This window comes from Ipomoea nil, unplaced genomic scaffold, assembly GCF_001879475.1.
Source record: "Ipomoea nil cultivar Tokyo-kokei standard unplaced genomic scaffold, Asagao_1.1 scaffold3231, whole genome shotgun sequence".
Classification (NCBI taxonomy): Eukaryota; Viridiplantae; Streptophyta; class Magnoliopsida; order Solanales; family Convolvulaceae; genus Ipomoea; species Ipomoea nil.
Window position 1 is genome coordinate 673,746 of NW_017619659.1, and position 70,944 is coordinate 744,689.

At 37.5% G+C, this 70,944-nt stretch overlaps 9 protein-coding genes and 1 long non-coding RNA gene across 12 annotated transcripts; 5 read left to right on the forward strand and 5 right to left on the reverse strand.

The window, feature by feature from the left end:
- Positions 1-3,119: 3,119 nt before the first annotated feature.
- LOC109168892 lies at positions 3,120-3,818 on the reverse strand. Its single transcript, XM_019317748.1, has 2 exons — positions 3,627-3,818; positions 3,120-3,539 (listed from the first exon to the last, which is right to left on the reverse strand). Exons 1-2 carry the CDS (start codon positions 3,816-3,818, stop codon positions 3,120-3,122), a joined length of 612 nt encoding a protein of 203 aa, XP_019173293.1.
- A 719-nt stretch (positions 3,819-4,537) lies between these two features.
- LOC109168893 lies at positions 4,538-5,381 on the forward strand. The gene is made up of 2 exons (XM_019317749.1): positions 4,538-5,035; positions 5,151-5,381. The coding sequence occupies exons 1-2, from the start codon at positions 4,538-4,540 to the stop codon at positions 5,379-5,381; spliced, it is 729 nt and encodes a 242-aa protein (XP_019173294.1).
- A 6,880-nt stretch (positions 5,382-12,261) lies between these two features.
- Positions 12,262-15,515, forward strand: LOC109168933. 2 transcript variants are annotated; one of them, XM_019317799.1, is made up of 3 exons: positions 12,262-12,742; positions 13,296-13,795; positions 14,465-15,515. In XM_019317799.1, the coding sequence occupies exons 1-3, from the start codon at positions 12,700-12,702 to the stop codon at positions 15,317-15,319; spliced, it is 1,398 nt and encodes a 465-aa protein (XP_019173344.1). In that variant the 5' UTR covers positions 12,262-12,699; the 3' UTR covers positions 15,320-15,515. The 2 variants fall into 2 exon arrangements, with proteins under 2 accessions (XP_019173344.1, XP_019173343.1); XM_019317798.1 differs by having other exon boundaries at positions 12,265-12,742; positions 13,188-13,795.
- A 6,987-nt stretch (positions 15,516-22,502) lies between these two features.
- Positions 22,503-24,733, reverse strand: LOC109168912 (protein SHORT-ROOT-like). Its single transcript, XM_019317768.1, has 2 exons — positions 22,841-24,733; positions 22,503-22,809 (listed from the first exon to the last, which is right to left on the reverse strand). The coding sequence occupies exon 1, from the start codon at positions 24,359-24,361 to the stop codon at positions 22,844-22,846; it is 1,518 nt and encodes a 505-aa protein (XP_019173313.1). The 5' UTR covers positions 24,362-24,733; the 3' UTR covers positions 22,503-22,809; positions 22,841-22,843.
- Positions 24,734-25,484: 751 nt separating this feature from the next.
- Positions 25,485-26,444, reverse strand: LOC109168916. Its single transcript, XR_002052133.1, has 2 exons — positions 26,143-26,444; positions 25,485-25,944 (listed from the first exon to the last, which is right to left on the reverse strand). It is a non-coding gene; the product is annotated as an uncharacterized LOC109168916 (long non-coding RNA).
- Positions 26,445-27,911: 1,467 nt separating this feature from the next.
- Positions 27,912-32,135, reverse strand: LOC109168911 (peptidyl-prolyl cis-trans isomerase CYP65). The gene is made up of 11 exons (XM_019317767.1): positions 31,904-32,135; positions 31,744-31,806; positions 31,557-31,660; positions 31,211-31,302; positions 31,030-31,119; positions 30,855-30,930; positions 30,403-30,770; positions 30,040-30,296; positions 29,655-29,943; positions 28,668-28,775; positions 27,912-28,512 (listed from the first exon to the last, which is right to left on the reverse strand). The coding sequence occupies exons 1-11, from the start codon at positions 32,029-32,031 to the stop codon at positions 28,321-28,323; spliced, it is 1,767 nt and encodes a 588-aa protein (XP_019173312.1). The 5' UTR covers positions 32,032-32,135; the 3' UTR covers positions 27,912-28,320.
- A 139-nt stretch (positions 32,136-32,274) lies between these two features.
- LOC109168915 lies at positions 32,275-33,528 on the forward strand. The gene is made up of 4 exons (XM_019317771.1): positions 32,275-32,493; positions 32,760-32,910; positions 32,998-33,068; positions 33,139-33,528. The coding sequence occupies exons 1-4, from the start codon at positions 32,296-32,298 to the stop codon at positions 33,364-33,366; spliced, it is 648 nt and encodes a 215-aa protein (XP_019173316.1). The 5' UTR covers positions 32,275-32,295; the 3' UTR covers positions 33,367-33,528.
- Positions 33,516-36,594, reverse strand: LOC109168913 (adenylyl-sulfate kinase 3-like). Of its 2 annotated transcripts, XM_019317770.1 has the most exons (8): positions 36,527-36,594; positions 35,984-36,328; positions 35,576-35,716; positions 35,011-35,160; positions 34,772-34,890; positions 34,560-34,644; positions 34,080-34,126; positions 33,516-33,947 (listed from the first exon to the last, which is right to left on the reverse strand). In XM_019317770.1, exons 2-8 carry the CDS (start codon positions 36,276-36,278, stop codon positions 33,849-33,851), a joined length of 936 nt encoding a protein of 311 aa, XP_019173315.1. In that variant the 5' UTR covers positions 36,279-36,328; positions 36,527-36,594; the 3' UTR covers positions 33,516-33,848. The 2 variants fall into 2 exon arrangements, with proteins under 2 accessions (XP_019173315.1, XP_019173314.1); XM_019317769.1 differs by lacking the exon at positions 36,527-36,594 and having other exon boundaries at positions 33,527-33,947; positions 35,984-36,458.
- Positions 36,595-37,635: 1,041 nt separating this feature from the next.
- LOC109168894 (protein FAR1-RELATED SEQUENCE 5-like) lies at positions 37,636-41,214 on the forward strand. The gene is made up of 3 exons (XM_019317750.1): positions 37,636-37,720; positions 38,409-39,237; positions 39,759-41,214. Exons 1-3 carry the CDS (start codon positions 37,636-37,638, stop codon positions 41,212-41,214), a joined length of 2,370 nt encoding a protein of 789 aa, XP_019173295.1.
- A 12,962-nt stretch (positions 41,215-54,176) lies between these two features.
- LOC109168895 lies at positions 54,177-56,507 on the forward strand. The gene is made up of 4 exons (XM_019317751.1): positions 54,177-54,396; positions 54,495-54,586; positions 55,047-55,444; positions 55,559-56,507. The coding sequence occupies exons 1-4, from the start codon at positions 54,177-54,179 to the stop codon at positions 56,505-56,507; spliced, it is 1,659 nt and encodes a 552-aa protein (XP_019173296.1).
- The last annotated feature ends 14,437 nt before the right edge of the window (positions 56,508-70,944 follow it).

The window sequence follows — 70,944 nt, forward strand, 5'->3', positions numbered from 1 at the left end:
GTATTGTTTTTCCTCCATAACAACGCCAAGCCACCACTCAAACCTTCACTGTCAACGTAAAACAAACTTTCAAAACCAAGCCTGACACAAAGGCTGTAACAACCCAAAAATTCTTCTTCCCAATTTAAGCCTATTTTATAAATAACTAGTCAAATCTTTTCTCAATAAATTGTTCCTAAGTTGACTAGTGGTTTTTTCAAATAAAGTATTTATTCAAAGACCCGTATGGTGAATAAATAAATAAATAAATACAAAAGTCTATTCATGTGCCTTAATTTTCAAGAATCAATTTGGGAAAAAATATTCTTGTATCCAAAAGTCAATCTGAGAGGAACCTGTGAACCAACTCAATAATATTTCATTAGTCAATTCCTCTAACCTTAAATCCCTAATCCATATCTTCTACCCTAGAATTTTATATTGACAATTTTACCCATCAAACCCTAGCTACACTTATATATTGTTTCCTTATAGGATACACTATTCATTCTTCCAAAAATCATCACCATCACTCACTCACTCACTCTCTCTCTCTCTCTCTCTCTCTCTCTCTCTCTCTCTCTCTCTCTCTCGACTCTCTCTTCTCCTTCTTGTCTTGAGCTTCTCTTCTCCAAACCCTAGGTTCAAGACTTGGTAAGTTTCTCCTACCTTTCTCCCATTCCATCCTCTAGTATAAGTCAATGAAATGATGTATTTATGTGGGTTATTTATAGTGTTTTTGAGTTGGAATGGTGTGGTTGTTGCTATGCTTTGGTTGGGAGAAGGAAGATGAAGGGTGTAGAAGAAGAGCTTGGGGATGGATTTGCTAGAAGAAGATGGCTTGAGGTATAACCCATGGACATCCAAAATGATATATTTTCCTTCAAATACTTGTTATATGTTTATTTAGTGTTGTTGGTGATGAATGAACTTGAATGTGGTTTATATCTTGTGTTTGAGGTGTGATAGATGTTGTATAATTTGGTATTGTTGATGCTTTGCTTGGGATATATGTTTGGAGGTGTTGTAGCAGGTTGAAAGTGGGTAAAAATACCCATGTATGGGGTAGAACAAAGAGGAGAGGCTATTGCCTCGCCTCTGCCCCGTAGGCGTGCGGGCTCGACCGCGGGTCCTAGGAGACCCGCCGGCCAGCCCGCGTGCCCAGTGGTAGGCCCTTCGCGGCCTGCCACTTCACGCCAGGCCGTGCGGTAGGCACGGCGGGTCTTGGGAGACCCACCGCCCAACCCGCGGCCTAGGGCTTGTTGAATTATCGCGGTCCGCCACTCGCGTTTTGCTGGTTTTCGTGACTCGTAGGACTTCTGAGACTTGTTCTAAGATGTTATATGAGACGTGTTTCATGTACAAAAAACATTTTCTTATCAAAGCAGGATTTACTTATTTTATTGAAGCTTTAACCAACCTTGAAATTGATATATGTGTTGAGCATGATTCACAAGTGAAGTACGTTGAATAGCATGTTTCAATGAGTTAATGGATGCGATCTAAGTTTGTGTTAAGTGAAGGATAAGTATGAAGTGATTTATATCCTTGTGAGTTGAAGTTACTTGGACTCATTGAGTATGAACCATTGCATTAATCCACATGGTTTGACTACACTTTATATTCCACTTGTTTATCCTGTATTCCCTATTTTCTCAAACTACATCTAGGCATAGTATGCCATTTATGTGCTATATTGTGCATATCTTGTGAAGAAAACCTTTTTACCTTGGAGGTGGTACTTGAGTTTCAGTTACTTGAAAAGATTGATGAGATGAAATGATGAAATGAAAGTCCGTGGAGAATTCCCGAAAGTTATGTGTATAAAAAGTGGCCCGGTAGAAAAATCTCGGGTTCACTTGGGGCTTGAGCTATTACTAGCCGGGCTTGGAGTCCTAGTTAGGGGATGTACACACTTAAGATAGCGGTCTCGTTTCCATGTTACTTATGAGATTTGTGGGTGAGACGTTGATTAGGCCAGTTGAGAATTCCTGAGCCCAAATGGGTTCATTAACATATGGTGAAGTACCTACCTCCCCACCGTGTTGATACGATGAGATTGATGATATGATGGGATTGATTATATGATGAGATTGAGGATATGATGAGATGAGTACGGTTCATGGAAAGTATGATGACCCCTCCACTACTATTATCTATATGTATTTACCTTACATTTTTCTTCGAGGGAATTTATGGTATTGATATCATGGCTAGAGTTAACTTATTTGGCTTTCATGTTATTGCCGGATTGTCATGATACTTGATTTCCAATGTTATGCTTGATATGATGTTGTACCATCTTACCATAATTTAGTTATTCACATGATTACATGTAACTTTGCCTACTTTTTTATCTACTAAGTCAAACTTGATTCATATCTTGTTAATATGTAATAGGTATGTATATTTGAGTATGAATTGCATAAGTGCTTGCGAGCCTTTCTTTTGGATATGAGCTTAGAATATGATTTTGGATATGTGGGCCCTCATCTATGACTTATGATCATGATATTTTAGTTAGCTTTTCCTGTGTAGTTGCTCTATCGAGGGTGACTACGGAGTAGCATCTCCAGTTGTTTGTGGTTGGGTAATTAGTATAATGGTTACCCTTTGCTTTATTTCCGCTTTATTACCTTTAAGGTTATGTTTAATACTAGGCTCAGTTGTTGAAAAATTGGGGGTGTTACAAAGGCACTCAGTATGCCCACGCCCCACCTTGGTTTCCATCTAGAACACAAATCAGGCTTCTTACAGGACACCATGTCATCCACTTCGCGAACTGTGCGTCAATTACCCAAGCCACGACAGTTCCAACTAAACCCGCCAACTGCAAGTTTTTTGAACTGTTAGACATAGCAACATCAGAATCCAAAGTGCCCGCCACCCTACCACTTCCTAGGTGGCCCTGGCGCCGCTTCGAGGCAGCCACGACACCTGCATCATCCACCACGCCGTGCTGCCCCAACCTCGGTCCTATGACATTGTCTTCCGCCACACCAGACTGTTCTGCCACCGTGTTAAGCCATATCGGGCTTGATGTCGGAAGTAACCACCGCTCCTTAACTGGTCTAGGACCTCTCGACTGCCCAGCGCGCATCCATGAGCCATAAGGGTACTGTTCGGCCGGCAAATTTGAGTCACGAGCCTTTTAGGCAAAATTTATCAGAATGTCCAAATAAGCCACATAAGAAACAAAACGTGTGTAACTGTTCGTACTTGAAATTGACCCATCCCCAAGATTTGTCACGTCTAATAAGCTTCATCTGTCTCTTAAGAGGTTTGGCAACAAGGATGGAAACACGGATACGATAGAAGGTTTTCCATGCTCCACCCAATTGCCTGTCATCACAACGAACAAAAGAGCCAATAAAGTTACCCACTTGCTCCAAGATCACATCAGTAGTGTAACAAACCAGGAGATCATACACATGGGCCCACAGATCAACAGAATCAAGCACCACCCCACCCGGAAACTCACCCTCCCCAACTTGCTTACAGACCAACGTGCTATTTTCAAAGGACCAGGGACCGTCCTCAAGAACACGCTGCATATCCATCTTGTGGTGAAACACGAACAAAAAGAGGTTAGGTTACACCTCAGATATCTGAACACCCTTGACCGGCCTCCAAATCGATGCCATAACCTGCCTCTTGTACTCGACTTTGACGAGGTGATTGGTGAGGAAACGTCCAACCAAACTCCAAGACACGACCACCGCCTCTGTCGCAACCTGGGCTGCCTCGTCGCACTCCAAACCAACCTCTTCATCCTCCAACACCATATCAGCCCACCTGGCCGTAAGCCCCGCCACAGAATCTCCGCTACGTGATTCCATGCAGAAACGCAACAGGACAAAACCCTAGAGGAAGCAAACCCCAAACGGCGCAGCAGAAGCCTTTCGTAGCACGAAAAGCAGACGCACATATCGAAGCTAAGCAATCCTCGTAGAACAGAAGCAAAACCAGAAACCAAAGCAAGAACAAGAAAATCGGTTGAAAACCCTAAAGAGATAGGGAGGTGATGGAGAGAAACCCTAGCAAGACATAGGAAGAAAAAAAAAAAAAACTCCATACTAATATTTGAATATATAATGAATTTAGGAGAAGAATATATAATGAATAACATGCATATCACAGGCTCCTAATCTAATAGAGGACAGGGAGGAGGTAGCACAAATTTTAGGGGTCACTCAGGCTCCTAATTTTAGGAAGTATCTAGGCTTATCCTCATTTGTTGGAAGGAATAAGAAAGCAGTTTTTGCATATATTGAGGATAAAATTAAGCAGAGGATTGGATCGTGGAATAAAATGTTGCTATCACAGGCTGGTAAGGAAATCCTGTTGAAAAGTGTAGCTCAAGCTATGCCTACTTTTTCAATGGGGGTCTTTTTACTGCCTATATCTATTTGCACGGCTATTGAAAGGACAATGAACCGTATTGGTGGGGAGCAGGAACTGACCGCGCGGTATTCATTGGAAGGCATGGGACAGATTGTGTATCCCAAAGAAATATGGGGGACTGGGATTTAAGGACCTAAGAGCTTTTAATTTAGCGATGTTGGGTAAGAAAGCATGGCGGATGCTAACTAATACTGACTCTTTGGTGTCTCGTGTATATCGGGCGAGATATTATCCGAAACAAACTTTTTACGAGGCATGTCTGGGAAATAACCCCAGTTTCTATTGGCGTAGTATTATGGCAGCTAAGGAACTGGTGTGGTGGAGTGAGACGGCATGTTGGGACTGGAATTTCTACGTTAATTTGGGAGCACCCGTGGCTCCAGGACGATTTAAATCCCATGATCCATACAGAGATCCACCGCAGTTGGTAGGAGCTATAGTGAGTGGATTGATGGATCCAGATACTAGGACCTGGGACCACCATATTCTCTCAGATATATTCCAACCAAGTGATATACCCCGAATTCTAAAAATACTAATTTCCCCAGAATATGATGATGTTTGGTATTGGCATGGGGATCCGAAGGGTAGCTACTCTGTTAAGGATGGCTACAAGCGCATTGTTGGGAGCTTTACAAATAGTAATGATGGGGTATTTGATAAATGGCTCACCCTATGGAAATTAAAAATCCCCCCAAAGTGGAAAACATTTTTTATGGAGAGCTATAAGTGATATCCTTCCCACTACGAACAATTTGCTTATAAAGAGGGTGAATGTAGATCCAATTTGTGTCATATGTGGAATCATGCAAGAGGACACTATGCACTCTTTGGTATCATGTGGTTATGCCAACTCCATATGGGCTCTATCTAACCTTCCACTCTCCAATATTGTGACAAATATTTTCCATGAGTGGTTTAGTGCAATGTTAAATGTTCTAGACACTAATGAAATTATGTATGCAGCTGCAATTCTTTATCATATCTGGAGAGCATGAAATGGAGTAGTTTGGGATGCCTGCCTACCTTTGCCCAGGAAAATAATCGTCGTCGTAGCTGCCACCATGCAAGCATGGAAGACCGTACACCATGCGGCTGCCGACAAAAGTTCCACCGCCGACGTGACTGCTGCTGCCCCTTCTGCCGGACTGCTGCTACCTCCACCGCCGGACGGGGCTGCTTCTACACCGGGGAACGCCGCTGCCATAAACCCACAGAAATGTTATGTGGATGCCGGGTATCACCACGCTACAAATGCCGCCTCAGTAGGAGCCGTGTTGCTAGAAGCCGACGGAAGATTTGTTGCGGCATACAGTGCTCCCTTGCCGAATTGTTTGTCCCCACTCATGGCCGAGCCATTTGCGTGTAAGGAAGCTTTATTTTGGTTACGAGACCGTGGCGAACAGACCATCCGGGTTTACACGGATTGTCACACTCTACACTGATGTCTATCCTCATTAGGACCCCCACTCATATCATATATTGGCTATGTTGTAGATGCCTGCAAGACTTGCATGTCTACTTTTGATTCCTGCTCAGTTAATTTTATTCCTAGGTCTCAGAATTTGTTAACTCATACTTTAACTTCTATAGTTTCATAACCGTCTACAGCTTTGTATTGGGACTCGGTCCCCCCGAGTTTATTTTGGTTTATCTCTAAATATAACGTGTTGGTTGCTTTCCAAATATATATATATATATATATATATATATATATATATATATATATATATATATATATATATATATATGGTTGCATTCACATGCAAACCCCCTTAAAATACAAACTAGTGGACAAATATGGGCCATAAGATTAGATTAGATTAATGGTTGAGATTTAAGAGGAAAAATATATACTAGGATCGTTAATTAAGAATAAAAGGGCATTTAAGACAATTGAATGGTAGTCTAATTACGATAAAATTATTATTCTGATATGTAACCTAAATTAAAGAATAGTAATTATAGTAGGAGTAGACCAAAGCAAAACAGACCTACACCCCACGGTAAAATTATTACTTTGAATGGTTGAGTTATTGGTCTGTTTAGATTCCGCGTGTATGCAAGAGTTTAGATTATCGTGTGCGCACCGAAGAACTGGGCAGATTTAAAATAGTAGTAATTTGTATGCATGCTTTATACTGTAAGTGTGCACAGTTGACCGCAATATACAATACGCACAGGTCACACAGTCTGTTCTTAATTATATACGTTTGTGTTATACGTACCAGATATGTGTGCACTATTAACTCTAAAAAAAAATGATAACACTGCAGGTAATACTGGATGCATATATATGAGCTATTAAGCCTTACTTTTGATGATTGCTATCTTATTTAGTCTTTCGTTGTTTGGTGCACGCCTAAGTAAATCTGTGTGCATGGATGAATCCCTTAGTTTCTTGAATTTTTACTGATAAGTGCAGTGGGACAAAAAATTTGGCTTTTATTACTATTCTGTGTGTACACTAATAACCAAACAATATTGACTCTGCAGATACAGACTTGTCTCTATACCATTTACGGGAGTAGACAACCATAAGAGGTGCGTTACGTTCAGGCCAGGCCACGACAGCCAGAATTGTTCAGACAAAATAGACCTATCAGACGAATAGCCCCTTATGGTTTAAAACAATACGAATACTAACTTCATTTGAAGTTGAATTAAATACTTGTCAAACTTTTGAATTTTACCGATCGTTGGAAGTTAGTTTGTTGAGCTATGCACACTGTTTTACACCATTGTGCGCACACGTTTTTTATTACTAAGCCTATAAGCTAATAGTGAACTACTAAGTATTGTTAAATTTATTTAGTGTTTACCCATGGTTGAAATGTATTTAGTTGTGCACGCACATAATTTATTTAGTTTGTTGAGCTATGCACACTATTTAACACAAATATGCACCCACATATTTACAAACTAAGCGTATACGATAATATTGAACTAGTATGTTTTGAACTTTACCCATGGTTGGTAATTATTTAGTAGAGCTTTGGACACTATATAACGCCATTGTGCACATACGTTTGTAATTACGAAGCCTATAAGCTAATAGTGAACTACTCACTTATGTAGAATTTATTTAGTTTTAACCCATGGTTGGAATTTTTTAGTTGTGCACGCACATAATTAAACCCAATGCGCACTCATGTATTTAAAAACTAAGTGTATAAGAGATTTTTGAATTATTCTCTTTTATGAAATTTACCTATTCAGTATCCATGCACACAATTCAACGCAACTGTGCACACACGTGTTTATTAACTAAGCCTACAAGCTAATAGTTCAATAGTCAGTTGTGCACACAAGTTTGTAATTACGAAGCCTATAAGTTAATAGTGACCTACTCACTTATGTGAAATTTATTTAGTTTTAATCCATGGTTGGAAATTTTTTAGTTATGCACACACATATTAAAAACTAAGCGTATAAGAGATTTTTGAATTAGTCTCTTTTGTGAAATATATCTATTTTGTATCCATGCACAAAATTCAATGCAACTGTGCACACACGTGTTTATTAACTAAGCCTACAAACTAATAGTTCAATAGTCAGTTACGAAAAAATCATTTCGTTACTATACATGGTTGAAATTTATTAAGTTGACGATGCACACATTTTATCAACAATGTGTGTCCATGCATCCACGTATTCATTTACAAACAATATAAGCTAATACTCAACTAGCCACTTCCGTGAAATTTATTTATTTAATATCCATAATCGAGGGCATTATCCTGTGGTGGCTATAGCTGAATCTTGGAAAGGACCACCCTAGGCGGCGACACAAAGTCACTATCATCCTTAGATATTCCCGAAGGACCACCATCTGAATGGGCGCGCTTGGATTTTTTAGCTGCAGAAACGAACCAACACACACGTTTGACTTCTTACCTGGAAAATAAAACAACAATAACATCTACATGTTTGCACACACAACGAAACCCAAAAAAAAAAAAAAAAAAAAAAAAAAAAAGTTAACCACACCATAGTACTACGAAACTATAGAGCAAATAGCTACACCAAACCATGCACATACCACCCCCCCCCCCCCAAAAAGACGAGAACCCGAGAATACATATAGCAGTAAACAACCGAGCACAAATAGCTACAAATTAAAGCTCATAATGATTGAGGATTTTTGATATTGAATAATAATAATACTAAATATTTGAATCATACGAAACTGCTCTATTGTTGTCTCATATGGTAGGTACATGCATGCATGCAAATAATCAGATTACAAGACACCAACAATACACATGATATAACTTAAGAGTATCGAATTGAAAAATTTTAATTTTATTTTTTAAAATGAACAACAAACACGACCGCTAAGAACATCTACAACAACCTGAGAATAGATATAAACTACCAAACACCATGAAAACCATAAAAAAAAAAAACAATAAAATACTGTCATCCACACGTACAAATATAAACAAGCACACAACATCCAAACAAGTAATAAACGAACAAACAAATAAAGCCGCTAAGCACATCAACAATACCCCGGAATGCACACACCATGAAACCCAAACCCAGAACATGTTTTTCAAAACACACCACTGTACATACTGAAATCACTCAAACTGAACATTGGTAAGGATTAAAACAACAACAAAAAAAATAAAACACAAAAAAAACCCCAGTTAACAGACATAGACATTAAAATAAATTATCAACTGCAGAAGGACGCAGGTGCCCCAGTTAAGTAATACAACATGCAACATTGTATTACTTTTTATGCAGAAGGTATGATCTCAGGCCTGAAAATTCACAATTTTAACTACAATTTATTTAAACAAAATTACAAGAAATAGTTGAAAGAGTTAATCATTCAAAACACATGCACATGCATTTGCAGATGGAGCATTACACATTTACACCCCAATTCCCAAAGAATATATTATTGTAACAAGCTAGTTTTGCTAAAAACAACATTTGAACACCAAGAAGCAACTTAATACGTAGAATATAGGCAATCCATTCAACACATTGTAGTAGCAAACTCTAATCCATTCCATGGCAGATTTGGCTTCACCATTTCTCTCTTCTTTGCAGGCACTCCTACATGGTCTCCACGCTTAAAAATCATATATTTATACACACAATTTTTTTATAAACATATAGTCAAAATCACATAGCATATGCGAAACATATATCTGTTATGCTTAAAGTATACTATATATATATATATATATATATATATATATATATATATATATATATATATATATATATATATATATATATATAGTCAAACAAAATAGCAATAATATATAAATAGAGCAGACTGCAAACTTCAAGAATCAATTAATTTAGAAAAATTAATACAGAGTGTATGTATATATGTAAAATAGACAGCAACAACCAAGAACAAACCACACACACACCTGGCCCCCAATGCAAAAATTGTTACCAATAAAGATAACCGAACAACACGTATACTGGTATCGCCACAAACACCACACCCCACCGCACACACAGGCAGAGTCTACAAGCCAGACATTTGACCATATGAAACCCAAACCAAGCACAGTACTTCGACAACCAGTGCACATATGTACCATCCATATTTTTATTTCTTATTCTTCTCTGTAGAATTCCTCAAAATTAAGAACATATGTCTCATTGGCACTGCCAAATTCATGGAAATACTGCCCACCACTAACATATCAACTATCCAGAATTTCACCAACCTTAACAATTAAATATGAGCTACAGACAGTAAGAAACAACTACGGCAACAATGTACATACAACTAAAGGAATGAAACCACAAAAATTTCATGCCTTACAGATTAAAAATGGATGCCCAACAACAAATTCACAAGAAAAAATTATTACCACACCCAGAAAAATGCACAAAAATGTATTACAAAGCAAAGAAAAATCACAACACTACACGCCAGCAAAACAACAATATTGCTCACCCCAATCAACCCCACAACCCCGCAACCACCCCCACCCCCAAACACGGCAGAACGCTGAAAAAAACACAAAATCCGAGCAGAAATGCAAACAAAAAAAACAACTCAGACCCCATTCGCATTCCTAATGTATGAGTAATAACTAAAACCAACAAACAATTAAATGATCTAAAACATGTAAAAAAAAAAAAAAAAAAAAACTCAAAATAGGAAACCCTAGCTCCGAAAACCCACATAAACACGGCAAAACCCCCATCTCCACCAAACAACACACACAATACGCGTAAAAAGAAGAAACCCCCAACAAAATACAACAAAAACGAACGGGAAAACCCACCCAAAAAAGAAAAACATAGAAACGGCGAGAATACGTACATCAGTCGACACCTGCGATCGGTGGTCCCCGCCTCTTCGATGTGCCGAGGTCCCCACCTTCTACCATTGATACGTGGAAAGAAAAAGCGTGAGATGAAAACACGCAATGCCCGTATTCGTGAAGCCGCACGGAACGAGAGAGAGAAACGGAATGGTGAAACAGAGACGTCCTGCGCGTGGAAGAACAAAAGGAAGACTTGTTTGACTAGGTCTCAGCCACAAACAAAAAACCAAAAATATCCTTCAAGAAAAAAAAAAGACCCTCACTTAACGTAAAAACACAACACACGCGCGAAATATTCAAAACCAATCTGGACCATCCAACCTCGCTATCAAACGGTCCCATATTGTCCACACGTTTGTATTTTAAGCCCTGTTTTTACAGGAATGTAATTATATATATATATATATATATATATATATATATATATATATAATGAATAACATAGTTTGGTGGCCATGTTAATTAATTGTGAGTCATAATAGATATAGCTTTATAATTAATAGCAATGATAGTCTTTCAATAAATATTTGTAGTAATTAATAACATATTAATAAATAGATACTCTATACAACTTTTCGGGTATGACATTTTTTTTTTTTTTGAATGCTTCGGGTATGACATAATTATTTTAAAAAATAATGTTTTATTTGGGTTGAGGTGGTGTGGCAAATTATTCTATGACCTGTATTTTATTTAAAAAATTTTAAATTTTAAAATCACAATTTATATTTTAGAAGTTAACAATTTTAATCAATACTAAAAATAAATAATTTAGAATTATATTTAGAATCGTCTACCTTCCAAGGTGGACTCTGGTTCTTAGTATGAGGTGATGCAGTCTTATTTGAAAAACACTATACAGATGTTTTATACTACGCAACTACGGACAGTTCATTTGATGGCAAATTATATTATGCACCGCGGTGCATAATCGATTATGCACCGCGCGTCTTTTTTTTTAAATGAAAATTAACAGTGTTTATTTCCGCCGTTTCGCACCCTTTTACAAAAAGTAACTCTGTTATTCAGTGTCATTTTGTATACACTGCAGTTTCAGTTGAACACAACTACAGTTTCATTTCGATATAACTATAGTTTCATTCGATATTTTATAGACTCAAATATGTGAAAATGTTATTTAATTTTATTTTATATACACTATAGTTTTATTAAAACACAACTACATGATCATTTTGATATAATTACAGCTTCATTGTACAATATACACTCAAATATGTGAAATGTTATTCAGTTTCAGTTTATATACACTGCAGTTTCATTTCACTATAACTATAGTATCATTTTGATATAACTGCAGTGTCAGTTTGGATATACTGTAGTGTCAGTTGGTATTTAATACACCAAACAAATGGACTCCGTTAACTCTAACGGCGGACCGTTTCTTTACTTAAAGAAACGGCACCGTATATGCACCGCGTAAAGAAACGGCACCGTATATGGGCCGCGGTGCATAATCGATTATGCACCGCGGTCTATAATATAACAACTGCATTTGATAGAGAACGACCGAACCCGTAGAAAACAGGCCTTATCTACACATCATCAAGAAAAAGGTCAAAACTGGGTAAGCTGTACAGTAACATCGTCATTGATAATCTTTCCAGAACTATATACTCTGTCCTAGAGAGAGAGAGAGAGAGAAAGCAAAGGAGAGTGTTGGGCAGAAGGGGAAGATCGTTGGTCTCAAGTCGTCATCATCATCTTCGAGATCCCGTCAAAGAAAGTCCCCCCGCTCAACCTACCCTTTTCAGTTCTTACCACCCTGACACTCCATCCTCGCTGTTGCATTCTACGATTCTATGAATTCCCATGTCCTATTCTGGAGTCGGTGAAGTGAAAAAGGATATAATAGTTGAAAAGATTGAGTCTTGAGAGCTCGAATTGCTGATTATACAGCTTGGCGTGTAAGGTGTTTGATGTTTTGTTCGTATGTTGTTTGGTCATATGTGCTTGGAGCTAGGAAGAGGCCAGGACTAAATCCATGTGGAGAGATTTTCTTCCATTGACGGCTAGGTTGCATTCAGGTAGGCATCTCAGATTCCTGTCCGGTTCAAGAATTTTGGAATTGTTTTCCATTTTAGTTAACCAAATTGTTGCACTGATTCTATTGATTTGAGTTATTTGTTTTACTTGGTTGGGATCATTCTTGTGGATCTATAGCTAAATTACCAGCTTTATGCTGCCTATAACTTCTGTGTGAATGTGGGGTGGTGGGGGGAGGGTTGTTGTCTTGTTGTGTAGTTTCTAAGATTAGAAGTTGTAGTTGAATTGAGATTTTCCAAAACAATAAACAGAATAGTTAGAATAGGATTGTTCAACATCTGGAAAAGGGGCTAACTTTGCGTGTTAAATCATGGTTGGATGAGGTTTTTTGTTGAAAGTGGATGTGTTTCTAATGGTTTGGTAGGATTTCTATTTTGTTCGTTTTAGGCTTTTTTTGGTAATGACTTTAGTTTTGGATCTCCATAGGTTGCGTTTTCTTAACTGCGGAATTGTATTGAAGAGAAAAAAATAAAGGGAAGAAAATGAGGACCAAGAACAAGCACAGGAAATCAACCTCTTTACCTTGCAATGCAGGGAGCAGATGGTCGTGGCCGATTGTGGTATGCAGCTTAGTAGGCTGCTTCATTTTGCTTCATCTGTACTCTTTAACCTGGCAAAAGGATCTGCAAATTAGAGAGACCCAGATATATGTGAGACACCATGAACGACTACAGGAGCTTGAGAAGGTTGAGGAAGTTAATATTCAACTCCCTCCGCCAAGGAGGCGATCAGCACGTGCTGCCAAGAGGAAGCCGAAACGGCCAACCACCATGATTGATGAATTTCTTGATGAGAATTCCCAGATTAGGCACGTTTTCTTTCCTGGTCTGAAAACAGCTGTAGATCCCAGGAAGGATTCTAACAATGATACATACCACTATTACCCGGGGAGAATATGGTTGGATACTGAGGGAAACCCAATCCAAGCTCATGGAGGTGGCATTCTATATGATGACAAGACAAAAACGTATTATTGGTATGGGGAATATAAAGATGGCGACACCTATCACGCTCACAAAAAGGGTGCAGCACGGGTAAGTTTTGCATGATACTATGAGGTTTTGTGATTCTGTTCTTCTCTACGGCGACTTCTGTAATGGTAGAATAGAGGGGGAAAAAATGTAAAAAATTTAATCTAGTCCCTTGATTGGTGAATCCAATCCAATCTCCCACCATATATGCTATGTTCCTGCACTTTCCATTATATAGGCGTTTGTGATGCTCCACATTAAAATGCTAAATGTGATAAAACTTGGCAGTTTAATTTCCAGTTATGCATGCATATGCTCCTCATGACAGATTGTTGATCTTGCATTTTCTCACGTGTATAGGCATTTGCGGGTTTGATTGTGTTGGATGTACTGCTCTAGTTTTTATTTTCTAGTCTCTGTTAACTACTGCCATCTTATCTATTTTTAGGGTTTAGGATGAGAAATATCTGCACAATTTGCTCAAGAACTCCTAAATACTAATAGGAAGACATGAGAACCCCATGAAGGCATGAAGCGTGTAGCCCGAACATTGACAACTGTAGTGCTGAGAATGTTTTTATCCTGTTTGATTGGTGACACGTGTTTTTGCTTGTATCTTATGCTATTTGTCGTCTTGTGATTGTGATTGTGATTTATTCCATCATGGTATATTGTGATCAACTATGCCCGCCCTTCGAGTGTTTCTTTTTACTTATGACTTATCCCCTGCAGGTTGATGTTATTGGTGTTGGTTGCTATTCGTCAAGAGATTTGTGGACGTGGCAAAATGAAGGCATTGTATTGGCGGCAGAAGAAAAAAACGAGACACATGATCTATACACATTAAATGTGCTCGAGAGGCCAAAAGTGATCTACAATGAGAGAACAGGTAAATATGTAATGTGGATGCACATAGACGACACGAACTATACTAAAGCTTCTGTAGGTGTTGCCATCAGCGACTCTCCAACTGGTCCCTTCGACTACCTCTATAGCATCCGACCCCATGGATTTGATAGTCGGGACATGACGATTTTCAAGGACGATGATGGGAAAGCGTATCTCGTCTACTCCTCTGTAGATAACAGCGAGCTTCACGTCGGCCCTCTTAATGAACAATACCTAGACGTGACTCGTAGTATGAGAAGGATTCTTGTGGGGCAGCACCGCGAAGCCCCTGCCTTGTTCAAGAACCAGGGAACATACTACATGATCACCTCCGGCTGCACTGGTTGGGCGCCAAACGAGGCTTTGGCCCATGCAGCCGAATCTATAATGGGGCCATGGGAGACCATCGGAAACCCATGCATTGGCGGGAACAAAATTTTTCAACTCACTACCTTCTTCGCTCAAAGCACGTTCGTGTTTCCCTTGCCCGGATTGCCACCGGGTTTCTTCATCTTCATGGCGGATCGATGGAATCCAGCCGACCTGAGGGATTCGAGGTACGTATGGCTACCTTTAACAGTGGCTGGACCTGTGGACCAGCCTCTGGAGTACAATTTTGGGTTTCCTTTGTGGTCGAGAGTGTCGATATATTGGCATAAAAGGTGGCGGCTTCCTTATACATGGTGGGAACAGCAGTGAAACAAAAAACAGATAACCTCTTTTCTGATACATTCTTTTACCTCAACTTTTGTCACCACATGTTTCCTTGTTCCTTCATGTTGTCTTTATTATGTTGACAGTTCAGTTAGCTTACAGCACAATATATATATAGTTGTAAATTGTAGAGGTTTGAAGTTGTGGTGGATAACTAATAGTTGTGGTGGTTACTTGATTATCTATGGAGTCTGCATTCATTATTTTTTTTACAAAAATGCACTCTAATTCTGAAAGTCTCTTTGATCTCGGGATCTTGACTGAGGAGATAAATTGTGGAATGTGATTCATATAGTGAAAGCAAAGCTAACTCATCTGGTGATTCGTTTTACTTGCTTTGAATTCTTGAATTGAAGCCCAGTTGAACTTTAAAGCCCAAACATTATATTTTTAATTTTTAATAATAATAATAATAATAATAATAATAATAATAATAATAATAATAACAATTGTGGTTCTCTCAAATGAGATGTCAGTAATGTCACAGGTAGGGGCAGATCTAGGAAACTTCTTCCGTGGGAGCGAAAGAAAATATTGTTGACTTAAGAATAAAAAAATAAAAATACATTAAAATACGAAAAAAAAAAATATTCAAAATAAAAATATAATTTAAATATAAATTATATTATAAATCACGCATCTCACTATTAATATTTAAAATAAAATTAGAATGATCAGGGATCAAGTCTCACCAGCGGCAGTGTGGGAGCAACCTCTCAAAGTGAGGGGGCTCCTTGTGAATAGTGAGCACCGGTCTAGCCTCTGTGGTTCATGTTCAGTTGAGTCACCATGATTTACATCCTCCCAAATACTCTGTCAGGCCGGGGTGTGGGGGGCCCTTAGAGTTGGGGTTCAGCCTTTTGGAAGAATATTTAAAATAAAATTCTAATGTTACATGTAAAGAATCAAATTAGAATTAGAAACTCTTTCAAAAAAAAAAAATTAGAATTAGAAACTAATCTTATAAATCACAATTATAATCTGACTATGAAAATTAAAAAGGCTAAAAAATAAAATTACACTAAATTTCAAACCCATGACAATTCATAAATTAACATAGATTTAATCATCTAAACTAATTCATCCTTTCGATAAATTTTTGTATATATTTATATGCATTTACTCTGTATATATATAAGGAATCATACATACATACAATATATATATATATATATATACATACAATATATATATATATATATATATATATATATATATATATATATATATGGGAAAAGGGTCAAATAAGCCCTCCAACTATTGCTAAGAAGTCAATTAGGCCCTCCAACTATTTTAAGAAGCAATTACACCCCTAAACAATGTATTTTGATGCAAAGAAGTCCAAATACAGGTAAATGACCTGCTATCCCAGGTCATCACAAATCCGACGACACTCCGACGTATTTTCCGGCGAAAAAGTGACCGGCGACCGGCGAACGGTCGCCGGTCACGGAGACCCCTCCCGGAGAAGGCAACCCAGAAATCTGGGTTGCCTTCTCCGGTCCTCGACCAGAGAAGGCAACCCAGATTTCTGGGTTGCCCACTCCGGTCGAGAAGGCCACCACAGTGGTGGCCTTCTCCGGCGAGAAGGCCATGGTGGCCTTCTCGACCGGAGAAGCAACCCAGATCTGGGTTGCCTTCTCCGGCCGAGAAGGCCACCACTGTGGTGGCCTTCTCGACCGGAGAAGCAACCCAGAAATCTGGGCTGCCTTCTCCGGCCGAGAAGGCCACCATTGTGGTGGCCTTCTCGCCGGAGAAGGCCACCACTGTGGTGGCCTTCTCGACCGGAGTGGGCAACCCAGAAATCTGGGTTGCCTTCTCCGGGAGGGGTCTCCGTGACCGGCGACCGTTCGCCGGTCGCCGGTCACTTTTTTGCCGGAAAATACGTCGGAGTGTCGCCGAATTTGCGATGACCTGGGATAGCAGGTCATTTACCTGTATTTGGACTTCTTTGCATCAAAATACATTGTTTAGGGGTGTAATTGCTTCTTAAAATAGTTGGAGGGCCTAATTGACTTCTTAGCAATAGTTGGAGGGCTTATTTGACCCTTTTCCCTATATATATAGGGAAGGGATCAGGTACATTTGTTGCTTCCCGTGTAGATGTGCGGTGGATTAGTGTGCGTGAGGTTTATACTTAATGTGCGTGAGATTTGTACTCAATGTGCCTGAGATTTGTACTTAATGTGCGTCATGTTAATATGCGTGAGTTTTGTACTTAATGTGTCTGAGTATTGTGTTTAATGTGCATGAGATTTGTGCTTAATGTGCGTGCGTATTTTAGAATTACGAGCTCAGAAGGAAGCAGAACAGAAACTCACGCACATTAACGACCAAGCTTCTTGTTACTTCTTCTTTCAATTTTGTCATGGATTCTGGATTATCAGCTACCTTCAGTGCAGTTGAATGTTTATATAAATGACGCACGCACAATAAAACTTGCACAGCAGCTAAGTATGGATTTTTGTTGTATTATTCCCAAAATTTTTAACCACTATAGCTCGCCTCCGCATCATCATCATCAGGAGGGGGCAAATGGCTACTGGGGATGGGGAGACATCAATATTTTCTGCTGCATTTTACACATTCACGCACATTAAGTACAAATCTCAGGCACATTAAGCACAACACTCACGCACATTGAGTACAAATTTCACGCACATTAATCCACCGCACATCCGCACGAAAACATTTCACTATATATATATATATATATATATAAAGGGGATGGGGTGGGGTGAGGAGGACAGTGATGTCTATTATCCTCATTATGGCTCCGCCCTTGGTCACAAATATAAATTTTGGTAGGGGCTCTTTGTGTTTAGTAGGTTGAGAAAGTATGTATAAACAGATAATAATAATAATAATAATAATAATAATAATAATAATAATAATAATAATAATAATAATAATAATAATTTAGTTAAATATCAAAGGAATTCAAGCCTACTAAAACGCGTAGTTGACTAGCTTTTTGTCGTAGTCAAGTCATTGATTATGGAGTAATATCAATCATGTTAGTCAAAATTTAACAGATTTATCGAATGTTAGTAAATTTCTAATAATAATATTATTTTTTTGAAAAAAAAAAAAAGAAGTTAATGAGCTTCTACTTTCTAATGATAATATTATTTTTTTGCTTGGAACTGAAGAAGAAAGAAGCCAACAATTTCAATTTTCAATTAATCTTCTGCTATTATTTTTAGCTAGATTATAGTATCACATATCAGGTGTAAATCTTGTGTTAGTGACTAGGGGTGTTAGTATATAGAGTTTTTTGATAAATTATTTGTATTTGTGTTTGGTAAGTATTTGTTTATGTTCGTTTATTACGGTAAATGAAGTAATGAACATAAATGAAGAAATTTTAGAGCTCAGTTCATAAACTAACATAGTTTGAATAGTTCTATACTCGTTTGTGTTCATTTAATATTGTTCATGAGCAAGCTTGTTTAGTGTTCATTTAATAATGTCCATGAACAAACAATTAAGTAAATAAGTACGTATGTATGTGTAATATATATATATATATATATATATATATATATATATATATTAGCGTTCATATGCGGTCGAGGCTTACGGTGCGACGGTGTGGTGGGGTTCCAAAAATACACCAACAATGTAAAAAAATACACCACAATGAAATGCAAAAAAAAAAAAAAAAAAAAAAAAAATCAAAAATACACAATACACCCAAAAAAAAATACACTATATAACTCACCACCCCTAAATGGTGTATTTCAAAACACTGTATGGTGTGTTTTTGGTGATACGTACCTAATTTGTGTGTGTTTTTGTTGTGCATTTCATAACATTGATGGTGTATAATCGTTGGTGACGCACTGACGCCGCACCGCCGCACGGGAGTACCCGTCGCACCTGAACCTAACTCTCTCTCTCTCTCTCTCTTTATATATATATATATATATATATATATATATATATATATATATATATATATATATATATATATATATATATCTAAAAACATAATAAGTGTGAATAAAAGTTATACCCCTGATTTATGTCCGTTTTTTCCGTTAAGTTTTTTTGTACATTATGCTATAAAGGTTGTACATTAAAATATTTTGGACAAACATACCCCTACCGTTATAACTTCCGTTATCTTTTCCACTATTGTTACCATGCACATGCATCCACCATATATTTTCTTATCTTCTTCATTAATAATAATATATAAACATTATATATTTGAGCTATATGTTAATTATTACATAAAATATAAATATCAAATTTATAAAAATGATTTACATTATTATTATTAATACTAGTATATATATATATATATATATATATATATATATATATATATATATATATAGTTGTTGTGTTGTTTATGAACATAGATTACTTTTTGTTTACGAATGAATTGTGATTATAAACATGTGCATGTCAGCATGTGTTTGGTTATTAAGGGTTCATAAACATGTTCACGAACATGTTTTCAAACGTTAACGAACATGTTCGTTAACATTAATGGACATGTTCGTGAACGTATTCGCAAACGTTAACAAACACTAATAAACGCTTAACAAACGAACACGAACAAGATTTTCAAAACTTTAACAAACATGAACACAAACACTTCAAAAATATTAGCAACAAACACCAACCTCCCTTCGTTCATGTTCGATTCGTTAACAGTTATATGAGTGACACATAAATTATTTTATGGTATTGGTTCATATCGGGTCTTTGACCCATAGTATGTGTTTTAAGATTTTCTTTTTTTAAAGGAAACCATTGTAAGAACAAGAATGTTGTAAAAATATCGAGTTAATATCCAAAATCGTCATCGACTATAGTGGTTTTTCTCAATTTCGTCCTAAACGACTTTGGTGACCTAATATCGTCCCAGACTTTTGTGTTTCGCTCAATTTAGTCCCAGACTTTTGTGTTTTTGCTCAATTTAGTCCCTCATTTGTTATTCTGTCCATTTGGTGTTAAATAAATAGACAATTCCATAATTTTAATATTGTCATTTCTTTACTCATAGACATGTGAACTGCGAAATCTTTTTTTTTTTTTTTACGAATTACTCCCAGAATTACTCCTAAAACTGTGAATATTAAATTTGATTTGCAGGTCCGGGAGTAATTCGTACAAGAAAGAGGAATTTCGTACTTCACAAGTTGAAAGTAAAGAGAGATCAATATTGACATTACTGAATTGTCCCTTTATTTAATACCAATTTGACGGAATAACAAATGGAGGACTAAATTGAGCGAAACACAAAAGTCTGGAACGATATTAGGTCACCAAAGTCGTTTAGGATGAAATTGAGAAAAACCACTATAGTCGAGAACGATTTTGGGTATTAACTCTAAAAATATCCTAAATTGAGAGTTGTGTGTTTGAAAGATAAGAATGTCCTCCGTTCTTGTCTTTTGAGGCTTTTATATAATTTCATGCACAAGTATTACTAATACTTAATGATTAAAGTAATGATAAAATAGGTTAAGAAAGTATGTATGGACAAATGATAGTACTAAAACAAGTAATGATAAAATAAATCCCTATAAGAAGTGTTATATACTAATATTAAATGTGGGCAACATTTTAGAGTTTGAGTGAAGATGATCTCAAAGAATAACACATTAACACATATTGCTCCCAGCTCCATTCTAAAAAAACTTAGCAACCCGCTCAAAGTTATGGTTGAGAACTTGTTATTTACCATCTGACCGATGATATACACAATTATTCTTGACTCTAATTAACAATACACATAGTTATAGTTGATACTTTCAATTCAGAACTCTTTTCTTTTTTATAATTCAAGTTTTTCGATTTCACCATATTATATTCTAGACACCGTGAACATGTGTCCAAACTAAGTAAATCGAGTCAATCTAATTTTAACGAACACTCAAAATTAAAATATATACTTATACACACAATGAATCTAATCTAAATTTAACTCTAAACTTTTAATATTTGTGATAAGAATCGAATCTTTACCTTACCACTAGAAGTAAGTTGATTTCTTATAACTATAAAAATGGTGAGGTTATTTTGATGTGAGGTAGTGGGAGGGAGGGAGGGAGTAAAGGTGGAAAGAGAAGGAATGGTTTAGTTGAGGCTTGAGTTGGAGCCTGGAGGGGGTCAAAAAGATTAAAGGGTGTGGAACCCCTAAAAAGCAGTTCCCACTATCCATATTTCTTCCAAAGTGGGCCTAAAGCTTTTCACTTTATATAATAATGTTGCCTTACACCCACCATCATATCACCCCTTTCCTTCTCCTTCAACCTTCATGCTTCTTCTGATCATGCTCTGTGGGCCAGCCCCCGTTTTTTTTTTAAAATAATAATAATAATAATAATACGACCATATATTATAATTTTAATAATAAATGCATACGTACCATACTTTTTTTTTTTCTATCCGAATATAGAGCGTGCAGGCCACTAAACAACTAAACACCTTTGATTCCCAAAAGCATAAAACCAAACCCCAAACTCTCTGGCCGTCCTCTGATTCTATGGTCCCCTTCCATGATACCGACCCCTTCCTTTAATTTTCTATTAATCTTCTTTTATTTTGTATCTTATCCCTCTCTCTCTCTCTTAATTAATTCATCATGTCATTTTCCTTGACCTACTACCAACTCCACAATTTCTTAAACTAACAAATTCATCAATTTGTACTTGTCCATAATAACAACGTCATACCAACGACCTGGTTTCTAATTGAAAGAATTTAGCTACTTAAGAACAACCCCAATTAAATTAGTCAAATAGTTGATTTTGTAAATCCTCTATTGATTTTTTAGTTTGAACCAACCAATTATAAATATTCGAGACTGATTTACCTCACTATCATCCTGAATCATAAGCTTGTGATCTTTTGTCAGCTAGAGTTAAAAGGTGAAGTTAAGCTTCATTTAGACAAAACATAGTCTGAACAAAAACCTAAACATACACTACAAGAAAACCTTGAAATAGCTACAAATTAAATACAAATTTTTTGGTGAATGGAAATTTGGAGTTAAGCATAACTACTTAAGATGTCGAGATATGTTTGATTATGGTGGGTATAATGATAATAGTGACAACGTAACATTTAGTTGTTATGGCCTATTGGTTGATTGATATGATGATATATATGTTATTTTTGTAAGTATATATGATGGGAAGAATATAAATTAAAGAAAAGAAATTTGGTTGGTTGTCAATGCCCACATATCAATCACCAATTGTTAACAAAAAGCTAGGTTAATGGAAAAAAGTTATGCCACTAAAATTAAAAATGAAAAAAAAAAAAAAAAAAACTGTTAATTAAAAAGCCATAAATGATGATGATAATAATACCTTTCTCTATCTACCACCCAACAAATCCACAAACTCAACTTGGGTGCCATGCGCACGTGCCGAGAATTCGTACAGCACGTGACAGGAGGGGGAGTGGAACTGTGGAAGTGCCACCACAGTCACCATTCCACTAGTGAGGGACTGAGGGAAGGCGTCGCTGTGACTGTGAGTCAAGCTAAGGTCTCCATGCACTAGCCCAAACCACCGGCTGATCTTTCCACGATAGGAATATTCCGGCGGATAAGTCGCCGGAGCACGGTGCCATTGTCCAGCCTTCTCTGTACCTTCGGAGCAGGGCGCGGACATCGTCGCAGACTTCGTCGCTGTAGGGAATGGGGGTGAAACCGGCTGCATGGAGGCGACGTGACCAGCGCTCCGCCGTCTCGCGCCGCTCGATGGACTGGGAAGGCGGGCACGCCACCAGGTCGACGATCGCTCGCCCGGCTTGCCTCTCCAGCATCAAACGCTCGTTGCTGGTCTTGGGGAAGCTCTCGTCCAGAGACTCGAAGTAAACCCTAAACCACCTCAGACATTCCTGGAAATCCCTAACGAAATCGAAGCCCTCAACTCCTACGTCCACGTTCGCTTCTTCTTCCACCACCGTCAAAATCCTCGGCTGCAGGCGCCGGAAAACGGATATCAAGTAATCCCGCCGGCTCCCCACCGCCGTGACCGAATGTAACGCGCCGACGGAGTTGATCGCCAGCGCTTCGTCTTCCTTAATATCAAGCGCGGATAAATCCAGGTCAGATAAATCGCCAGAATGATGAATAACGTTGAATTTAAACGGCACTCCCATGAGTCTACCGAACTTCTCCATCCGATTCCCGATCTCCTTCATAACCTTCTGGATCGACGCCGCGCCTCCGCTTCCACCGCCGCCGAAGGCTTTGTTAACCACCACCGTGGTGAGGCGGAGATGAGGCGTCTCGTCCGTCCGAGTAGCCAGAGCTTCAAGCAAAGTAGGCCACTGCGTGCAAAACGTGTTGCTAATATCAACAATATGCAACTTGCTCTCCCCTTCAAAAGCCTCCATGATCGCGCCGTTACAAGCGACGTGACCGAAAGTCGTCCACGGACTCACCTCCTGGAACTTCAACACCATCTTCCTGGTTGACTCGAAGGAGCAAGTCTTGTCGGAGGCCGACACCAACGACCGGTAAGTCCGATCGCCGGTATCCGTCATGCGGCTAAACAGCGCCTGGAGAAAGTAAGCCGCGAGCTTCTGATCAGTGTCGCCGTAGGGCGAGCTGAGCTCATTCAGCATCCACATCAGCTGCTGCACGCGGCCGCTATTCTTCTCCGCCACGGCACGCGCAGTCTCCACGAGAATCTCGGTGGCCCACTTCCCGGAAAACGCGGAACCGAATTCGAGATTAGGGTCGAACGTGGGCTGCGGGTGAGAGTAGGAGTGGGGAGGAGTGCTGCTAGTGGTGGTGGGAGTGGGGGTGTTGGAGAACTGTTGATACTGATGATGATGATGGTGGTAAGAAGATGATGATGGCGGGTATGGGTGCTTGGAAGAAGAAGAAGAGAAGTCATCTTCATCCATGAAAAAGTTGAAGCATTCTTCGTCTTCCTGGTGATGATGGTAATTATTGTGCCTGGAAGATCTTGAGCTGCTGGAAGTCCTGCTGGAGTTGAACGACTGATCGGATTGCTGAAGGCTCACCAGTCTAAACAAAGTATCCATTTAAGCACCACATCAAAGAATCACACCTACTACTTTCGATTTCTACTAATGAATATTTCGGATTGGACAAGGAAGCCGGGCAGACAGTATATATATATATGGAGTAGTAGATGTTTGAGACTTTGAGGTTAGGGACAACAAAACATAATTAGAGAGAGACAAGAGAGAGAGTAAAAATTGTTGCTTTTCTTTTTCATGGGTGGGGGAGGGGGAGGGGGAGGGTATATTTCTTGCTTGCTTTTGATGGGTGTTTCCTGGCTATTCTTTATTTGGGGTGTATTCAAATGTAGGAGGGATTCACTGAAAATGGGGTTTTACCAGTTTGGACATGGAGGAACAATATGGAGCTGAGCTTACACATATATTTTCTAATTATTTATATATTTCTGACAAAAGATCTTGATACTGAACATCATTATTTATTTTTTAAAAGACAACAATATTGAATAATGGATTAATAAAAAGTCGACATCAATAAAGTAGCATAGTGGAATAGCTTTCCATTTTCTTTACTTGGTCTTTCTTTTTCTTTTTGAGTTGGGGCGGCAAGCTACCTTTGCTACCCTCCCTACACAAAACCGGCCTTCTCAATAAAATCAATAATAATATTATTAAATAAACAATAATTAATAGTATACACAAGTTGCATTAAAATACATGTGCATGCTTTATAGTTGAAAGTTTCCATTTTTATTCCGTGTGATTCATTTTTAAATTTGATTTATGATAATTTATAAATTATAAAGAATTAAAATTTGAGTTTGTGATAATGGCTTATGAGAGAGAATGTAAATAAAGAGAGACAAAAAAGAAACATCATCAAGACATTTTGGCATATATTTGATACAAATAAACAAGGAGAAAAACATAACACCTAGTCTACTTAAAAGGAAAAAAATATAAATTTGTATTAGCTCACGACCCAATGGTGGGGTTGGGCAAAAGTGTCACCTTTGCCACCGAAATATATTATTTGTATTTATATCAATCATATTAAAATTAAATTCTCCTCAAGAGTCAAGACTAATACCAGTGTTAAATCGAGAGAAATGGGAATAATCATCCGAAACAAGAAGAAGAAGAATTTTTTAAGAAGAAAAATCCAAAATGAGCAAGCAGACAATAGAAGAATAATAAGGAATATTATATGTAACATATCGTAATTTGTAAATTAAATTGAAGTTGGCTAATAGGAGAAAGCAAGCGTGAGAAATGGGCAATGACTCGATGAGAGGGAGAGAGAAAGAGAGGGAAGACAAAGGGGAAAAAAAGCTGCCGGCGTGCATGATGATGATGATGATGAAACCCACCACTAAAGACCGAGAGAGAGAGAGAGAGAGAGAGAGAGAGACCATCATCAACCCAACCATTCACTCACATTCCTTTGCCTCCTAATCCCTCTCCAAAATCTGCCAAAAGAAATTGGTTACCTTTTTCCTTTTCCATATATACTACTCCAAAAACCCATACATGTGCATTTCATGTTTCCATACATATACTAAAACTTTGCACACTTATCCTAAATCCAGGGCATGCTCTTAACACTTTTTCTCTCAACCCAAAACAACATATATATGTGCACACTTGAATCTTGTAGGCTAGGCCATTTCCCCAGACAATGTAGATTCACCATCTAAGATAGTGGAAGGAATATCAATCTTTTTGCTTACCCAGTTTTGGCTATTTCTTTAGTGGTGCGGTGCCTTCTTTTTTCAACAATACTTTACCCCTCATTTGGTTACCCCAGCTCTTCTGATCTGGTTACACTTTGAATCATCAACCAACAGTAAGATTATATTGGATTCAAAACACAGTTTCCAATCAATCATATTGTATCTATCAACATATATGGGACAACTTAACAAGGATTCCAGACCTTCAAATCATTGCCCTTCACCCTTTCCTGTCTACTGTTAATTCTACCACAAAATACTTGTTCTAGATATTGTTATTCTTCTTCTTCTTGCCTTTATCTATCAATTTTTTTTATATGAATTTTCAAGATTGAACTTTTTATTTTTCCAAGAATGATGCCACGAGGTATTAATCGAGAGACATGTAATGACAAAAACAGAACAATGGACACCATTAACCAAGGTTCATATGTTATGTTGGGAATCCATTCTGGATAGTATATTTCACAATAAGTATTTTCTATTCAATTTTATCTTAAGAAAGTCGAACTAAATTGTTGATGTTAACAGCTCAACCAAAAGCTCTGAGACAAGACTTTTAGTAATAACATTTAAGTTAATCTGTTTGGAAGAGTATTATTTGATTATAAGAAAGCCATTAAAGAAAAAACAAGAAGAAGAAATTAAAATTATACCATGACTTTGGAGTTTACCACACAAGTATGGTTAACCAGAAGTAATTTTTTTCTGTGGGTACTAACTTTTTGCTTTAAAAAACATAGCACACAATAATTGAAACATTCTTCTCAAGTTTTGTTTTGTTTTATTTAGCTATCCAAATCATTCAAGAATTAACAGTAGAAAGAGCCATATATCTAGTTATCTAAGCTCCAAAGTGTACTATGTATTTTCCCCATGATTTAAAGGATGTTTCTTCACTTTCTTGAAAAAAATAGAAAATATATATATATTAAAAACAAGTAGCCTTCTTACCTTTAGGAGCAAGCAAATTCATTAGAGGGGATTGAACCAGGAGCCTGCAGAAGCCATTATTTCCTCTTGGAGCTGCTTTCAAATGGCATGCTTTTCGCTGAGTCCCACCACCATCACTGACTGGTTCCCATTACCAAGTGCTTGTATCAGCTTGCAGAATGCTAAAACCGACCTTTGTACAAGACCATCATGTGCAATCGTGGCTTTCTGGGTGATCTCTGCTGAGTTTACCATAATGCCTATCATCACACCTGCATTGTAGCTGGTTGTGAAAGGACTGTCATATTCCACCACAAAAGTTGCAAGCTAAATTAACTTCTCAATATGTTTGAACTCAATTTTATGTCAAGCTAAAAGTAATATAGTAAACTAAATAGTAATTGATAAGACTACAGCTAAAACTCCTAAAAGAGATGATCTTCTCTATATATGATATATCACTCACCCTTGGTCACAATAAACATCAGCATCAAATGGCTAAAAAGGATCCTCTGCACCCAAAAGCTGCACTACAAGCTTCCAAGAAAATAGCTGCTTCAGAAACAGAGCACCAAGTGATCTACAAAGTTAGCTTCAAGTTCTAAACTGAAAGTGTAACTGCTAGCATAATTGTAACATTTAAAGAGGAACTCAACCACAAGTCACTAATATTCTTGATTACACTGTTCTGAGGCCTCACTTGGAGGATTGTTATAACAAGAAAAAGGAAAAGATTGTCCACCTCCCAGGGGGTCAGGCATCAGAAGGCATGCATTAATGCATTAAGCGAACACCATCATATAGCTCATAAAGAAGTCCTGATTTCCACTTGAGCATCCAAATCCTTCCAATTCAAAAACCGATAACAGAATTTTTAAAGGAGCAGAAGTACATCCACCAAATGTATAGGTATGACCCACAAAAAATAAAATTCCAGAGTTTTGTTTCTCCACTGAATCAACTCAACTGCATTCGATCACAAATATCGGCAAAACTCTCACTTTAAGAATGAAATTATACAATTTTCCCAATGGACATACTCCTTTCCCAATAGCATATGTTACAAGTTACAACTTTGGTAAGTAAAAAACAAGGATATTCAATTTAAACATTTTTTCAAGTTTTTCTAAATCGCATCAAAAGGCATGGCCTGGAAACACAATTTGTGTGGTGAATACAAATTTCTGCTCAACATTTATCAACAAAGATCTGTCAATTATCACTCTTTGGTTGAACCCAGGCTGGATCTTAACAAGCCATTCTCTCAGAACCTTCCTGTTGGGCATCAGTAAACTACGTCGCACCTCCTGGCTGAATGCAAGGTAGTTTAACTTGCACAATATACTTGCAGAATTACCCCCAACCAGAAAAATTTTTGAATCCCGTGGAGGTACCTACTTTTCTCTTCTTTGATGAAGGAACTGGAGGAAGGCTATTAGAATCAGCTTGAGCATTCCTTGCTTTAAAGTATTTCCCAACACCACCACCAACAGCTAGAGTGTCTGTTCCTGTTCCAGGGTTGCTGTACCATGAGCCAACCTTATCCTGAAATGCAGCAGCAGAGTAAAACACGAAATTGTGTCTTATGAGATGAAGACATGAAGAACAAACATCTTAGGGGGGGATAGGATTAACAAACTTAACAAAGACTTATTAATAAATAGTTCAGATGCCAAATGCTCTAAGAAATTATAACTAACATTGTCCTCATCCTCAATTTTGTTCTCTGGTTTCTCCCCGTCTTCTTCATCATCAGATTCTGCATAGGGATTGACATACACCTCTATATCAATTATCTTGATTTCTTCCTGCATAAGAGTAGAAGGAAAAGTGACAAAGGTGAGAACTAAAAAGCAGAACTTTGGACTCATTGTTAAAAACAGCTTACTCAACCTAAATATCAAAACTAAAACAGCAAATACCAAACACATAAAGTCAACCAAAAAAAAACAAAAAAAAAAAAAAAAAAAAAATCAAAACAGCCTGAAACATGCTACAGAATATTAAGAAGCAGAACTTTGGCCTCAATGTTGCAAGCAGCAAACTCAAAATAAATATCAAAACTAAAACAGAACATAGAATAAAAAATAACACACAAATATGAAAGTAAAACAGCAAGACAAATGCCAAACACACAAAAAGTAAAACAAAACAAAAAGATGGTATGAGATGATTCATAAACCCAAAAGTACAATAGAGCAACTATCCATATTACTAAGAATTCAAGCTATGATGGGGCATAGACTGCACTTGAAGTAAAATCCAAAGGGCAAGCAAGTGAATAGAATTGTTGGAAATAAGCAATTGTTGGAAATAGGCAGTCATATTTACTCTACTCTAGGAAGTTGTAGTTTTGAGAAGAGGAGTAGTTTTTCAGCATTTATCATGCCCTTTCATATGCCTTTCTTTATGCCTATATATATGGTTGTAATTTGGAGAACTTGAGAGACATACAATGAAATAAAGTATCATTTCTTCCTCTTCCCTCTATTGTTTTAACAAGAATTAAAAGACCCAAGAAAGCCAAATGCACTGCACCAAGTATCCACTCAATTTGTCAGGGTGAAAATAGAAATCCCTACTTAAATTACATAACACTGACAATGAAACATACTCTTCATTAGCAGATAGGCTCAGAACAGAAAAGTGAAAATGCAAAGCAAAAGAATAACAGAATTCCTACTAACCAGAGGGCGGTCATTGTCATCAACAGGGACCTTCTCCATTGCTGAAAGGGTTGTCAAACCTCCAACAACCATACCGAAAACTGAGTGTTTGTAATTTAAATGATTTGCAGACTTGTACAGGATGAAAAATTGAGAACCATTTGAATGCGGGCCTGAGTTTGCCATGCTAACAACACCTCTTCCTGAATGTAACAACTTGGAGTTCACTTCATCTTTGAATGGCTTTCCCCAGATAGACTCACCACCTCTTCCTGTGCCAGTAGGATCACCGCCTTGAATCATGAAATTCCTGAAAGATATTGATGGATAAGTTTTTCGATATTCAAGCAACAAACGCTGATAATTGGTTTATTAGTTGGGTACTTTAAGAGAGAAGTTAAAGTACCGAATGTTTCTGTGAAAAGCCACTCCATTATAATAACCACGTTCACACAAAGTGATGAAGTTCTCACACGTTCTTGGTGTCATATCACAGTGCAGTTCAATGTTTATATCACCATGTGTTGTCTGCAACCGAACATAACCTTTCTTCTTGGGGTTTTTCTCAACTTTGACATATTCATATTCATTTTTCGTCACAGGATCATAACTGGTAGAAGTGAAGGATCGTGAAGCTGCACCAGATGTGAAACGACTCTTAACCTGAATGCATTTAAAAGAAGAGTAAGTCATGTTAAAATGAAAAAAATATCTCTAGTATTGCTGTTAGTGTTTCTTATCCAATATGGGTGATGTTAAAAACACTAACCAGTTTAGCATTTACTGGTGTCCTTTCTCCTGCCATGTGCAAAGCAATCCGAGCAGCAGCTTTATCGCTAGAAGCAGACTTAGCAGCAGCAGCACTTCTTCCATGAACTGATGCAGAAGCCGCATCTACAATGCTGAAAGTTTGTTTAGGTTGACCTTCACCATTTTCATCTGATTTGTCTTTGATACGTGATCTGGCATCTAAAATGGCAGTAAGCGCAGCTGCTCTTTCATTTTGTGCCTTGCTCCCACCTCCACCATGCAATGCAATCTCCTTTGCTTTCTCAGTACCAAGATCCTTTAGCATTTGTTTGATATCCCCGGTAACATTTATATTGTAAGTTGGTTCAGATTGCATTTTCTTCAATTCTGACAGCATACAAAAAAGAGAAACTAAGTATAGAGATGCATGTGCAGATGGCTACGAAGAAAGAAAGAAGCTGAATTACTCACCTTCATCATCAACCTTCAAACTTTTTTTGACATGATCAAAATCCACAAGCACCCTGGTGTCCAGTGCATTAGGATTCTACACACATATCATCATACATATGGGTGACTTTTTGGTCAGTTAAACTTAAACAACAAACAGTAGAACAAAAGGGAATAATCTAAAGTGAAAGGTTACCTGAATTGTAATGAGATCTTCTTTAGTAAATGGTTCATCAGTAAGAAGTTCCTTCCAGTTCTTCGTTTTGATGTTTAATTCTTTAATTGCCTGTGCAACAAGGTTACTTACAAATATTACATTTAGCAGACTAAAGCGTGCAGGTAATAGAGCACTTGTAATCAAGGGAAGACGTATATACCTCATAACAGAAGACATTGCCTGTAGTCTTTACAGCAACGATGTGGGTAAATTCTGTAAAGACCTTGTTCAAGACAGGACATTGGAACTCACCTAAAAAAATATAATTAGCATCTTTCATGAAATAACAATTCCACCACATGATCATTATGAAATACATCATAGAAACTTGTTCACTAAATACTGATGATTCAAGTTTTCTAGCTTCGAGGTTGTACAACATACACCTAGCTGCTATACAGAAATTATAACTCTGAGTAACTTAATGAAGTGCAATTGAACACCCAACATCTTAATATACTCTGTAAATCTGCATCAGAATGACAAAGTTGGATACAAGTCATTACCTTCTGTGTTCTTGTGGAAAGTAAGCGGAATAAGCTGCTCTAGCTTTAAAGGAACCCCTGTAACTGGATGCTTTCCATATTTCCTAATGTATGGCATTATATTCCTAAGAAATTCGAGGACCAGACTAATTAACACTCGTAAAAATTCACAAAGAGAAGAGGAAAGTTCAGAAGCAGAAATACTGACATTAGGTCAAAAACACTTCCATCTTCGGTGCACACGGGGTCTTCGAAAGGCGTAAATGTAAGCCTGCGTTCATAGAGTAAAGAAATTAAGCTAAAAAAAAAAAAAAAAAAAAAGGTTATGTGTTTGGGTAAGCTAGGAAGAATAGAGAACGGGAGCTTACGCGCAGCAATAGAAGGGTAGACGTTTGAAAGGAGTACGGAGTTCCTTTGATTTAGCGCCACCCCACTCGGTAGCCCATTCGGTCTTCGTTATGAACATTCGATCTTTACTGTGCTGTTTCTTCCCCATGGCGGTGCTTCTCGGGCTCGGAAGTCAACGAACAATCGTTGTTTTGGGAGAAATTCGCTCTGTAAACCTTCTTTTAAGTTTTAAGGTCCGCGACCGGCGACACTGTTGGTTCCCGTCGCCGTCTACGAATTTTTATCTGGATGCCCGGACCGGGTCAGTCTTTAAAATAAATTTGGGCCTGGACCGGCCCGGCCCATGGGCATTCATTAAACAACCCACGTATTCTGTATTCAGGACAGTGAAAGCCGAAAGACTTGAGCCGTAATGGGTGGTGGCCGGAGTAGCAGCAGCAGCAGCGGAGAAGAAGACGGTGATGCTGATTGGAGAGCCGCCATAGATTCTCTCGCCGCCACCACAGCCTTTAGCAGCTCCGCCGCCGTCAACGGCGGCCTTCATTCGGGTACCCGTGAATATGAAACAGACACTCCGAAACCTCAAAACCTTAAGCACTACCAAATCAAGGTGCTCGCTTATTTTTCTTTGCAACAGATTAGTCGAAACAAGCTTTTGCCAATTTCTCTCGATTCTGATTATTACACTTTTGAGTCTCTGATTGTGCATGAATGAATTTTCTCTGCACTTCACATCACTATGCTTAGAAATTAGAATGGTGGATTAGCAGAAAATACCTCAGTTTTATCTATAATAATTGCCCCCATTTAAACTGCACTGTAAAAGCAGGCTGCTTCTTCTCTTCTTGTTCTGTACACTTGCCTTATGAATGGCAGGCCCAGAAGCTTTTGGAGGACATTATAGAGAAGACTATAGAAGTAGTAAGCGACACAGGCGATGTAATGCTTGAAGAGCCTATCAGGAGCAGTGAAGGTGGAATTAGGCTGTTTAAGCATGCTCCTGCTGGGATAGTGTTTGACCACACAAGTGAGAAATCTCATCAAAGATTCATTTCTCTGTTTTAGTTTGCTCCAATTTGGATGTAACTGTGGTGTTAACTTGCTTGCTTCTCAGATGAACTTAATAAATCGCGAAAGAAGCCAAGAATTCTTCCTGTTCCAGAAATTGATGAGAGATCAAAGGAGGTTTGTATTTGCATTTTGCACCCAAAATCTAATTTATCACTCTTTCTGAACCTCAATTTTTTCTGAGCAGTTTAGACACCAGATCAAATCTGTTGCAGTTGATGGGACAGACATAATGGCTGCAGCTAAAGATTCCTCTCAGAAATCTTTGGCTAAGCTGGAAGCAAAAGACGCTGCTGCCAAAGCAGCTAAACAAAGAGAGGAAGAACGTGTTGCAGAGCTAAAAAGAATAAGAGGCGAGAGATGGCTGCCTTCTATTGCTCGAGATATGCAGCAGCTAAATCGCAAAAGAAGTTGATCCACTGATGGTGGGCTCTTCCTGCTAAACTAAATTTGTCCTTAGAATGTGCATTTTGCTTGCTCTGTGTATTCTGCAGTATTTTACCAATTTGTTACACTAATTCAAGAAACAAAAGGTATGCATTTGTCATATGCAGTGAAATGAGATTGATTACTCGAATGAGATGACTTCATTTATTCCATTATCATACAACTTGTACAAGAGTTTCAACACTGGAAATTTGAAAACCATACATAAAGTTCACACTATTTCAGGCCTATCTACTACCAAACACTAGCAAGCATAAATGTCACAGGCAGTGACGATGCAATGCATAAATGATTTTACATTTTCTTTTCTTTATTCAATATTGAATTAAGCATTAAGGAAACGCGAGATTTCCTTACTGCAAAACAAATAAATGCACGGGTACATGGCATACAAGGATGGAAGATCTATTGACATGGACTTAGCCCGTTAGCCATGAGGCAGCTAGCCAGCTATGTTTTCAGGTACCCCTTTTCCTCCAGGTAAGAGATCACAACCTCAGCCATATCATATGGAGAATCATTGAATCCACGGTTAAGCCTCAGCACTATCTGCAAATAAAAAGACCCAAAGCAACACGTTTAAAATTTAAGAAAATCGGATTATTCTGTAATGGATATATCATATTGTCACTAGTACAACCAAGGAATGCACTTCTGTATTTTACAAAAGGCAAACCGTACCTCTGAATTCTCTGGTGGCTCATATGGATCGTCAATACCAGTGAAACCTACAGACATTAGTGATGATGGTTAATATCATGCAGTTTATGTCTCACTTTTTTAGCCTGAAATTAAGATTTTAATTAATTTAAATGAACTCTTGTTTCCTTTTATACGCCATGAATAAACTGAGCCTGCATAAAATTGAGACCAAATAAAATATGCACAGCACCAATTGGCAATGGCTTACATAAAAAAGCCTTGATGTGGTCCAAATGTACTTATACTCCGATGCTCCTCAATTTTTTGAAATAAATTAATAAACCCAAGGCACTAAAATGTAATGATTTAGATTAACAATAAATACTTAAATCACTTCTCTAGTAGGGTAAGTAAAAGGAACAGAATTGAAGTTGCTTTGAGACAACTGCCAATTTGTAAAGGAAAAAATTAGTGTTTTTTCATCATGGTGTCTACTAGAGATGACAAAAAGAGAGACACCTTTTATTTTTCCTGCTCGGGCAAGTTTGTACAATCCCTTGGGGTCTCTTGCCTCACAAACATCTAAAGGCACATCCAAGAATACCTAAAAGTGGAAAAATAATACATGAGATATTTCTTGACTGTAATAAGCAGCTTCTAGTTTTAAATGTCCTGTACTGTTTGAATTCCTTGTCATAAGTGAACAACAACAGAATAAACAGAAGTTAAACCTCAATGAAATCTCCTTCTGGAAGTAAAGCACGACAAGCATCCCGCTCCTTTCTGTATGGAGATATCAAACTGACAATGCAAATGACCCCAGCATCTGCAAAAAGCTTTGCCACCTCCCCTACGTATTGAGCAAAATCAAATGAAATTTTGTCTTCAAAGGACATGTAATAAGGCTTTAAAATTTAAAATTTAAAAATAAAAAAAAAAACACATAAACAAGACCAAGTTAAGAACCTACCAACCCGTCTAATGTTCTCTGTTCGATCTTCTGCCCTAAAACTAAGATCACTACTCAGACCATGGCGGACATTATCTCCATCCAGAATGTAAGTAAGCTTTCTCCGAGCATGTAAGCCTCTACTTAGAGCACATGCTACACTGCTCTTTCCTGAAATGACACAACAAAAGAATAGCATAAGCAATGTCACCATTTTAGAAACAAGGCAGACTATGTGATTTGATGGTGAAGTTTTTTCTTTTTTTTCCCCTTCTCATTACAGCATGTACAACAGTAGACTAAAATTACCTCACCAAGATTGCTCCTTGTAAGGTTCAAACCCCTAAAATTTTTCGGTCAAAGGCACTGGCCTCAAGGTCTTTGCCGATTAAGCAAGGCCTTGAGGCTAGATAGTCAAGATAAAGAATGAAGCCTTTATGATATATTAGAAACATGATATGATTGATATCAAATTCACAGAAAAATAAGGAAGCAAGACTATTTTGAGACTTGGGAGAAAGGTAGACATACAGATACCCAAAGCAGAAAATGATGGTTAAGTCAAATTCCTAATCTAGGAACAAACCTGAACCACTGAGACCAGTAATCCATACAACACAGCCCTTCTGCTGAAGCAACTCCTCCCTGTCACTCCTCTCTACCGAGCATTTGTGCCAAAAAATATCTGTAGAGTTCCCAACTGTATAAGCCTGAAGCCTTTCTTTACCTAGACAGTTAATCAGAAACATCAGCAGTGAAAAGATTCTAAAAATTAAAGTTGCCTTAACTAGTCTGCCTAATTAGGTATAATGTAGTCAACACTAGCATCAACTTCTTTCCAATCGATATCAGCATGCTTGTAAGCATTTAACATTTTAACGTTTTCTTGTGATAGATAAAATGGAAGTGTGAAAGGTGATAACTTTTATGTTTACTAATCCACTTTTGCTTTGAAAATAGGAGTCAAGAGAAGGGAATTAAAATAAATTAATACCAGAGAGACCATCACAATCATTGACGAGCACGTCCTGCTGGGAGCCGCACCCAGACGGATGAGAATTTTCGTTTTTATTGCCATTGATTTGCGAAGATCTAGAAGTTTCAAGTGCCCTAATTGGGCCAATAAAGCGGGATTTCACCTCGCCGCCAGTAATGGAGGAGCTGAAGCCTTTGCCTACGCCGGAATTACACCCCAGCAACTTCAAAAACCCTACCTTTCCCGATTTTGACGACACAAAGTAAAATTCCGGCGACCGAGAAAAATTAAGCAATGCTTTAGTAGCCGCCATCTTTCCGAATCGCAAGGTATATAGCCAATAAACACTCTGGTAGTCTGGTACTGGTTTTCACCAAAAGAGAGGGAGATGAAAAGGTAGCAATTAGAAGGCGTTACGGAAGCGCACTCAATTATTTGAGGTTTTCCAGCTCATTTTAACATAAAACACAAAAATAGTCGAAGATTGATTAAGACTTGTGTGCAGATATATTTATACAGAAAACATGCACGGTTACAGAAAGCTTGAATGGAGAGACTAACGGTTATGGGAGTGGCGGGAGAGCTGGTGGTTGAGCAGTCAGGTCAGGTGAAGAGGTAGCTCAGGTACGTACGAGGTGGACTTTGTCTCCAACAATTATTAGGGGGCGTTTGGTTCAGGTTATATAACATAACCAAGGGAATGTGACATTCCAAAGCTCACATTCCTGTGTTTGGTTCACATTATCTCAGGGAATCTAACATTCCCTAGGAATGTCACATTCCCTCCACATAGGATTTTGAAGGGAATGTGATTCTCTTCCATTTCTAAGGTTATGTAAGATAACCTTGGTTATGTTAGTTTATCTCACACACACACATATAATTATTTTTGTAATTATATATTTTTTTATTTTTATTATGCTAGGTTAGCATATAAAATAATTTTGTTTCTCAAGTTCAATATTTTAGTTAATATTTTAAAATCATGTAATTATATATGATACCGTTATCTTATTTACTTATTTTAATTTTAAAATTTATTAAAATATATGAAAATATGTTAAGGATATTGTAGTGTGTGAATAAAAGATAACCCTAAACCAAACATGATTATATTACATACCCCAATTTTAACCAAACACAGGAGTCTAACATTCCCAGTAATCTAACATTCCCAGCAATCTAACATTCCCTAAGGTAATCTGACATTCCGTGAACCAAACGACCCCTTAGGGTGTTCATAATTTGGTGAAAATTAAATGAATTGAATTAATAAATTTTATCAATTATCATGTAGTGTGATAATATTCTGATTATCTTCTACTTCTACTATCTACTATATCTTGTATCTATCTACTATCTACTATATATATATATATAGGGTGCCATTCACATGCAAACCACCTAAAAATAAAAACGTGCAGACAAAAAATAACCATTAGATGTGATAAGATGAATGGATTAGATGGATTCTGAAGATGGGCACACAGATTGCTAACTTATAAACACAAGGGCAAAATGGTGAATGCAACAACACACGTAAAAAAGGGGAGCAGTTGTAGTTGTATACCATCTTATAATTAAGGGATTCTAATATTGGAAGGATTAGAACACCCCACGTAAACCGCAAAAGACTTCCGCACCTGAAAAACCTTCTCCGACATTCAATCATGGACGCCAGACCAGACTCCATCGACGACTCAAGCATCAGAAATTTCAACGGCAACTGCGACTCCATGGATGAAGCACCACCAGGTAATTACACTTGTATTCGAGTGCTATTATTCAATGTTGACTTATTGAGGAAGAACAATGTGCGGTGCAATGTGTGTACATTAATGTTTGGGCTTTAAAGTAGTGCACATGTGCATTGTGACAGACCTGTAGGGTGGGGTATTGAATTATGTGAATTCAAATCTGCAAATACAAAAATAATTAGTATGGCAAGAATAGATTGTTGGGGGGTACGGTTCGTTGAGATTAGTGAATATAATGCACACTGGATGCCATTGCTTGAACACAATACACATTCACAGATAGGTTTGTTTTAAGATATGTAATGCAAATTTGCTACCCAACAAAAGTATGGAGATAATACGACGATCAGGGCGGGGTTCGTGCATATTAGTGAACCATGTGCACCCAGTTCTAGGCTAGCATGAACACCACTATCCATAGATTGGAAACATTGTGAATTCACATATTTGACAGATTTAATACACGCAATATTAACAGTGCTGCCAGTCACAACCAATTATACTTGAATTTACGCAATTGTAGTGATACCAGTGCACCCAGTGATATTGAAGCATGCACACTAGCGGCCATAGCTTGAAAACATTGCGAAATTTGGCAGTTTAAATACATGTAATATTTACAATGCTAGCAGTCAATCAGGACTAATTATACTCGATTTCATGCAAAACACCCTTTTGAAATACAGGCAATCAACGTAGTGAAGCCGAACCAACGGAGTGCAACATGGTTGTATTACCCAACGGAACGAAACAGTGGCTACCTAACTACAAGAGCGAAAGCACGCCGTACATTGGGCAAGAATTTGCATCACTAGAAGACGGAATAAACTTCTACCAACCATACGCATCAATCGCTGGATTTGATATCAGACACGGCACGAAGCGACTGAATAGGGAAGGGGCAGTTCACCTCAAACACATTCTATGTTCACGAGAAGGATACAAGCCAAAAAAAATAGGTAGCACCGTGGCGGCGGACAAAGGAAACAGCACAGAACCAAAGAAAAGGCGCCGGCTATCAAACCGAGTTGGTTGTAAAGCCCGGATCGTGTTCACAAGGCGCAAAAGCGGCAACTATAAAATCCACGCACTTGAGCTATGGCACAAACACTGCCTATGTTCTGACATTGGAAAACCATTTTTGAAAATAAATAGACAGCTGGATATTGGACACAAAATTTTCGTAGCAAACTGCGCAAGGGCAAACATTGGTTCCACAAAATCATGGAGACTATATAAAGAAATGGTTGGTAGTTTTTCAGATATAGGAGCGACATCCGCTGATTTCTGCAATTTTAGGAGGGACTTGTTGGCTTATATAGCTGGAGCAGATGCACAAATGATAGTAGACGACATGTTCAAAAATAAAGAGATGGAACCAGACTTCTATTTCGATTTTGATCTCAACGAAGAGAGGGAGCTCTGCAGGCTATTCTGGGCAGACACGATATCCCGGAAGAATTTCGCATGTTTTGGAGATGTGATGTCATTCGACGCAACGTACAACACGAACAGGTACACCTCACAACGATTAATATATCTGAATTTAATACAAATGTTTTACGATACGTGTTAATACTCTCAAAACACATGTGTGCATGGCTGCCTAAGACTATATGCATTGAATGGACACGGGATAAACTACTCGAAAACAGTAGTGGTCGAACAATTGGCTATTGAGTAAAATAGGGGGGTGCATGACTAATCTTGACTGCGTGTATGGGGCAAATATTATTCAATTGTGCGAGACTATTCTACAGTAAAAAACGAATATTCATTACAGCCGTGCAAGCATGACGAATTTATTGATAACATTGTCATTTACCCTGGTCTGGAAAAAACTGTAAACTTGTGAGTTAGGCATAGTGTGCACACCAATGAATTGTTGAATGCATGGTAGTGGGTTTGAACGTCCATTCGTACCTGCGGTGTGAATATACAAGTTCATTATTGTTCTATATATTTCAGTATGCAAATCTATTATTATTATTATTATATGTGTGTGCACTAATTACGAGATAATATAAACCCCACAGATACAAGCTCGTCTTTGTACCGTTTACCGGAGTCGACAATCACAAACGAAGCATTACATTTGGGGCAGGCCTCATTGCACGAGAGGATGTGGAGTCATACGAGTGGCTATTGAAAAACTTCAAAAATGCGATGGGATATACGCCAAGATGTGTTATTACTGATCAAGACCCGGCATTAAAGATCGCCATACCTAACATTATGCCTGAAACAAGGCACCGATTTTGTATGTGGCACATCATGGAAAAAGTGGGGGACAAGGCCGGGAATGCACTGGCAAAAAATATGGAGTTTAGGAAAGCACTGAACAACACAGTATGGGATGAAACTTTATGTGCAGCTGAATTCGAATTGAAATGGGCAGAGGTAATGAAAAAATACAACCTTGTTGAACATCGGTGGTTCGACCAAATGTACAAGGCACGTGAATCATGGATACCAGCATATTTCCAAGATATATTCATGGGAGGACTACTCAAAACAACATCACGATCAGAATCAGAGAATAGTTATTTTGGAAAATTCACCAATCACCACAACAGCTTGGTAGAGTTCCTAATGCAATACAATCGCGCCATAGGAGAACAACGACATAACCAGCAAAAGTTGAACGCAGAGAGCGAAAGTTCATTCCCTGAAACCAAAACCCCATTGGCCATAGAACGCCAAGCTGCTGCAATGTACACCAAAAACATATTCTATGACTTCCAGGCAGACATATGGGAAGGAAGCTTCAAATGCAAAATCACCTGGGGAGGGATTGAAAATGGGGGCCGGAAGTACATTGTACATGAGGAGGGTGGAAAAATGTTTGAGGTAACTCACGAAGCAGCTACCCACAAAACAGAATGCAAATGTAACAAATTCAACAGAGTAGGAATTGTATGCAAGCACGTGTTGGCCGTGTTCAAGAACGAAGGCGTGGAAGAAATACCAAGATGCTATATTACCCCCCGTTGGACAAAGAATGCATGCGCCCAGCCAATGTACAACGTCGTGTGGAAAGCATGCAGTACTACGCAAGGTGGGAATGAATTACGAACAATTGCCAACCAACTTTGGAATGAATTCTACAATTGCATGGGTTTGGCTAATGGATGCGCAGACGAAATGGATATAATGTTGTCAACAATGCAGGAGCTTAAAGGGAGGCTACAAAGTGCCAGACAACAAACCAAAACAAGCAACACCCCACAATCAGTGATTGAATCAATACTAAACACCACTGCACCTGCCGAGATACAAATCAAGCCACCCAGCATAGCAAAGAACAAGGGCAGTGGGAAAAGATTAAAAAGCAACAAAGAGAAAGCAATTGAGAAACAGACGAAAAAGGTGAGGACATGTGCTACCTGTGACCGCCCAGGCCACGACAGTAGGAATTGTCCAAACAGAAAAGTCATACCAAACGAGCAGACCGGCATGGCCGACACCACTACGAATACTATTTCATTTTAAAGTTAAATTAAGTACGTGCCAAAGTTTTTATTTTTAGACACCATTCGTAGTTAGTTCAGTATTTATTCAGCTATGCAAACTATATACCATCATTGCGCACCCATAGTTTTAATAAATAAGCCTACACAGTTATAGCATACTACAGTTAGACTTGTGCACACTGTTTGATAACTATGTGCACACACAGTTTAGTGCTTAGTGAAATTTATTTAATTTTAAGCCATCTTTGAAATATGTTCAGTTGTCTGCGTACAGTAATTAAAGCCACGAATTTAACAATACTCGTATAGAAATAAAATTAAACTACCCTAATTTAAAGTCTACTCTCGAAAACTACATTATTTCATTGCATCATGCACACTGAAACCCACCATTGCGCACACGCGTACATAGAGAGTAAATCCTATACGGTAATTAAAAACCCCACCCATGCTTGAAACATAGTTACTCGTGCACTCGTGCATTTCAAAACCGAGGAGGTAAAGATAATATTGAACCCGCCACCTTTGGATAATTTATCAACTATTTGTACATGCACACAATTTAACGCAAACATCATAACATAATATTGAACTATCCACCTCCACGAAATGTATTTAATTAGAATACCCAACTGAAATATTCATACGAAAGCCAGACCATAATGGACACTAAGACCTTAAGAAAAACCATGATTTTAAGAACATAAATTTAGTAGAACTAAACTGACAATCGGGCTCCCATAACCCAGTATGTTGAAATGTCGTGTCAGAACGTGGGTGCACTCCCACGTAGCAAAACAAAAAATAAATACCGAACTAGAAGTGGTTCCAACAACAAAAATACAGTAACCAGCGGTAAACGGTATACCAAAGCAAAAAATGTAACCGGCAACAAATTAACAACAATTCCAAATTAAAATCCAAGCCAACTTGCATACGGAACACCACTACGGACCCGACGGGAGCGATGAAACAAACTCATACGCCCGAGGGATATTGAACCACCTAAGTAGGTTGTACTCTGACGTTACAATCTCCTTCATGTAGCGCAACCTCAACTTCTTGAGCTGAGTAGTGTTACCTTTACTAAGGCCACACCTCCATCTGGTCACTCCTTGCCCCACATAACTCTCCATGTGCCGCATGACATAAACCCCAGAATCAACCTTATTCCTTCCATCGCGCCAACTCATCTGCATGCGCTTCGGTTCCAAGCACGCACACATCGTAGACCTCCCAGGATGAATTATTGTAAAGAATTCCATAAGCATTCCCAACTGCAACAAATGTCAATACCCCCCGAATGAAACCCAACAAAAACAAAAACTGCACGGACAATAACGTATAACTCATGGACCAAAGGAAATCATACCAAATCGTCCAAACAATCGCCATATTTCAACTTCTTATCAGGCTGAAGCGTCGAATTGTCAATTATATCATACCGGAAATTGCGAAAATCAATGCACAGCAAGAAATAATGGCCCTGACGTAGCATAGGGAACATAAACTGCATAAACGCAACGGGGCACCAATTGAAAAAGAAATGATTAAAAAACACATCCCAAGACATAACGGAGCTATACCATGACACCTGTATGCACACTAGACAAACAGAATGTGCAAAGCAGTAAAACAACAAGCAGATCGAAAGCAAACACCTACAAAAACATACGTACCAAGTCAACCTCATAAATGTAGTGGTACGGCGACATCTCAAAGTCCCTCTGCAGCCTATCCTTGAACATAGCAATACGCTTATCACGATTATCAGAGGTATCCACAACAGTATGAAGCTTCAAAAGGAAACAAAATTAGAACAATAAAAAAACATAAACATAACAAAAACCTTTAGGCCATGAAAATATGTAGACACTAACCGTGGAATAAGTAGATGCAAAAAAACGAGATGGGGCAGAAGGGGCCTTAAACCGCTCACGACAATTTAGGAGACACGCCCACGCATCTACAACAGCAGCCTCAACCAAAGACCCGGGTGCCAACGACAACAAATCTGCCCACCGCACACCCCTACCACCAACATCAACCAAAATTTGCTCCCTAAAATGAAAAAAAAAAAAACACACAAAAAATCAACCAACCATACAAGAACACAACATGAATACGACAAATGCATTCAAACACTAACATGTTTCCCTCAGCTGCACACAACAACCAATTACAAATCACCGCCTCATCAGGATCCTCATAGTTAGGCACCAACCCACGGTGATTACAATCGCTCACCCCCATATTCAGCCGCGAAACCCGCGCAGGCAAATCATTCGGCTGTCGAATACCCCCCCTACAAGCTTTAATAGGGGCTTGACACCTAGGGCCATCTGACCGATACCCACTGGGCTCACCACCACCATGTATAGACGGCTGCACAGAAACATGAAAGGATTACTCATCTAAACAAAAGTAAAAAAAGCATAGTATATCACATGCAACGCCCAAGCAAAACAAGAATACGTACAACAGCCTACATATATAAACTACAGCGCACATACCAAGGCAGCCTCGAGAGGTGTACACATTGGCGCATCCCGCTGCGCACGTCCACTAAAATCCCCCAGCGCACCTCCCTCAGACACACGTCGAGGAACGCCAGACACCCCATCCATAACCATTGTAGAAGCACGCGCCTGAGCATCCCCACCCTAGCAAACAACGCAAAAAGAGCACCGCATTGAGGCAAATATATAGATAAAAGCAGTAAAACCTATGTGCACACAGATAACCGCTGAAATGCACACAGCAGCATGGTAGTACAACTGCGTCCACACAGGAATGAAACCAGTTGCACATCTACCCACTAACAAACACGTTACATACCAAACACTCAATGGCAGGTGAAGATACCCCATGTACAACCCCTCCCGTGCCATCACGGCCATCCACTTGACCAAGACCACCCTAGCATACACAAAACCAATGCAAACAATAATGACGTAAAAAATAGAAAGACCAAAAACACTAAAAGCCACACATCTGACTGAATGCCCAAGATCTTAGAGTATAATTCTGAAAAGATGAAAGCAAACTTGAAAAACTAACCTCAACAACAGAAACCGGGCAACAAGTACTACGCGAAGTTAAGTCGCGCACCGTATCCCCAATATCAACCCGACCATGATCAGGAAAATCCTGCGATATACCTAGACTAAATGACGGAATGTCACCGAACACAGCAGACTCACGAATGGGACGGACCTCTCGAAGTGACTTCATTGACTCAAACACCTCTCGAAGCACCTCGCCATCAAACACACCATTCGGCCCCTGCTTCACCAACTGATCCAAGCCTGACACCTCCCTCACCACCATCTGTATTTTTTCTAATACCGCATCTTCAAATGACTACCGCAAAAAAAAAAAAAAAAAAAAAAAAAAAAAAAGAAAAAAAAAGGACAAAGTAAATAACAAAACATAAAGTGAATAGCAACCACCACTATTGCAAACATTGGGAGAACACATAGTATAAAATGTGTGCACAACTATAACATACACATAAGTAAACCATCAACAAGAACATCCATACCATCGGCCCATACTGGACAGGTGAAGAGAGGGCAGGTTGTACCGGCAGATCAATGACACCACGGCCAAACCCACCAGACCGAATCTCAGAAAACTCACGCTGACGCAGAAGGGGTGATGACCACCCACAAAACGTAGGAATAGCCCGAGGGACCGCACGAGCAACGTGCACCACACGATCAACATAAAACAACTAAAAAACCCCATAAACAAAAATAAAACTAATTGTTAAGACACAGTGGGCAACAACAAACATAAAACACCAAAAACGAATTAAAAAAACACAAACACTACCGTAACAAACTCAGCTGGCCCAAGGAAGAACTTATGCCGACCAGAACGCCAAGCAGTCTGCGTCTCAACCAACGTGTCGACCACAAGCTTGCACCAATTTAACTCGCGGACACTAGCCACATCCTCAAAGTGGTGAAAATACATCTGGTTAGCATAGCCATTACACATACAAGAAACAAATGTTGACAAAACCAACATAAGAAAATGGCGCTTAAACCAAAGGCCCCCATCCACCTCGGCAACCATCCTCACACTAATCTCCGCTGGGGTAACCCTGTGCCTTCGCTTCTCAAATAACCCCCTCCAGTGTTTCAATGTGTTACTAATCTTAAGCTTATCCCGCTCAACCATATCAACCCGCCCCCGAGGGAACCCCAAAACTAACTCTACATCACCCTCATCTACCGCCAAAGATCTACCCCCACCAAGATCAAATGACTTTGACTGAGCATCAAAATTATACAACAGCCACCGCAGAAGGCGCGGTGGAATATCCTCAACCTTGAACTCAAGCAACGCCCCAAACCCAAGCTCCCGAATATCAGACTTCTGCTGAAAGCTTAAGTCCTTCAAGGCGTTAACAAGTATCACAGACTGCCCCCGCATCTTCGCTCTAGGATACATAGCATCTTCCTCCCCAGAGAGTTCATAATCGGGAGCATCCTCCTGTGGTGGTAGTTGCTGGGCCCTGGAATGGATAACCCTAGGCGGCGACACAAAGTCGCTATCATCATCAGATATTCCCGAAGGGCCAGCATCTGAATAGGCGCGCTTGGACCTTTTAGTTGCAAATCGAGCCACACCAGAAAAGTATATGGCCCACCAACAATTCCAAATAAGATTAAATAGTAGTAAAAACTATGCAAACATTCACACACAGTACTGCACACACCTGAGTACAACTGGTGAGCTGTCGTAGGCTTCCAAATTAAAACCTTACAAACGTAGTAGCGGGAGTAAGGATCGATCCCACGAGGAGTAACTAGTTTAACTTTTGTGCTCAAATTAAAGGTAGGGGGGTTTGGAATATATCGAGAATAAAGATAAAATAAAAGAGAATTTAAATAAACAAGAAATTTAATTGAACGAATAAAGCAATGAAAATAATTTATCGAAAACACTTATAATAGGAGACCTTGGTTAGTAAAGATCCACCACCGGAATTCAACACTGATCAATGATTTATAAAGTAATTAATATGCAGTTGAATATTTGTCGTGAAATTATTTCATTTCCGTTTTTCCTTAGTTGTAGGTAACTAAAGCACACGCGGTTTAATTACCCCTAACTACTAAATAACCTAAGACAAGCGCTATAGATTTAATTTAATAGCAGCAATAGGAACTAGGAAAACCGACAAACTAAATAACACAAGCACAAGCGGTTGCATTTAATTTAGGAAAATATTCTACCCGAGTCCAATTATCACTAAGCCGTCAATAATTAACCCAGTTGCTACTGAATATTAGAGTAATTTGTAGCACAACATTATCTAATATAGCAAATAATTATATCAAATAAATAACTAGTAGGCCTCCCTAGCAATTAAATGACACAATTATTTCAAATAACTTAGAAGAATATTTAATACTCAAATGCATAAAAAATATATAATAAAAATAAATAAATAACCTTACAGCGTAATGAACTCCGGGGCTTCAATTCACTAAACCAAACAAGAAATTAGCCGCGAATGGACATTGATAACAACCTTAAAGAATATTCGAGAGGGGAAGAATGAACATTTTACAATAGGAAACTTCTACTATTTATAGCATTCTAAAAATAGGCCAAATGAATTTCAACCATCCATTTTAGCCTTACGTCCGAGTCTTCCGAGAATGCCGCCGGAATTGTTCCAAATTTGACGAAGTAGTGCGCTGCATGGTCTGTACATAAGAGAAGAAAGAATTGTAAAATATAATAATGCTTTATTCTTTGGACTTTATTTAATTAAAAGGCTCAACCTTAGTCATTAGAATATTGTTTATTTAATCAATCCAAATTTAATATCCAAATTGGACCCATTTACTACTTATAAATATAATAAATATAAACTAATCTTAATTAGCTTTTTAAGTAAATGAATACAAAAAAGATTATAAATCATTATATTAAATAAAAATTAAATTAAGTTAAATAATATAAATTAATAACTATAGCGCACTTATATAATAATAATATTAATCAAATTATTAACTAAATATTATTGTAAAACACTTATTTAACTAATTAATAATTAAATTCTAAAAATGAAATAATTATTATATAATTATAAATAATTAATGCAAAATTATTATAAAGATGTACCTAAAATATGAGTGTAAAATATGCCCGTCAACAATAATTCAATAAAAACTAAAAACACAATACAACACAATCCATAAGAACCCCGTGCACCCACTGAGCAATATAGTGCACACCCAAAAAAAAAAAAAAACAAAAAAAAAAAAACAAAACAAAAAAAAAAAACAAAAAAAACAAAAAAAACAAAAAAATCAAATGCCACAATTATTTTGCGATCTTGCTTGCCTGCAGCTTGGAGATTCCAAAAACAAAGTTGCCCCTAATCCTGACTATCACCTATCAAAGCTACTGGGAGAACATCCAAATATGAAGGTAAGATGGGTGAAAATGATTCATGTATTTTTTATATAATGAACTTTGTCATTCATGGAAATGTATATCTTTGTGGTTGCAGGTAATGTCAGCTAAAACATCCTATATCTTAGTGGAATTAATGAGTTTAAAAAGGTCATATTAAAGGACCTTCCATCCAGGGCTCCAGGCTATTCTATGAAAATCTATGAAATGTGTGTATATGCACTGTGTGTGTATGCAATGTGTGTATATTCACAAAATCATAACATAGCCTACCATCCACACCAGTCCACACATGAGAAAGGGCAACCCCAACCATTCATTCTATACTCAGACACTAAGAAATGATATAATAACTCACAGCAACACAAATTTATTATTAAAAAAAAAAAAAAAAAAAAAAAACCACACCCACATCACACATGAACAGCTCGGATAACCATGGACCTAGAAATTTTGCATCCACCCTAACTTCAATTGCAACACCCACCCCAAAATTTATTAAAAAAAAAAATTAAAAACTAAAAACCCGAACTGTTCCCCGCCACCCCCAACCCCCACCCCCCCACCCGTGAACCGCCGTGCGCCACCGCCCCACACCACAACCCCAGGTACGCTTATGCCGGAAACACCATGCAGAACCATCACCCCCCCCCCCCATCCGACAAGAAGCAACTCAAACGCAGTGAAAAAAAAACGCAAACGAGCAAAAGGAACAAACATACCTCCACCTACACGATCAGCCAGTGCTCCCCGTCGCTTATCACCACCGCGGTCACCATCGGCGTCCATCTGGAAAGTCGGAGGCGATCTACGGCGATCGATTGCGTGAGCGAATGGTAGAACACTGATGCCAAACGCAATAGCGACCCGTGCGTGGAATCTACTGCCAAAAGACTCCTCACTTCCTTAGTCTATTAGTCCTACTAAAATTGAATCAGTAGAGTACAATGAAAAACCCATAAATGCCCCTATTAAAATACATCACGCGATATTAACATAAATAATGTCAAAATTAAATTGAATAAATCTTGGACATTCAATCTCGAAATCTAACGATCCTAATGAATCTGCACGTTTGTATTTTAAGCCGTGTTTGTATTTGAATAGAATCCTATATATATATATATATATATATATATATATATATATATATATATCTACTATACTAATAAGAGCCCAAGAGAGTTAGGCCTATAATGGGTAGAAAAAATGGCGGTCACAGATTTTAATCAAATGAATGGCTTAGATTAATTAAAAGATTGATCAGATTTAAATTTTACACTAAAATTTCCTAAAATACCCACACACCGTTACTAATTCCGTTAAAATTTTAATAATTGCCGTTAGTTCACCGTTAACTTACTCATTGATTTCAATAAAAAAAAAGGTCTTAGGTTCGAACCTCATCTCAATCAAAGTTGGCATAATTAGTACTCTATTTTACTCTTATTAAATTATATAAATAATAATTTAGTAGTTACAACAAAAAATAATACATATGCATTTCTTTAATTTAGAATTATGTGTCCACAATGCCTTTATTCAAAAAAAAAAAAATTATTCATTATCAATCAATTAAATAAGAGAAATAATTTTATTAGTTATATTGTCTTTATTTTTCTTTAATATAAAAATTCTTTATATTCAAATTTATTAATTGATTATATTCGCTACATTATCCTTACAATGTCTTTATTCAGTGAAAAAAAAATTATTAATTATCAATAAATTAATTAAAAGAAATATTTTCATTACTTATATTGTCTTTATTTTTCTCAAATGTAAAAATTTTTAATTCAAATTCATTAATTTATTATATTCACTACATTATCTATTATCTTTTTTGTGCACTATTTTTCTAATTAAATATCAAAGTTATAATACAAAATAATGCTATATATTTATTTACCAAGTATTTTATTAATACCATGAAAAAATTAAAAAAATATAATTAATAAAGCCAACCATATTAACTACTTGAGAGATTTTGTGACAACGAGAGTATTCAAATCACACAACAAATTGAAGTGAGAACTACCTCGCAATGTCCTTGTTATACAATCAGCAGTTAGCGATTAGCGTTAGCGGATTATACTAGCGGATTTGACCAGCGAATTTATTTAATTATTAACATTGGGTAGAAAAAATGACCGCCAAATTATTAAATCAAATGAATGGTTCATATTGTTCAGGTTTTAATTTTTTCTTTTAAGATTTTCTAATTTATCCTTAATTATATGATTATCTATTTAACTTTTTCGTTAATTCACCGTTAGTCTAATTCTAATATTAAAGTCTAATATAGAATTATAACTACACCATTAATCTAATTCTAATATTAAAGTCTTAATATAACTTAACCACAAATCCTAATGTCGGAATCTCCTCAAACAATATTAGTATATATTTAATATTCTATGTCCTAATTTTTATTTATTCTCCCTTATGTCCCGTATTTGGTTTCAACCATACCTATACAATTATTTTATTGACAATTATAATCAATCTTGACTATATTATCTTGCATTTGTAAACTTAGAATTACCTATTTAACCCGCACGGGCTTAGTTCAATGGTTTAGTGGGTAGTATTTGGGAGAAGAGACGAAGGTTTGAACCTCGGCGGCGGCAGTGCGGGAATTATATATGTCCAAAGTGGGCAGATTCCTTGTGCGTATCAGCATTTGGCCCTGTCTGCTGAACCATTGAGTCACCGTGATTTACAACTTCCCACAATGCTCTGTCGGGTCGGAGTGTGGGGGGACCCTTGGGGTTGGGGACTCAACCTTTGGGAGAAGAATTACCTATTTAAATAGACAAATTCAACCTTCAATTATCTATGCATGAACAATTTCAATATAATCCTGTCTTAATATACTTTAAAGTACTTATTTAAAAAAAAAAAAAAAAAGCATTGGGCATTATCCCAATCGCGCAATGCGCGTAAAAAAAAACTAGTATACTAATAAGAGCCCAAGAGAGTTAGGCCTATAATGGGTAGAAAAAATGGCGGTCATAGATTTTAATCAAATGAATGACTCAGATTGATTAAAAGATTGATCAGATTTAAATTTTACACTAAAATTTCCTAAAATACCCACACACCGTTACTAATTCCGTTAAAATTTTAAGAATTGCTGTTAGTTCACCGTTAACTTACTCATTGATTTCAATAAAAAAAGGTCTTAGGTTCGAACCTCATCCCAATCAAAGTTGGCATAATTAGTACTCTATTTTACTCTTATTAAATTACTAGTTGTAAAAAAAAAGCATTGGGCATTATCCCAATCGCGCAATGCGCGTAAAAAACTAGTCATTTTAAATAAGGGTTATATGTTCAAACTAGTATGATACTCGTGCGATGCACAATCTATAAATTTGTAGTAGTTAATGTTATTTTTTTTTTGTTTACATTGTTAAAGTATATTATGCATATTTTAAATAATGGAATTGACGGTTACATACATTCATATGGAAATAATTATTATATAAATAAATATCTTGCCTTTTAATATACTATTTTTATATATGGTAATGATAATTAATTTCACAATTACAAATAAAAATTCTTAATTGCAGGGAGACTTTTATGACATTTCAATCTATCAAATAATTTTAAAATAATTTATTACATCATTTCAAACATTTTATTAGGTTATTTTTAAATTAATATATATAATTAAATTATGCTACTCAATTATATATATCATTCCTAAATACGATCATAATAACTATATACGATGTACGATATATAAGCATATAAATATAGTATTATCATATTATACCTATATGTAATTATGAAATTAACAGTTACATACGTTCATATGGAAATAATTATTAGTATATAAATAAATATCCTTCCTTTTAATATTATATTTTTATATTTTTATATATGGTAATTAATTTCATAATTACAAATAAAAATTTCTAATTGCAGGGATACTTTTGTGACATTTCAATCTGCCAAATAATTTTATAATAATTTATTATATCATTCCAAACATTTTAATAGGTTATTTTTAAATTAATATATATAATTAAATTATTCTACCCAATTATATATATCATTCCTAAATTTGATCCTAATAACTATATATGATGTACAATATATGTGTATATTTTTTTGGAATAATATATATGTATATAATAATATACAAATATAATGTTATCCTATTATACCTATATGTAATTCTGGAATTGACAGTTACATACGTTCATATGAAAATAATTATTATATAAATAAATATCTCGCCTTTTAATAGACTATTTTTATATATAGTAATTAATTTCATAATTACAAATAAAAATAAAATATGAAAAATTCATGTAAATCATTAATGTAAAAAAATACACAGAATTTCTCCACAAGAAATAACTTTAAAAAAAAAAAGTATTTTTACATCTTTACCACTACATAATTGTAACAACAACCGAATTGAATCGTGTCCTTTGCCCAATTGAAACAAATCTCTGGAGATATGTTGTTGTAGCAAAGAACACACTCCAGTTCGACTTCATCGCAATGTTGCCCAGGATCCATGCCACGAAGTCGCCACCTTCCCATTGCATGCGGTTATAGATAGGAATCAAGTGCTCCCAGACTTCCCTAGCCTTCCAGCATTTCCTTACAATATGATCAGCATCTTCATCAACCTCGGGGCAGAAGACACATGCGCCATCAACAGGGAGAACTCTCCTCCGTCTCTCCACATTGGACTGGATGCGTTGATGGCAGAAGGGCGATGTATTTTGCCCTTCAATGGGCTTGGGATAGGAAGGTCAGAAAACTTTGAATCCATACTGATGCAAAAGAGGTTGTGGATTGGATCAATGGGGACGCTGAGTTACTTGGCCCCATTAATGGAATCGTATGTGCCTGTAAGGAGTGTATCAACAGGGATTGTTAGGTTAGGATTATGAATCTAAAGAAAGAAATCAGAAGATTTTCACTTATGTTTATATTTTTTAATACTACATATTTATAAAGATAAAATATATTTTATATAATAATAATAATAATAATAATAATAATAATAATAATTTTTTAAGCAAAACATACTAACCGTACAATTTTTAAATAATACGGCAAGGCTTTTAAGTTACTCAAAGAATCATATTGATATTCAAGTTAGCATGGATGGTTTAGCAGATTGGCGAATGACGTGTTTTTATGGCTTTCCCCAGCGTGACAGAAGAACTGAGTCGTGGGAGCTTATTAAGTCACTTGCACCGCGGTCTCATCTTCCGTGGGTTATGGTGGGTGATTTTAATGATCTCCTCTATCAACATGAGAAAAGAGGGAGAAATCCGCATCCAAGTAGTCTCCTTCGCGGTTTTGGAGATACTATTGAGGAATGTGGTTTATCTCAAATGCATATGGAGGGATACCAGTTTATATGGGAAAAGAGTCCGGGTACGGTGAACTGGATCTAGGAAAAGTTGGACAAGGTCTTAGTTACGGAGGAATGGCGTAGTATGATTCCACAGGCACGGGTAACCAATCTCTTGACCCGAAAGTCTAACCATTCGACATTATTTCTGAGTATATGTGGTTTTAGTCAGGGAAGGAATGGGAGGAGGGATTTCCGGTTTGAGATGGCCTAGCTACATGATGAGGGGTGTAGGGAGGTGGTGGAGAAATCTTGAGATGAGGGAAGGGGTATGGGGCTGCAGGATTGTATTGATTACTGCGGAGGTCGCCTAGCCCAGTGGGGAAGGGACCGTTTTCATAAGTTTGGGGAGCAGATTATGAATCTAAAGAAGGAGCAGCTGCGGTTAAGAGGATGTTCTGATCCGACCTCTCTTGCTGAATACCAAAAACGCCTGGGTCGCCTTGAAACCCAGGATGACGCATACTGGAAACAAAGAGCCAAACAGCACTGGCTCAAAGATGCAGACACCAACACGAAATTTTTCCACAGGTATGTCTCTCACCGTAAGAAAAAGAATTCTTTGTCTAGATTGATAAATGATGCTGGGGAGTGGGTAGAGGGAAATGCCATGTCAAGGGTTATCCTTGATTATTTTAATATGATTTTCCAATCTAACATGCCGGAGAGTGGGGAAAACTTTTTTGAAAACATTACTCTACGGGTTACACAAGCTCATAATGAGTCTTTGCTTCGTCCGTTTGAATTGGGAGAAGTCAAGGCTGCTCTTTTTTCTATGTTTCCCGATAAAGCGCCTGGCCCGGATAAAATGAATCCGGACTTTTATCAGCATTTTTGGGAAGTGATAGGAGGGGATGTTTCGAATTTTATTATTGGATTCCTGGAATCCCGTACATTGCCCCCAAATTTTAATGATACAGATATTGTTCTCATCCCTAAGAAAACTACTCCTGAGGTAGTATCTGACCTAAGACATATAGCATTGAGTAATGTGGTGTATAGGGTCATGGCCAAGATGATGACAAACAGAATGAAGCCCCTTTATACCGGATGGATTGATAACAGGCAACATTTTCATAGCTGCTGAGGCAGGGCATTTTTTAAACAGAAAATCGTGTGGTGTTGGGGGTTAGGGAGCTCTAAAGCTAGATATGGCTAAGGCCTATGATCGTATGGAGTGGTCGTTTTTGCGTGGCATGTTGCTGGCCCTGGGTTTTGATAATAGATGGGTTGAGTTGATTATGGTTTGTGTCACAACTGTATCCTATAGAATTCTGGTAAATGGTAATCGCAGTGAACAGGTTCTCCCCACGCGAGGATTGAGGCAAGGGGACCCTTTATCCCCCTACTTGTTTATTATCTGTGCAGAAGGTTTATCTTTATTATTGCAGCAGGCACAAAACAGGGGTTCTATACATAGCTGTAGAGTGGCAAGGGGAGCCCCCCTATTATTCATTTGTTTTTTGCAGATGACAGTCTTTTGTTTTTCAAAGCTAATATACAGGAAGCTGGGGAAATAAAAGATTGTTTGTCAAGATATGAGAGTTTATCTGGACAGATGGTAAGTTACCAGAAGTCTAATATATGTTTTAGCAAGAATACAAGTGAAGCCCAGAGGGAGGCAGTGGCACAACTTTTGGGGGTGGTTCAGGCACCAAATTTTGGAAAGTATCTGGGTCTCCCCTCTTTTATTGGAAGAAATAAAAGGGCAGTCTTTGCATATATAGAGGATAAGATCAGACAGAGAATAAGATCCTGGAATAAAAAATTGCTTTCCCAAGCGGGTAAGGAGATTTTATTGAAAAGTGTGGCTCAGCCAACTTTCTCAATGAGTGTGTTTTTGCTGCCTATTTATGTCTGCACAGCTATTGAACGAACCATGAATAGATATTGGTGGGGGCAGTGGAGGTGAACGGGGTATACACTGGAAAGCATGAGATAAATTATGTATCCCAAAAAGCCGTGGTGGCTTGGGTTTCAAAGATTTGAGAGCTTTCAATTTAGCCATGTTGGGGAAACAGGCATGGCGTTTTCTCACAAGGCTAGAATCATTGGTAGCTAGGATATACAAAGCCAGATATTACCCCAAACCCTCTTTTTCTGGGGCTTGTTTGGGAAATAATCCTAGCTACTGCTGGAGGAGTATTATGGCAGCTAAGGATTTAATTTGTAGTGGGGTCAGGCGCCGAATTGGGAATGGACAGGCAACATTAATATGGGACCACCCATGGCTCCAGGATGACCAGGACCCAATGATACATACTGAAATGCCCCCTCAACTTGCAGGAGCAAAAGTGGTAGGATTAATTGATCAGGACACGGGTCAATGGGATCACCCAATCCTAACAGATATTTTCGTACATACTGATGTTGCTCGTATCTTTAAAATACCAGTCTCACCAGACTATGAGGACAAATGGTATTGGCATGGGGACACAAGAGGATGCTACTCTGTTAAGCATGGGTACAAACTTATTGTTGGAAATCATGTCCCAACACAGGGCACCTTTGATAAGTGGAAAACATTATGAAGCCTCAAAATCCCCCCAAAACGGAAGACATTTCTATGGAGAGCTTTAAGTGATATCTTGCCTACTACCACCAATCTGAATATAAAGAGAGTGGGGATTGACCCAACATGTGCTAAGTGTGGTGTTGCTCATGAGGATATTATGCATGCTTTGGTTACATGTGTTTTTGCAAGTTCTATATGGTATGAATCCCACCTTCCAATCCCCATTATTGTGACAAATATTTTTCATTCTTGGTTTGATGAAGTGATGGATATTCTAGATATTAATGGAATTATGTTCACGACAGCGATTCTATACTATATCTGGAAGGCCAGGAATGGAGCCGTTTGGGATGCCTATCTACCCACTCCGAAGAAGTTAATAGCGACGGCCAGGGGTGCTATTCACGCATGGCAACTTGTTCATCATGCCGGAACGACGCAACCTGCCGCACACCCGCCCAGTCCCGATTTCGCACTGTCGCTGCATGCCAATCCCGCCAACGATGCGCCAGCTGAGATCCGAGAATGCCACTTCGATGCAGCGTATCATCCGACAACCAACAAGGCCTCGGCTGGGGCGGTATTACGCGACGAGAATGGGAGTTATGTTACGGCTTTTAGTACTACATTGCCGGACTGCTTCTCGCCTTTAATGACAGAGGCCTATGCGTGTAAGGAGGTTCTATCATGGCTCAGGGATCGTGGACACCGGTGTGTACGCCTTTACACGGATTGCCTGACTCTAAAGAATTATTTGTCGTCTAACAGTGGACCAGTTCGCTCTTATGTTGGCTATGCCATAGATAGTTGCAGGTCTATTATTACTTCGTTTGATTACTGCTTTATTAGCTTCGTACCTAGATCAGATAATTTAGTAACTCATACTTTAGCATCTGCAGCTTTTGATTACGCTACTGTTATGTATTGGGATTATATCCCATCTAACACTATTTCAGCATATCTCTAATATAAACCGTTTCGGTTGTTTTCAAAAAATACTAACCGTACAATTCATAAATAAAAGAATTTTTTTTGTTTTAAGTATAGAAATGTTTTTAAGTAATCAATTGAGTCATTTTATAAGCCAAAACATTCAATTATATAATTATCAACTAACATATCCATCACTTTGGGAAATACTTTGGGCAAAGTAAAAAGAAGAAGATCCACTTACCGTGAAATTTTATTTTCCCAAATTTCTCTAAGCCTCAATTGTTCAAATCCTCCACTTCTATCAACCATCATCATCATCAACAATAGAACAACACAAGGTACACATAAGCACTTGTAAAATGTTAAGGTCCCTACTTTTATTCTACCCATACTAAATAAAATAAGGGAATAACACTTACAAGGCACTTGTTGAAAGGAGGTCAGAGTTCCAACCTTGAAGAAGAAAAAGAAGAAGAAAATATATATTTTTATATTGCAATCGTTATGCTATGGACCTGTGTCTAGCATGCATTGTGGACACGGTAACGGTGCCGTTAGTGGCACTGTTATCTTCCAGTTTTTTTGTTTTTAATTTCAGGCCGCTTCGTTATAGGAGTATATGTTCATAATTTTATCACTATATGTTCATAATTGTAAGTTCATAATGCCAGAGCTATGTGTTCATAATTCCATAACTGTACATTCATACTTCCATAACTGTACATTCATACTTCCACCACATTCATAATTTCGTAACTGTACATTCATAATTCAATAACTGTAAATTCATAATTTTCAAAGCTCTATGTTCACAATTTTAGAGCTCTATGTTCATAATTTTATCACTATATGTTCATAATTGTAAGTTCATAATGTCAGAGCTCTGTGTTCATAATTCTATAATTCCATAACTGTACATTCATAATTTCTTAACAGTACATTCATAATTCCATAACTGTACATTCATAATTCACACAAACGAATAACGCCGTTAACGGCGAGACAAAATCAAAAAATAAAAAATAAAAATAACTGAAATGCCGCGTTCTCCCTAAAAACGACGTCGTTTTGGACTCGTGTCCACAATGCATTGTGGACACGAGTCTACAGCATAATTTGCGTTATATTGTATAAAAGTTCATGGCAATGGAGAAAAAGGGAAGAAGACAAAATTTTCTAATTCTCATCTACATAATTATATAGGTAGTAAACTAATCTTTATAAAATAATTGAGTTAATACCCAAAATCGTCCTCGACTATAGTGGTTTTTCTCAATTTCGTCCTAAACGACTTTGGTGACCTAATATCGTCCCAGACTTTTGTGTTTCGCTCAATTTAGTCCTCCATTTGTTATTCCGTCAAATTGGTGTTAAATTAAGGGACAATTCAGTAATGTCAATATTGGTCTCTCTTTACTTTCAACTTGTGAAGTGCGAAATTCCTCTTTCTTGTACGAATTACACCCAGAATTACTCCCGGACCTGCAAATCAAATTTTATATTCGCAGTTTTAGGAGTAATTCTGGGAGTAATTCGTAAAAAAAAAAAAAAAAAAGATTTCGCAGTTCACATGTCTATGAGTAAAGAGATGCTAATCTTAAAATTACTGAGTTGTCTATTTATTTAACACCAAATGGACAGAATAACAAATGAGGGACTAAATTGAGCAAAAACACAAAAGTCTAGGACTAAATTGAGCGAAACACAAAAGTCTGGGACGATATTAGGTCACCAAAGTCGTTTAGGACGAAATTGAGAAAAACCACTATAGTCGAGGACGATTTTGGGTATTAACTCTAAAATAATTTAATAGTCATTAATAGGACATAGGAAGAGATTGGTAACTTCTACTCATAATAAATTTTGATTCCAAAATAATAGAGGAAAAATATTACATATATTTTATATATACACACGTTACACACATTTATATTATATATATACACATGCTACTTAATATATAATATTATATATTTATATTCTATATATATCCACACGTTAGACTATATCTATAATAGCGTTATTATTATTATTATTATTATTATTATTATTATTATTATTATTATTATTATTATTATTATTATTATTATTATTATGAGTTTGATTTACAAAAATACCCTTAAATTTTTGGGTGGAAATTTTTGTGCCAACCATTTTGCTATATATATATATATATATATATATATATATATATAGAGAGAGAGAGAGAGAGAGAGAGAGAGAGAGAGAGAGAGAGAGTGAGAGATTCCAGTGATAAGAAACTTAGATTTTTTGGGATTAAAAACAACAACAACAACAAAAACCAAAAAAAAAAAAAAAATCACTCTTATCTTTTTTGACATGTAATTTAATAAAAAATTTCACAAATTTATTTTTATAATTTTATTGTCACATTTATAATTCACACAACATAACAAACAAACCAAATGTGTTAATTGGGGCCAATGTTTTTCAAATTATGTCCTCAAAATTTTCATAAATTTGTTTTTTTTTTTAAATAAATAAATTTGTTGTTTATATTTCTGGAGACAAAATAAATTTGTTGTTAACATGTGTATACTGATTTTTCAAAATTTTATGAACAAATGACACCTACTTTAATTTAAGGTTAGGATATCGATCAACACTCATAGAGTATATCAATGCATAATAACAACAGACAAGAAATAATGATGATGGAGCAAATGAAAAGCTTTTAGGTTATCTTTATTAAAATCTAATTGTTGTTATCAAATAAGAATAATATAGGTATCGTGTTGATCGAGTAGTTTAAATTATAAAACCAATGTGATTTTGTCAACAAAAATAGATGGAGTAATATGTTACTGAAATCTGCATGAGAGTTTTGCTTTTAATTTTTTAGTGAATCACGTGAATTGCAATGAAAACCAATCCTTATATCATGGTCTGCACTTTATGTTTTATGTTATACTTCCTCTCATACATTTTATTCGTCATACTTACTATTCATTGGTCAAATCAATTTTTCTTCTTTGTTTATTTTCTTTAGTATTCTTTACTTATTTTTAAATTTGATTTGTTGTGTTTAATATTCCCTCTCTCCCATTGTGCATGTCTTACTTTCCTTTTTAGTTTGTCCCAAAATGTTGTCATCTTTCCAAAATTGAACATTACCATCATTCTATTTTTTTTCCCAAATTACCTTTATGACTTTTGCTTTTATTTCCAAAAGTGAAAAAGTGAAAAAGTGAAGGGCATAATTGGAAAATACATAGCATTTACTTTAATTTCTTAAAAAGCGTGCAAAAAGCAAATAAGACAATCAATTCGAGACGGAGGGAGTAGTACTTTTAGTTTAGTTTCTAAATATATAAATTTTGTATATTTATTATAAACTTAATGAAAAATTAGATTAAAAATAATTTCACCAGGACTATGTGGTCTAATGGTATCCGGGTTGGACTTCCATTTGGAAGATTATGAGTTCAAGCCTTAGTGGAGGCGTTATTGGTTCTTTGTGTTTTAGTAGGTTGAGAAAGTATATGAACAGATACTACAATGTAATAGAGCCAGTAACTTTCAAAAAAGATTAAAAATAATTTTAGTCAAGTCTCATTAACCGAACCAGACACATAAAGTGGGACGGAGGGTGTAATTTTTTGTGTCTAGTTATGAAATTCTGTACGTTCAGAGTATGAATTGTGTACTTGGAACAAATTAGTAATTGTGTTTTACGTTATGAATTTCTGTATCTTTTGTTGTGAAATTCAATGCCTATAACATAAATTATGTACCTAAATTAGATTTGAAAAATAAGTAAGAGAAAATTTCAATTTTGATCAACTGACTATTGAAGTTGTGTTAATTGCAACACTTTGACTTTCAAAAATGTTAATTTAGTACCTTGACTATGCAATTTCTATCAATTTTGGTCACACCAGCCAAATTACCAATGAATTGTGATCGAAAAATATTAATAAGTAAAATAATGAGGGTATTTGAGTCATTTCACTACTTTTTTCTCCTCTGGCGAGTCCACCATGTTTTCCGGCGAATGCTTGTGTTTTCCGCCACAATAAAACACTTGCAACCAACAAACTCTGCGCAGCAATAATAATAATAATACTAGCGAAATTATTGAGAATTAATTAAAGCCAGAGCCAATCAAGAATGCACAGCCACCACCTCCAAGATTTTGTCTCTCCAATCCCTCTGCGCTCATGTCTGGCAATGCATAACCAGAGCTCGAAATTTCCCGGCGACCACAATCACCAACTGCCGGACGCGTTCTTCAACGGCCAGATCCGCCCAGTTTACCTGCTGTTCAACATAGATCTCCTACTGGGGCCGCCGATTTCGAGGGATTGAACGGAATATTTAGAACCGGGCCATGAAGGACAGCGGCTGATGAACTATATGTAGGAACCGTTGGTAGAAAACAAATAATAATCAAATAAAAAATTGACTATTATTTTCTGGAAAGAAGGGAAGAAAAATTTGAAGAAAATTGGCTAGTGTTTGGTGTTGGGTTTTTGCAAGAGTCAAGTGTGCACTCTTTCCTTAAAACCTTATTTGCCACCTCCCGTAGATGCTAGGAGCGTTGTGGCCTAGGCTTCCCAGGATAAAACTTGCTATGATCCAATGTTTGAGCATTCAAACAAAGGATCCGGCGAGCAAGACAATGACTATGAACACAGTATGGCTTAAAGAAAGAGTAGAAGCAGAGAGGTTTTGAGGCTAAAAGATGAACTTTAGTGTTCTATATTTTCTGTGTAAAACTCTACTGCCCAACTCCTCCTTTTATAGGGGTGAAGGATTTAATAGCTTTTAATTAGGCACTTAAGGGCACCCCTTCACCTTCCTGTAACAGCACCATTAGCATGGCCTTCAATTCAAAATTTAAAATTGGAATTAACTCAGAAAATTAATTCCGTAACAGTAGAATTGAAGAGCCAACGGTCAGAAACTGTACAGGTTCGTGTAGGCCGAAACTGGAAGTTTCGGCCATGGGTCCCAAGTCTCGGCCCAAGTGGCCGAAACTACATGTTTCGGCCCAAGTGGCCGAAAGCCGAAACTTTGGTAGTTAGGCCGAAACCTCCCAGGTTTCGGCCACACCCAGTGGCTTGTGTTTATTCCGAAGTTTGGCATAACTTAGCCTGCAAGGCCAGCCAATTTCCGGACGACATTCGTGCCCGCGCACACGAGCTCGGGCTTGAATCAAGCCTTTTCAATCTTTAAAGTTGGAATTTGATTTGCACCCCCCCCCCTCGCGCGAGAGAGCCTCTATGCTATACAATTCTACAAGCTTCAAAAGAGCTCTTGTATATAAGGGGGGAAAATCTTCATTCCAAAGCAATGTGAGACAAAAGCTCACTTTTTCCCTTCATTTTCCAACTCAAATGGGTCTACTTTGAGAATCAATATCTCATTCACCCATTATCCGTTTTGAGCGTACAATATATCGATCTCTTCGTCTCACTACGAAGAATCCGAATCCACTTTAACCCGACCCAAATCGGAAGTGGACCCCACTGATAATTGTACCACAAAATAGCCACTTAACATGCCATTTTATGCCATTTTAAGCTATTTTTTCCAACAATCCCCCACATGAATGAAAAATTGATTTTCGGGGTATTTTGAAATCGGAAACAACTGTGTTCAAACGGTCAATCCCTGCATAGGATAGGTAGGGAGTCACTATACGCTTTGAACCTTCCCTCGTGAAGATATGTTTACTCTACTGGCTGTACGGTAGAACGCGATGTCTTTGAACCGACTGCCGTTTGTGTAGACGATGACATATCTCACACAGGAATCTCCCAACCATGCTCTTGCTCTCATGAGTGTGCCCGTTTTGGTCGTGGGTCACCGTTCCTGGTTCTGCGAGAGTTTCTAAAGAATTGTGCCCAACAATTCTCCTTTGAAGCGACCCTCACTTCTCTCTAACATAGGTGATTCTTTCTCGAGTATCCCGCATACTCAAGAATCATTAAAGCATTAATATGCTAGCCTCTTGCGGGAGTCACTGTTTTAACGAGGAGTAGTAGGGAGTCCGAGACCCCCACAGTGACGCGCTCCGTTCCATAATTTAGTTGTCCCATTGAACCTAGGTGCCAGCTAGGTTGGGTATCCACTATAGAACTTTTTAGTCCAAGGGCAGTAGACCCATTCCTCGTGTCAACTTCTCCACAACTTCTCTTCCTAACCCTTTGGTCAGCGGATCCGCTATATTGTCTTTTGACTTTACGTAGTCAATCGAGACAACACCAGTTGTGAGCAGTTGTCTAATGGTATTATGTCTACGACGCACATGTCTAGACTTACCATTATACATATGACTCTGTACTCTCCCAATTGTGGCTTGACTATCGCAATGCACACATATTGGAGGTACCGGTCTTTCCCAATTAGGAATATCCTCTATAAAATGGCTTAGCCATTCAGCCTCTTCACAACCTTTGTCTAAGGCTATCAGCTCAGATTCCATCGTGGATCTAGCTATCACAGTTTGCTTAGAGGATTTCCACGCAACGGCTGCACCGGCTAGTGTAAACACATAGCCACTCGTGGACTTAGAGTCCTTAATATCAGATATCCAATTCGCATCGCTATACCCTTCAAGTACAGCGGGATATCTCCCGTAGTGCAGTCCAAGATCACGAGTATACCTCAAGTATCTCATAACCTTTACTATTGCCTTCCAGTGCATGGCACCGGGGTTACTCGTATATCTACTGAGTTTACTAACCGCATAGGCAATATCCGGCCTAGTACAGCTCATAAGATACATCAAACTACCAATGACCCGAGCATATTCCACTTGTGAAATACCTTCTCCGTGGTTCTTGGTTAGATGAATATTTGTATCAAATGGTGTCCTAGCCACTTGACTATCATCCTTGTTAAATCTCTCAAGGATTTTGTCAATATAATGTGATTGGCTCAACACGAGACCATCAGGTCTTCTAATGATTCTAATCCCGAGGATTAAATCAGCCAAACCCATATCCTTCATGTCAAATCTCGTATTTAACATGTTTTTGGTAGACTTGATCATTCGATCATTACTACCAACGATGAGAATATCATCGACATATAAACAAAGGATGACGTAGCCGTCTATCGTTTCCTTAACGTAGACGCATTTGTCACTTTCGTTTATTTTAAACCCGTTCGTTAACATCGCATGGTCAAACTTCTCGTGCCACTGCTTAGGCGCTTGTTTTAAACCATAGAGCGATTTAACCAACTTACACACTTTCCTCTCTTGGCCCGGAACCACGAACCCTTCGGGTTGTTCCATATAGATTTCCTCATCTAATTCGCCATTTAGGAAAGCGGTTTTCACATCCATTTGATGAACTTCCAAGTTCCGCAGTGCGGCTATGGCAAGTATCATCCTTATGGATTTTATTCTCGTCACGGGAGAATACGTGTCGAAGTAATCGAGGCCCTCGCATTGCCTGTAACCCTTGATTACAAGCCTAGCCTTATACTTCTCGATGGAACCGTCCGGTTTCATCTTCCTTTTAAAGACCCACTTGGATCCTAAGGGTTTACTACCCGGAGGAAGATCAACCAGTTCCCAAGTGTGATTCTGTAGAATAGAATCCACTTCACTTTTTATAGCCTTTTTCCACATTGGTCCTTCCGTAGAAGTCACGGCTTCTACATACGTTCGAGGCTCGTTCTCTATCAAACAAGATAGAAAATCGGGTTCATTTTCTAATAAACAAGTTAGAGTACTCGAATCGTACTCTAACAAGTAAGTTAGAAAATCAGGACCGAATGATTTTCCAACTCTCGCCCGCTTACTGCGTCTCGGCTCGAGCTCGGGTTCTCTCTCGGATTCCCCACTATCATTATCCATAGTTTCGTCAAACGTTCGTTTTGACGTACTTGGTCCCTCGTTGGACCTACAAGGAAATATATTTTCGAAAAAATATGCATTCCTTGATTCTATTATCGTGTTCTCGTGTACATCCGGATTATTGGACTCGTGTACTAAGAACCGATAAGCACTACTATTATGTGCATAGCCAATAAAGATACAGTCCACCGTCTTAGGACCTATCTTTACTTTCTTAGGTGTTGGCACCAAAACTTTGGCAAGACACCCCCACACTTTCAGGTACTGGTAGGAAGGTTTCCTACCGTTCCACAGCTCATAAGGAGTCTTATCGAGCTTCTTTCGGGGTACCTTATTCAAAAGGTAATTACTTGTCAAAATCGCCTCACCCCAAGCATCTTGAGGTAGGCCCGAACTTATAAGCATCGTATTCATCATATCTTTCAATGTACGATTCTTTCGTTCGGCAACACCGTTCGATTGAGGTGAGTAAGGTGCAGTACGCTCGTGTATTATACCTACACTCGCACAGAAGTCACCAATAGGTGCTTCGTACTCACCACCTCTATCGCTTCTAACCTTCTTAATTCTCCGATTAAGTTGGTTTTCCACTTCATTCTTATAAAGAACGAATTTATCAACGGCTTCATCTTTGCTTTTAAGCAAATACACATAGCAGTATCGTGTGCTATCATCGATAAATGTGATAAAATACTTATTACCACCTCTCGTTTGTATCGATCTAAAATCGCACAAATCACTATGGATTAATTCTAGTGGTTCAGTTTCCCTTTCAACCGACTTGAAAGGTACTTTCGTTAGTTTTGCCTCAACACAAATTTCATACTTGTTATTTGTGTCAATTTGAAAGTTAGGAATATGGTCCATGCTAATTAATCTACGCATAGAATTAAAATTAACATGACCTAGTCTACCATGCCATAAATTGGAAGACTCAAGCAAGTAAACAGAATCAACTTTGCTTTTATTGATAACAGGAATTACACTGAGCTTAAACAGCCCATCAGTTACATATCCTTTACCAACAAAAATTCCTAACTTGGACAAAACTACTTTGTCTGACTCGAACACCATGCGAAAGCCATGCTTGTTCAACAGAGAGCCAGACACAAGATTCTTCCTCAGCTCAGGAACATACAGCACGTTGTTCAACGTCAGTTCCTTCCCGAAAGTCATCTTCAGAACCACCTTGCCCATGCCTTCCACAGCAGACTGAGCAGAGTTTTCCATCCACACCTTTTCACCTTCAACGGTCTCAAAGGTGTTGAACATCTCTCGGTTGCAACACAAGTGCCTGGTTGCACCGGTATCAATGAACCACTCACGAGGGTTTGAGCCCACGAGGTTCACCTCGGTCACCATAGCTGAAAGGCTAATCTCGACCTCCTTCTGACTGCTATCTCCATCAACATTGGCTTCAGAACTCTTGTTCTTCTTCCTTGGAGCCTTGCATTCAGATGCTCTGTGGCCATGCTTGCCACAATTGTAGCATTCACCAGGAAACTTGTTCTTGGTAACGCCACCTTTCGGACCTAGCTTTCGCTTGTCCTTCTTGTTCCTCTTTGAGCTCTTACCGTGCTCCACAACGTTGGCCTTAGCGCCAACAACGATAGGAACTTTCCTATCATTCGTCCTGTTCCCTTCCTCAATCCTGAGTCGCTGGATCAGGTCCTCCAGATTCATCTCCTTTCGCTTATGCTTAAGGTAGTTCTTGAAGTCCTTCCACCCTGGAGGCAACAAATGGATCACAGATCCCACTTGGAAGGCTTCACTTAGCACCATGCCCTCGTCACGGATCTCATCAAAGATTAATTGCAAATCTTCTACCTGACTTTGCACGGTCTTTGAATCAACCATTTTGAAGTCGAGGAATCGGCCAACTACAAATTTCTTTGAGCCAGCATCCTCACTTCGGTATTTATGATCCAAAGCTTCCCACAACGCTTTTGATGTGCTTATCTTTCGATATACATCATATAGCGTGTCACACAATCCGTTCAGGATGTAGTTTCGGCAAAGGAAGTCCGAATCCTTCCAATAGCCAACTGCCATCACGGATTGTGCATCTTGTTCCTTCAACTCGGGAACCTTCTCGGACAAGAACCTTGTCAAGCCGAGAGTTGCTAGGTAGAACAACATTTTCTGTTGCCACCTCTTGAAGTTCGAACCAACACCGGTGAACTTCTCCGGCTTTTCAGCCGAACCACTCGGTACCGTAGGTACCCGAGACATGGGAATATATCCCTCAGTGCTCCCACCATCTTGTGAACCAACGTTCACTGGTGTAGCTTGGGAATTAGCAACATTGTTGCCGTTTCCTCCATTGTTGTTCTCAACAACATTTTCTTCCCCATTGTTAACGATTGGCAACTCGGGGTTCTCCATTTCTTCAAGGAAATTCGAGAAAACAACCAACGGGAAAACAAGAAATAAGGTTTTAAGATTGTAGGAACCGTTGGTAGAAAACAAATAATAATCAAATAAAAAATTGACTATTATTTTCTGGAAAGAAGGGAAGAAAAATTTGAAGAAAATTGGCTAGTGTTTGGTGTTGGGTTTTTGCAAGAGTCAAGTGTGCACTATTTCCTTAAAACCTTATTTGCCACCTCCCGTAGATGCTAGGAGCGTTGTGGCCTAGGCTTCCCAGGATAAAACTTGCTATGATCCAATGTTTGAGCATTCAAACAAAGGATCCGGCGAGCAAGACAATGGCTATGAACACAGTATGGCTTAAAGAAAGAGTAGAAGCAGAGAGGTTTTGAGGCTAAAAGATGAACTTTAGTGTTCTATATTTTCTGTGTAAAACTCTACTGCCCAACTCCTCCTTTTATAGGGGTGAAGGATTTAATAGCTTTTAATTAGGCACTTAAGGGCACCCCTTCACCTTCCTGTAACAGCACCATTAGCATGGCCTTCAATTCAAAATTTAAAATTGGAATTAACTCAGAAAATTAATTCCGTAACAGTAGAATTGAAGAGCCAACGGTCAGAAACTAGTGGCCGAAACTTTGGTTCGGCCACACCCAGTGGCTTGTGTTGGAAAATTTATTCCGAAGTTTGGCAGAACTTAGACCGCAAGGCCAGCCAATTTCCGGACGACATTCGTGCCCGCAGGTGCCGGCGCACACGAGCTCGGGCTTGAATCAAGCCTTTTCAATCTCTGCTAGTTGGAATTTGATTTGCACCCCCCCCCCCTCCCCGCGCGAGAGAGCCTCTATGCTATACAATTCTACAAGCTTCAAAAGAGCTCTTGTATATAAGGGGGGAAAATCTTCATTCCAAAGCAATGTGGGACAAAAGCTCACTTTTTCCCTTCATTTTCCAACTCAAATGGGTCTACTTTGAGAATCAATATCTCATTCACCCATTATCCGTTTTGAGCGTACAATATATCGATCTCTTCGTCTCACTACGAAGAATCCGAATCCACTTTGACCCGACCCAAATCGGAAGTGGACCCCACTGATAATTGTACCACAAAATAGCCACTTAACATGCCATTTTATGCCATTTTAAGCTATTTTTTCCAACACTATATCTGTGTTAAGTCAGAATCCCTGAAGGTCGTCGCCTGATGAACTGGACAGTAGGGAGAAGCGGAAAACACAAGCATTCCGCGGAAAACATGGTGGACTTACTGGAGGAGAATAAAAAGTGGTGAAATGACTAAAATATCTTCATTATTTTTCTTATTAATATTTTTCAGTCACAATTCACTGGTAATTTGGCCGGCGTGACTAAAATTGATAGAAATTGCATAGTCAAGGTACTAAATTAACATTTTTGAAAGACAAGTGTTGCAATTAATATAACTCCAATAGTCAGTGGACCAAAATTGAAATTTTCTCAATAAGTAATTATGTAACATGTGTATGTGTTTTGTGTTATGATTTGTTTTTTCTTGTGTTATGAAATTTTTTACCTTACGAATATGAATTCTGTTCCTCGTCGTTTTAATTCAGGGTTCATAATGTTATGTGTCTTGTGTTGTCATTTTTCAAATTTTATGTTATGAAATTTTGTACCTTACGAGTATAAATTCTCTACCTCGTTATTTCAATCCAAGGTCCATAATGTTATGTGGACTTTGATCCATGATATAAATTGTCAATCGTTATGTCGTGGAACCGTGTCCGCCTTGCAACGTAGACACGGTTATATATTCATAATTACTGAACTATATGTTCATAATTATAAAGATATATATTCATAATTTTTAAACTTCATATTCATAATTATTGAACTTTATATTTACAATTACATAACTCTATGTTCATAATTACTTAACTATATGTTCATAATTATATAGTTACATATTCATAATTTTTGAACTTCATATTCACAATTATTGAATCTCTATATTCATAATTACAAAAATATATGTTCATAATTATGTTCACAATTCTATGTTCATAATTATAAAACTATATGCTCATAATTTGTGAACTATATATTCATAATTATGAACACTTTTGAAACGTGTCCACTTTGTCCCATCCTCCCTCAACAATCTTGCTAAAAGCAAAATCCTTCATGTCAAAGGCTCCTACACTCCAGCCAGATAATATTATAGAAGGATAAATCACAATAATTCAAAAAAATATATTCAGACTCTTGAGAACTTAATATTGCGTACTTGCTCACAATGTATCACAAAGGAACTACCTAAGCTACTTGTGAGCCCCTCTCTCCCCTCTCTTAACAATCTGGTCCAACAAATTTGTGTTCATAATAGTTAACATTTAACTAGAATAATTTCATCAATCGTTATGCGTTGGACCCGTGTCCAGCGGTAACAGTGCCTAACGGCACTGTTATCTTCTTTTTTTTTATTTTTTTAATTTTAAACCGCTTCGTTATAGGAGTATATGTTCATAATTTTATTACTATATGTTAATAACGGTACATTCATAACTCCATAACTGTACATTCATAACTCCATAATTGTACATTCATAATTTTCGAAGCTCTATATTCACAATTTTAGAGCTCTATGTTCATAATTTTTTCACTATATGTTCATAATTGTAAGTTCATAATGTCAGAGCTCTTTGTTCATAATTCGATCAATAACTGTACATTCATAATTCCATAACTGTAGATTCATAATCTCATAACTGCAGATTCATAACTCCATAACTGTATATTCATAACTCTATAACTGTACATTCATAACTCCATAACTGTACATTCATAATCTTCGAAGCTCTATATTCACAATTTTAAAGCTCCATGGTCATAATTTTATCACTATATGTTCATAATTGTAAGTTCATAATGTTAGAGCCTTGTGTTCATAATTTCATAATTGCATAACTGTACATTCATAACGGCATAACTGTACATTCATAATCCAAAAAAATAATAATAATAATGCCGTTAACGGCAAAACGCACGCGATTTTTTTTTTTTTTTTATAAAAACTAAATGACGCATTTTTTTTTAAAAAAATGACGTCGTTTTGGGCCCGTGTCCACAATTCATTGTGGACACGGGTCCAGGGCATAATTTGCCTAATTTCATCACGTAAGATGCACATATCAATGGATAGATATATTAATCGGGCAGTACTCGAACTATTAAACTTATCGGACCAGACTAGCCGAATTATTTTTTTTCTTTCTTTGTTTTTTTTTTTGGAAAAAAAAATCAAATATGCCACTAAACTTATTACTTTTGTGCAGTTGAATCATTCAACTTAAAAAGTATATTGTTAAACCACTAAACAAGTAAAATTTGTACAATTGAGACATTTTTTAATTTTTTCTGGTATAATCCAATTATATTAGTTACATTATATGTAATAAAAATTACTCTTTCCTATGTCATACTAGTTGGGATAAAAGATTTAAATATTTTAAACTTAAATTATATTAAAAGAAATCATAAAAATATTTCAATTACATATATTTTGCTTATTTGATGGTTGGATTGCACATTTTTTAAGTTCAATTATTTACTTGCACAAAAATAATAAATTCAATGATTTAGTTTACACTTTTCCATTTTTTAAAGCTATAAGTATATAACCATAACATTTGTAGTCATCGTAGTTTTTTAGCAAATTCAACTATAATCTTTAACACTTTTAAGTCAATCGTTATACCCTACACCACGGCGTGCGTAGCACTGTGCGCCGCGCGCCTCCCAAAATGACATCGATTTGGGGTCGTTTTGGGAGGCGCGGTAGGAAGTTTATGTGATTATGTATATTTGTTCACACAATTATGTATATTTGTTCATACAATTATGTATATTTGTTCATACAGTTATGTACATTTTTTATACAATTATGTACATTCTTTTTATACAATTATGTACATCCGAATTAGAAAATTTGTGTGTATTATGTTAAGAGTTGATGTGTATTATGTTAAAAGTTTATGTTTATTATGTATTATGTTAGATTATGTGTATTATCTTTTTAAAAGAGTATGTATATTTTGTTATATAATTATGTACATTCATGTATACAATTATGTGTATTCTAGTATAACATTATGTACATTTTTGAACAGGGGCTTTTTTTAAGAAAAATTAACTGACATACACTGGGGCGGGAAATTTCAAAAAATAAAAATAAAAATTAAAACGACATCGTTTTGCATCTGAGCGCACAGTGCAACGCGCGTCGTGG

Excerpts from the sequence above, each read along its gene's own strand:
- LOC109168915 (XM_019317771.1), top strand. The coding sequence starts at position 32,296 with ATGGGTGGTGGCCGGAGTAGCAGCAGCAGCAGCGGAGAAGAAGACGGT. Across the intron at positions 32,494-32,759 it reads TTAAGCACTACCAAATCAAG|GCCCAGAAGCTTTTGGAGGA; the intron begins GTGCTCGCTTAT and ends TATGAATGGCAG. Across the intron at positions 32,911-32,997 it reads GATAGTGTTTGACCACACAA|ATGAACTTAATAAATCGCGA; the intron begins GTGAGAAATCTC and ends CTTGCTTCTCAG.
- LOC109168895 (XM_019317751.1), top strand. The coding sequence starts at position 54,177 with ATGGCTAAGGCCTATGATCGTATGGAGTGGTCGTTTTTGCGTGGCATG. Across the intron at positions 54,587-55,046 it reads AGAGTTTATCTGGACAGATG|GCATGGCGTTTTCTCACAAG; the intron begins GTAAGTTACCAG and ends TTGGGGAAACAG. Across the intron at positions 55,445-55,558 it reads CCAGACTATGAGGACAAATG|CCTCAAAATCCCCCCAAAAC; the intron begins GTATTGGCATGG and ends AACATTATGAAG.
- LOC109168911 (XM_019317767.1), bottom strand. The coding sequence starts at position 32,031 with ATGGGGAAGAAACAGCACAGTAAAGATCGAATGTTCATAACGAAGACC. Across the intron at positions 31,120-31,210 it reads GCAATGTCTTCTGTTATGAG|GCAATTAAAGAATTAAACAT; the intron begins GTATATACGTCT and ends CTTGTTGCACAG. Across the intron at positions 28,513-28,667 it reads AAATTGAGGATGAGGACAAT|GATAAGGTTGGCTCATGGTA; the intron begins GTTAGTTATAAT and ends GCTGCATTTCAG.
- LOC109168893 (XM_019317749.1), top strand. The coding sequence starts at position 4,538 with ATGTTGGGTAAGAAAGCATGGCGGATGCTAACTAATACTGACTCTTTG. Across the intron at positions 5,036-5,150 it reads TTACAAATAGTAATGATGGG|AGGGTGAATGTAGATCCAAT; the intron begins GTATTTGATAAA and ends TTGCTTATAAAG.
- LOC109168933 (XM_019317798.1), top strand. The coding sequence starts at position 13,244 with ATGAGGACCAAGAACAAGCACAGGAAATCAACCTCTTTACCTTGCAAT. Across the intron at positions 13,796-14,464 it reads ACAAAAAGGGTGCAGCACGG|GTTGATGTTATTGGTGTTGG; the intron begins GTAAGTTTTGCA and ends TATCCCCTGCAG.
- LOC109168892 (XM_019317748.1), bottom strand. The coding sequence starts at position 3,818 with ATGGAATCACGTAGCGGAGATTCTGTGGCGGGGCTTACGGCCAGGTGG. Across the intron at positions 3,540-3,626 it reads AAGTCGAGTACAAGAGGCAG|ATGGATATGCAGCGTGTTCT; the intron begins GTTATGGCATCG and ends TTTCACCACAAG.
- LOC109168913 (XM_019317770.1), bottom strand. The coding sequence starts at position 36,278 with ATGGCGGCTACTAAAGCATTGCTTAATTTTTCTCGGTCGCCGGAATTT. Across the intron at positions 34,891-35,010 it reads AGAGAACATTAGACGGGTTG|GGGAGGTGGCAAAGCTTTTT; the intron begins GTAGGTTCTTAA and ends CTCAATACGTAG. Across the intron at positions 34,645-34,771 it reads CAGAAGGAGATTTCATTGAG|GTATTCTTGGATGTGCCTTT; the intron begins GTTTAACTTCTG and ends TTCCACTTTTAG.
- LOC109168894 (XM_019317750.1), top strand. The coding sequence starts at position 37,636 with ATGGACGCCAGACCAGACTCCATCGACGACTCAAGCATCAGAAATTTC. Across the intron at positions 37,721-38,408 it reads CATGGATGAAGCACCACCAG|GCAATCAACGTAGTGAAGCC; the intron begins GTAATTACACTT and ends TTTGAAATACAG. Across the intron at positions 39,238-39,758 it reads GCAACGTACAACACGAACAG|ATACAAGCTCGTCTTTGTAC; the intron begins GTACACCTCACA and ends TAAACCCCACAG.
- LOC109168912 (XM_019317768.1), bottom strand. The coding sequence starts at position 24,361 with ATGGATACTTTGTTTAGACTGGTGAGCCTTCAGCAATCCGATCAGTCG.